This window comes from Quercus suber, unplaced genomic scaffold (genome assembly GCF_002906115.3).
Source record: "Quercus suber isolate HL8 unplaced genomic scaffold, Cork oak 2.0 scaffold_251, whole genome shotgun sequence".
Lineage (NCBI taxonomy): Eukaryota > Viridiplantae > Streptophyta > Magnoliopsida > Fagales > Fagaceae > Quercus > Quercus suber.
The window spans coordinates 885,384-949,081 of NW_027069707.1; the positions used below are offsets into that span (position 1 = coordinate 885,384).

The 63,698-nt window shown below is 33.8% G+C and overlaps 3 protein-coding genes, 2 long non-coding RNA genes and 1 pseudogene across 8 annotated transcripts; 4 read left to right on the forward strand and 2 right to left on the reverse strand.

The window, feature by feature from the left end:
• Positions 1 to 7,179: 7,179 nt before the first annotated feature.
• LOC112033261 (uncharacterized) lies at positions 7,180 to 11,993 on the reverse strand. 2 transcript variants are annotated; one of them, XR_010631910.1, is made up of 10 exons: positions 11,471 to 11,993; positions 11,176 to 11,393; positions 10,961 to 11,062; positions 10,301 to 10,558; positions 9,738 to 10,030; positions 9,574 to 9,660; positions 9,025 to 9,040; positions 8,789 to 8,888; positions 8,396 to 8,525; positions 7,180 to 7,636 (listed from the first exon to the last, which is right to left on the reverse strand). It is a non-coding gene; the product is annotated as an uncharacterized LOC112033261 (long non-coding RNA). The 2 variants fall into 2 exon arrangements; XR_010631909.1 differs by having other exon boundaries at positions 9,523 to 9,660.
• A 5,264-nt stretch (positions 11,994 to 17,257) lies between these two features.
• Positions 17,258 to 22,634, forward strand: LOC112033262 (histidine kinase CKI1). Its single transcript, XM_024066033.2, has 6 exons — positions 17,258 to 17,500; positions 17,610 to 18,296; positions 18,834 to 19,209; positions 19,298 to 19,872; positions 20,308 to 21,648; positions 22,425 to 22,634. Exons 1-6 carry the CDS (start codon positions 17,258 to 17,260, stop codon positions 22,632 to 22,634), a joined length of 3,432 nt encoding a protein of 1,143 aa, XP_023921801.2.
• Positions 22,635 to 26,419: 3,785 nt separating this feature from the next.
• On the forward strand, positions 26,420 to 31,428 carry LOC112033260 (uncharacterized). Of its 2 annotated transcripts, none has more exons than XM_024066031.2 (3): positions 26,420 to 26,538; positions 29,574 to 30,349; positions 30,911 to 31,428. In XM_024066031.2, the coding sequence occupies exons 2-3, from the start codon at positions 29,746 to 29,748 to the stop codon at positions 31,114 to 31,116; spliced, it is 810 nt and encodes a 269-aa protein (XP_023921799.1). In that variant the 5' UTR covers positions 26,420 to 26,538; positions 29,574 to 29,745; the 3' UTR covers positions 31,117 to 31,428. The 2 variants fall into 2 exon arrangements, with proteins under 2 accessions (XP_023921799.1, XP_023921800.1); XM_024066032.2 differs by having other exon boundaries at positions 26,429 to 26,564.
• Positions 31,429 to 35,714: 4,286 nt separating this feature from the next.
• Positions 35,715 to 39,095, reverse strand: LOC112033259 (uncharacterized). Of its 2 annotated transcripts, XR_010631914.1 has the most exons (3): positions 38,937 to 39,095; positions 36,458 to 38,844; positions 35,715 to 35,871 (listed from the first exon to the last, which is right to left on the reverse strand). XR_010631914.1 is itself a non-coding variant. In XM_065780942.1 (2 exons), exons 1-2 carry the CDS (start codon positions 39,078 to 39,080, stop codon positions 36,514 to 36,516), a joined length of 2,475 nt encoding a protein of 824 aa, XP_065637014.1. In that variant the 5' UTR covers positions 39,081 to 39,095; the 3' UTR covers positions 36,230 to 36,513. The 2 variants fall into 2 exon arrangements, 1 of the variants encoding a protein (XP_065637014.1); XM_065780942.1 differs by lacking the exon at positions 35,715 to 35,871 and having other exon boundaries at positions 36,230 to 38,844.
• Positions 39,096 to 42,151: 3,056 nt separating this feature from the next.
• Positions 42,152 to 42,629, forward strand: LOC136070680 (uncharacterized). The gene is made up of 2 exons (XR_010631915.1): positions 42,152 to 42,451; positions 42,581 to 42,629. It is a non-coding gene; the product is annotated as an uncharacterized LOC136070680 (long non-coding RNA).
• An 844-nt stretch (positions 42,630 to 43,473) lies between these two features.
• Positions 43,474 to 46,215, forward strand: LOC136070678 (uncharacterized; annotated as a pseudogene).
• Positions 46,216 to 63,698: the final 17,483 nt, after the last annotated feature.

The following is a 63,698-nucleotide window of genomic DNA, read 5'->3' on the forward strand; positions in this document are numbered from 1 at the left end:
GTAGCCTAGATTAATTAGCCAAGTTGTTACTTAGTCAAATTATGCAATTCTAGGTTAAAGCAATCAAATAATCATATCAAGATATAAAGCAGCGGAATAATAAATAACACAAGATATGATCACCCAGGAAACCACTCGGTAAAAACCTGGGGAGGATTTGACCCACCGATCCTCAAGGCATAACAGAATTCACTATGAAAGAATTGAAGTTCTTACAGAAGGACTACAAGCTCCCCGCTTGACTTCCTAATGCTACCCACCAGTAAAACTTCCTGACACGACCACGTGCAGGCTCCGAATCCACGGACTACTTCTTTCTTGAATTCTTCAATCAGCTACAAGCTCCCCGCTTGCTTTTCTTTTTAAGTTCCAATGGTTGCAACTATAATGATCTTCAAGATGTTGAAATCATCTCTATCTTGAAAACCCTAAGTTTTGTGTAAAGGAAGTCTCCTCAAAGATCTCACACGAGATTCACACAAAACAGCAATGTATGAGCAACAAAGCAATATGGACAACCCTAAAAAACGTGGCTAGGGTTTAGTTTATATACCTAGGGTAAAAACACAAAACCCTAAATGTTTAATGAAGTAGGGCTGAGTTGGAAAATCTGCAGAAAATTCAACCTGTGCGATTTTCGATCGATCGAGTCTATTATTCGATCAATCGAGCCAGGCCGAAAATCTCAAGTACTTCTGCAGCCACTCGATTCCAACTTTACAATATTAAACCAACTTTGAACAATTCTAAACAAGACTAAATACACTGTTTTGATCATGGTTTGCCAACATTACAAATTAGAGTTCTAAATACAAAAACTCCGAAGACCTTAGAACCTAACAAAAACTTCAACAATAAAGGAGGTAGAGGTCGTAGAGGCTCTAATGGTCAACCTTCTCAATTCAATCATTTCAATCAATTTCAACAAAATCAATCAGGTTCTAGTGGCTTTAGATCAAAAAGGCCAACATGCCAAATTTGTGGAAAGCTTGGACATTTGGTTATTTATTGCCATTATAGGATGGACTATGCTTATCAAGGCAAGCATCAACCTACCAAGCTTGTTGCAATGACCACAACATCAAATGCATGTCTTGCTTAAGAGTAGCCTTGTCTTGCTGACAATGCAGCCACTGATCATTTAACAGCTAGCCTCAATCATCTCAACTTCCCAAAGCCTTACACTGCTCAGGATTATCTCAGTGTTGGAAATGACCAAAATTTATCCTACACATATAGGTGCAGCCCTTATTCCATCCTATTTCTCTAATCTTCAACTCAATAATCTATTTAGAGTCCCTTCAATTGCATCAAATCTTGCTTCTGTTTATAAACTCTGTCATGATAATAACTGCTAGTACTATTTTGATGAAAATATCCTTTCAATTTAGGTCTTGGCCATTGGGAAAATTCTCTACTAGGGCAAGAGTGAAGGTGGTGTTTACCCCATCTATTCTCAAGAAGCTTCTCAAGTCACTTTTTCACCTAAGGTCTGCAATAATGTTTCTAGGTTTCCTGTTTTCATTAAGTCTTTCTGGCACATGAGACTTAGTCATCCTCATGATCAAGCTCTCAAAAATTTGTTTTCTAATGTCCAATCTGTACTTAATAAGGATAATATTGTTGATTAGTCTTGTACTCATTGCTTATTTGGTAAAATGCACAATCTGTCTTTTCCCAATTCTTAATTTATAGCCTCTTCACCTTTTGAACTTGCTCATTCTAATTTGTGGGGTCTTACACCTGTTAATTCTATCAATGAGTTCAAATATTACATTTTATTTATTGATCATTACACTAGATTTACTTGGCTTTACCTGCTGAAGTCCAAATTAGATGCCTTTACTAAATTTGTTCACTTTAATGCCATGGTTGAAAATCAATTTTCCTCAAAAATCAAAATATTTAGATCTGATGGAGGTGGTAAGTATACCTTTAATGACTTCAAAAACTATCTGTCACAACAGGGTATTACTCATCATCTGTTTTGCCCTCACACACCTCAGCAAAATGGTGTTGTTGAGAGAAAGCATAGACATATTATTGAAACCACAGTAACCATTTTATCACAAGCTTCTATGCCTTATTCTTACTGGTCCTTTGCAATTCAAACTGCTGTTAATTTGATTAATCTTCTTCTTACTTCTGTTCTTGGCTGGATCTCTCCTTGGTCTAAACTATATTCCATTACACTTGATCTGTCTCAATTTAAAGTTTTTGGTTGTGCATGCTATCCTAATCTTAGACCCTACAATACTCACAAGCTTTAACCTAGGACTAGAGAATGCATTTTCATTGGATATCCTACTCATTCTAAAGAATATCTCTGTCTTGATCCTCAAACAAATCGTGTGTATACCTCTGGACATGTTCTTTTCAATGAGGCTAAATTTCCTTTTTCATCTACTGTCACACCTATGTCTTCCTCCTCCTCCACTGCTACCAATGTTCCCACTTGGTTCTCCAATCAACTCTACTTATATTTCACTAATCAACCTTCTTTACTTGGTTCCTATCCCTCTTCATTTGTTACTCTTCCCTTTGATAGTTCACCTCAACACTTCTTTGCCACCTTAGAATCTTCTCCACTTGCAATTTCACCCTCCTCTCCATCTATTGTGTCTTTATCTGCTGAACCATCTATCTTATCCAACTCAGGCCCTCTTCCAGAGTCCTTACGTACTTTCCTTACTATTGCAATAACAACACCTTCCACTTTTCAACCTAACCCTACATCCAATTCTCATCCTATGCAAACCAAATCCAAGAGTTGGATTACCAAACCTAAGTCCAAACTTTGTTACAAGGTAGTTATGGACTATACCTACACAAAACCTCCCTTTTACAAAATTGCCTCTCAATATCCAAAGTGGTGTGAGGCAATGGATCCTGAGTTTCTAACTCTTCAAAGACAGCAAACCTGGTCTCTTGTTCCTGCACCTCCTAATGTGAATATAGTTGGGTGCAAATGGGTCTTTAAGCTCAAATTGAATAGTGATGGTTCAATATCAAGGTACAAGGCCAAGGTAGTTGCAAAAGGGTTTCATCAACAGGTAGGTAGGTGTGGATTTTCATGAGACTGGTTAATCCAACTACTGTGAGACTAGTTTTAGCTATTACTATAAGTTGCAGGTGGCAATTGAGACAACTTGCTGTCTCTAATGCATTTCCCCCTGGCTATCTCAAGGAAGAAGTATATATGCATCAACCTCCAGGCTATGTGGATCCTAAACACCCTGATTATGTTTGTAGATTGCACAAATCTCTTTATGGTCTCAAACAAGCACCAAGGGCTTGGTTTGAGAGGTTTACCTTTCATTTACTTCATCTAGGCTTCACTGCTTAGTGGCAAATAGCTCTTTATTCATTTTCTACTCAGCCAATACAATTATCTATCTTCTATTGTATGTTGATGATATCATTATCACTGGGAATGATTCAGCTCAGGTTGCGCATCTTATAGCTACTCTTGGTCAAGTTTTTGAGCTTAGGGACTTGGGCCCCCTCAATCACTTCTTGAGGATTCAAATTACTCCAACTGCTCATGGTCTCACTCTTACTCAACACAAATACACCTCTAATGTGCTTCATAGATTTCATATGGAGAACTCCAAAGCTATTAAGACCCCTTGTTGCCCTTCCACAAGATTGGTGCCTTATGATGGTGTTACCCTCTCAGACCCTACTGAGTATAGGAGCATGGTTGGTGCTCTTCAATACTTGACTTTCACTTGTCCAGATATTGCATTTAGTGTTCATCAATTGTGCCAGTTCATAAGTCATCCTACTACTACTCATCTAGAGGTAGCTAAACTTATTCTTCATTACATCAAGGGCACCTTGCATTTTAGGATTTCTTTTACTCCTGGTCCTTTGACACTCATTGCATTCTCAGACGTGGATTGGGCTAGGGATCCCACTGACCGCCACTCTACAACGGGTTTTCTTGTTTTCCTTGGCCCTAATCCTATTTCCTAGTCTGCCAAGAAGCAGAGTACAGTGTCTCGTTCTTCTACGGAGGCTAAATACCGTGCCTTAGCCACAACTGTTGGAATTGTCTTGGCTTTGAATTTTGTTCAAGGAGCTTAGAATCTTTCTTCGTCATGTGCCTGTGATTTGGTGTGATAACGTTTCTGTGATTGCTTTATTGGTTAATCCTATTTTTCACTCTCGTACAAAACATCTTGAGGTGGATTACTATTTTACTCTTAAGAAGGTTCTTCGTAAGCAATTGCAAATTGGTTTGTTTTTGGCAAAGACAATTTTGCTGATGTTTTCAACAAATCACTCCCTGCTCCTCTCTTTTAATTTAACCAAGCCAAACTTCTGGTGGATTATGTTGAAGATGATAGTAGTCTCAGAACTATAAAGAAGAAGAAGCAAAGGTTGAAGACAATTGATGATCAAAATGACAGTGGTTTAGCATTGCGCTAACTGTTTCATTAAAGGAGTGTTAGTGACAAAACACATTGTTTAGTTAAATGACTGAACTTAAGGTTATGCATTAATGAAACGGTACCATATTGCTCAGTTCAAAGAGTAGTTGGCTTGGCGCAAAATTCAATTAGAGTTGCTGCATTGTATCCTTGAATTTCTGGGCTTTGATCCACATAAGGTGGAAGGTTAATTAAGTAGTTATGATCATCTTGTGTACTATAAAAATAGAGCATCCAGCTCAGTTGTAATTATGCAAGTAATCTCAGTTAGTTAGTACAAGTTTTTTCTCTCAATTTTCTTTCATCCTTTCTCTCACTTTCCCTCACTTTCTTGAACTTTCTCTCTTCAAGATTCTGTGTTGCAATCTTGTTTCTACTGTTGGTGATATTCATATCTCTTTCTTGTTTCATTAAAACATTCTTGTCATTAATAATTTCTTCAGTACCTAAGTTTTTTCACCTTTTGAAGTATGTAGAGTATAATTAGTATGGAATATATGTGAGTTAGAGGTTTATTTTATTTTATTTTTAAAACATTTTTAAAATTTAGCATAAAAGATAAATTAAAAAATGTAAATAGAAGTAGGCGTGAGTACTATTTCCAATTTAATAACATATTTGTGTTACCTTAGTATAATTTTACATGCTATTTTTGAAAATAAATAAATAATTTAAAATTTATTTTAAAAGAGTTAAAATATTTTCAAGCAAAATAACAAATTTTTTTTTTTCTCATATTACTATAATTTGAAATGATTTGTTTTCTGTTTAAAATGAATGCACATTGATACAATTATAAATGCATAGTACATAGGACAATAAGAGAAGATCATCCTAGTAATTAAAAAAATTCAAAAGATAAAAAATTGAGATTATAATAAAAATATAATTTTTTTGATATTTAATCAAAATAGGAAAACATGGAATTTAAAATATTTATTTTTATAATTTTGTTTATGTATATAATAACACACTTAAGTATTTATAAAAATCCTTGATACAAGTAATACAAAAAGATAAAGTTTTAAACTTTAATAAAATTGATGCATATTTATACAAATATGATCGTGTGTATTTGAATGCAAAATTTAATTTGTTGGTATTGCTTATATGGTGAAAAATTGGTTATAAAATATACTTGTACCTAAAAAAGGTAAAGTAAAAACTAATGGCAAACACATTCATGTGTTTTGTACTTAATTTAATTATAGATAATATTTTTTCAGAGTATTTTTGTTTTATATGATAAATATATATATATATATATATATTTTAAATTGCATACATGTAACATACAATATATAATATTTGTCTTTTACTAACCATGGAATGGATGTATGCATGGGTATCTTTATAAGTTATAGCTAACCTAGCATGTACCCCAATCATCTGTAGCCCATCACTTTAAAATATTACTCAAATTACAAAGGGAAAAAAGAAGCAAAAACAAATTTTTTTTTTTTTTGATACAAGATAGAATTCTACTCTAGCATAATCTAAGTGTATATGTGTGTGAAGTTCTCTCCTGGAGACTTGAACCCCAGCCCTTGCTCCTTACACCCCACAAGCACTTATACTTGTGAAATGGCCATTACACCAAGAGTGTGTGGTTGTAGAAGCAAAAATAATTAAATTTATGGAGTTGAGTGGCAACTAAATTGAATTTACCCCAATATGAAGAGAGGAATTATAATTCATGGAGATTATATTAGGAATTGTAATTATTATTACTTGAAATAAGAGTTGTTGCAATGAAATAACTATACTCTCATTCATAAATTTGATTGTTAAATATAAAAAGTTTTGTAAAACATGATGTATAAAGAAAGTCTTTAGAGTTTATACTTTTTTGAAAATATATTAATTTTAAAAGTTGTTATATGTATTAAAGATATTACTTCCTTTCTTTTTCTTTTTCTTTTTTCTTTTTTATGTGATATTGCTTATATTTTAGAAAAGAATAATTATTCCTAAATTTAAAAAATAATTATTCCTTACAATAAACTAAATAACTAAACTACGAACCTTTAAATTTATTAGAGACAGATAGCTCCAAGATAAAGTCACTTGGTAATTGCAACCAAGAACTGGGATTCAATCCAGATTCATGAGGGTTCCTACGGAGGTTGTGAAAACAGACAAATATGACCAAAAAGGCAAAACTGCCTGGCAGAGCTCTAAAATACATGGATATGCCCTCAAGTTTGGCATTAACAATATCCACCTCCACTCTTTTTGGTATTCGTTCACTTTACCAGCTCTTAAAAAGTTTGACTATCTAATATTCCATTTGTCTAGATTATAACTGAGTCAATTAGGAGATGAATTTTAAACACCCAATCCAATGACTCTGGAGGAGGTAAATCCAATTCTGGAGGAAAAATATATTATAGAAAAAGAAAGCAAAAGCTATACACGAAGTAATAGCAAACGGGCAACGTTGACAACAACATGGCCAGGCAGTGTGATTTAGGGAAAAGAAACAAGGAAATGGGAAAAACAACTGATAGGTCAGTGTCATCTTCAGAAACAAAACAAAAATTCCCATAATTTGCCCTTTATTCAATAGACTTCCATGGAGTAAACTAGGTTTTAAGTGAGGAATTTTCAAATTAGAACTTTCATTCAGCCTATAGTAATGAAAATTACAGATGACTTACAGTAGAACATATGGAACTCAATGGAAACAGGGACAGGATATGAACTAGAAAATAAAAACAAAAAGTGAAAACAACCATAAGCAAAAATTTCCAATCCCTTGTTACTTTATTGTTAACATGAATAAATTTAGAATTTGAATAGGGTAGAACAATATAACAAGCATGTAAACCTCTCCACTAGATTATGGTAGCTCAATGGAAAAGAGATGCCATCATCATTGCCATCCCCGCTGTGTGCACCACCCCTTGAAAACCAGGCATGATATCTTCTAGGTAGAAGTTGATATTCTAAAAGTTCATTGCAGAATTGCTCAAAAGTCCTCTGGCATGGACCAGAGGCCAGGAAATGCATAATCAAAAAGTAAATTTCTCTAAGGTCTATATCAACTCTAGACTCAACAACCTGACCGGTAGCTCCCTGTTCTTTTTCAGGTTGAGCCTTCTCATGCACCTTATTTGAAAATTCCAAAGGCGCCATGGTAAGAGAAGGTGCACCAGTAGGAGATATGCACTTCCTAATATCCATATAATGAATTCAACCTGAAAAAACCCAAAAGTGCTGATTCAATACTATTTATCACTTTCAAGGATCCAAATGATATATGCAGACAAAACAAAAGAGCCTGAAATGTGCCAAATAGGCCCCTTAAAAAAAGAGTGTGTGTGAGCAACCACCCCCCCCCCCTAAAAAAAAAAAAAAAACATATTGGTTTCCTCAAATAATATTACCAAAATATCGTTATCATTAATAAATAAAAAAAGAAGTAATATTTAAAAGATAATCAAAGGTAGTTGAACTTTCATGGTTCATAAAGACTAAGTACCCAGAAAGAGAAACATGAAGCGCTAGACAGCAAAAAATCTCCCCAATTTGTATACAGGAAGTCCATATGTATCAATACGGAATTGTCAAATGGACTTATCCATTGTGAGTTAGAATCTACGAAGATTTTATGGATGACTTATATTCTATCAGAATTCTCTAGGAGAGAGAAGACAAGTGTAGTTCCCTTTCAAAGAGTCATGGGTTTCAAGTCAAGAGTTTTTACAAGGCAAAGAGATCAGGGTTGATAATTCCCTTACATGGAGAAGTACATGGAGAGTCTTGAGTGCTACCAAGAATAACTTTTTTATTTGGCTAGTCACTTTGGGGAAATTTACCAACAGATAATTTAAGAAAATGACTGTTGTTAACAGTCTAAAATCACATAAACCAAATCATTGTACCTCAGATACGTTTCTTCTGGTTAATGAAGAGAGCTTCTCAACAAAGAGGCAATAATACAAAAAGAATCATACCAGCTAACAGTGCAACATTAACACCATAGCTTTTAGGGCATGCACCAAGTGTCAACCTATAAAGAAAAGTAACTTCTTCCACATCTCCAACTCCATACCCAACTCGGCATCCCATATGACACAACAAAACCTATTCCAAACATGAAGAACAACAAATTAGACAATGTTCAAAATATTTGTGCCCATTGGTAGTGTGCCAATATCAGGGCCTTTATGTCTAAACCACAATGATTCTAATATAAATTATGATACTATTATATATGGTTATCACATGGCCAATCATGCTAAAAACTCATTTGTCTTGTTTTTTGAAGATTAAGAAGATACCCTTAGCTTGTGAATCAACAGCGTCTATGATGAAATAGAAAAATAACAGAAAAAGCAGAGGTATACCTTAGGATCATTCTAATAGTCTACAACTAATCGGTGATAGTGGGCAGAAAACATTCCTCGACACTGCACCTTGTGGACAAAATGTTGTAGAGCTGATTCACTGCAATGGATAGGAAACCAAAGTAGAAACAAAGGTCAACTAGATACAACCTTCAAAGAAAAGGCAAATTTGTAGAGAATTGATCATTAATATTGAATTCATTGAACGACAAGTTAATCCAATAATTTATACATACGCAATCGCTTGCCCATCTGAAGTTGATGTTCCACGTCCAAGTTCATCCAATGCCAACAATGAATTACGAGTATGTCAATGGCATGAAAATTATTCAATCACATTCATCTTAACTTATTATAAAATTTACTTTTGCAAACTATTCTTTAAAAGTTCTAAAGCATAATAATCAAACAAGAGTGAGTTTTTCTTATGCAAGAAGAAACTTCTCATGATATGAGATACGGGAAAAATATGCAAGAATAATAAAATTTAGAATGTAACTGAGGAAATTATTAGTATAACTCAACATAAAGTAACTGAGGAGAAATTTGTGATAGGCTTGTCTTTTGACAATTAAGATCTAATTAATTACAATAAAAATCAGAACCAATATGGGCAGACTAATCAATTTGTACATACTCAAGAATGTTGTCTTTGATTCTGCAAATAATCTATAAAATCACAGGCATAACAGTAGTGTGCAATGAAAATCCTTTGATCCATTGACAAATCTCACCAGCATTAATGCAGTTTCTGAGAGTTCAGTTAAAAATGTACTTTGGCCTACCATGATATGATCTTTGGCACCCATCTGAACAAAGATTCGGTCCACTGGTGACAACTCAAAACTGTCTGTAGGGACATCTGCTCCTACCTGAAAAGAACCTTTAAGGTGAAAACCACAAAATAATAAAACTCAGAGTTGCACAACAAAAACCACAAAAACATTACCTAGGCCAAAATCACAGCCAAGCAAACTTGGCGAAGAAGAGTTGATTCCCACCCCCCCATGTTAGGACCAATGAGAAGGATGAAGCTAGCATGACCAAAACCACCAATCATAATTTCATTGGGAACAAAGGTACCCTTGCCTAAAGAATCACTTCTAAGAACAAGATGTCCTAGATTTTTTGCAGAAAAGCATGGCACTTCATACGGACTTGACGAGTCCAATATAATTGGTCGGCTTGTTGGCCCTTCATAATATTCACTTGCAATTGCTAGACTGATCAAAACATCCAACTCTGCAACATGTACCAATTTTAGCCATAGAAAATGAAATACATTTTGTATAATGTAAACTACTATATAATATTGTTCTTTTATTCATGAAAACATGAAATCTGATAATATGTCAGATAACTTAGTAACAAATAAAATTCCAAGACATAAAGTTAAATTTTGAGATACTACAGAAGCAGACATTAATCCATCGTGATCTGAAGATCTACCACCATTATTACCCCAAAAGAGGACTATGACAATGTGACATTTCCCCAAAAAAGAACTATGACCTTGTGACGTCTCCACTCTTCTATATGCACAATCACACTTGTTTGCATGTATGCTTGACTGTATCTGAAAGAGAAAAAGAGAAGGGTATGCGTCCCTGCAGTAGCAAAAACTAATTGCCTCCAATTATTATGATGCTCACAGAAACGTCCAATCAACCTCTGAAGAATGCTTTTCAGCTTGGATTCCTTTTCAGACTCAGCTTGTGAAAGCTCTCCCAACAACTTCTTGATACTCGGAGTCCAATGCCTAAAGAAGCCCTGAAAATGCCAGGCAAGAAACAAAATAAAAAATAGTTGAGATATAAAACCCAAATTAATGTGCTGCTAAATAAGGCACTTTAGAATTATTTTAACTAGGGATTGAAACTGGCAAAGCTAAAATCTTAACCAAAAGAATCAATAAATCCTGGTACTACTATAAACTATGCCATGTTATTCAACATGACAGAGATTACTTCATTGCATTATCACATTAAAATTCACAGTTCAATATGATTGTCATAATGAGAGCTCAGTGTTTTCCATTAAGTTGCAATTAAGATAAGAAAGAGGCATTACACCTGGCTGTTAATTAGTCCAGGTATCTAAAATATGTTCAATTACTGGGTCAAAAAAAAAAACCAGTGTAGCTACTTCATTCACCACAACTTTTGCTTCCACCTTTTTAGATGATCTTAACTCATAGTCATGAGGAATTCTCTAGCGCAAACTTTCTGGTACTTCTAAGAGATATGCCTCTTTTCCAATTGTGACATATGTAATCTGTTACAGATTGTTAAATAACAGAACTTGGTTATTGTTGTTGAATATAAAAAAACCAAAGAAGTAGACTACTAAAAATTCAAAGACCAAACAGTTTGCGAAAAAATTCTTACTGATGCATCTCCAAGTAATTTTTGCTGGTCCTTGAGTTGTTTTGTTAAACTAGACTCAGCCTCCTTAACTTTTTTACACAGAGTCATACTCCAGATCAACTTCTTCGATCATGAGGTATGATACGTCCTGAATTATTGGCTTCTAGTTCTACCCAATCAAAAGCATCCTTGAAATGATTTATAAGTTATAACCGAATCAATGTTAGGGAGACATACACCTGCATATATAAAAGATAAGACACCAAACTAGACTCTTTTAATAGCATATTGCTTAAAAAATCAAAGCTGCTCATACTAGTGCCAGGTGTTAACAAATGATGAAGGACTCTAGATTCAACATTTTCCAAAATAACCCCAAGAGAAGAACATGATTGATTGGGCCATTAATTCACAACCATGCACGTAGCACTGATATAAACTCTTGGAGCTGTTTTTTTGCTGCATCCTCATATAGAACCACTTTGTTGGCATTCCTTCCTTCCATTAGCCTCACTGCATCAAATTAATGTCCATAAACATAGTATGAGTTTGGATACAGCTGAAATCCAACCACGTCTGCGTTATAAACCGTAGGTCCCAAACACTGTTCACAAGACTACAAGTACAAAATTTGGTAAAATCAAATAAAAATTGAGCACCACGACATTTTTAATTTTCAGCTATAAGCGATATCTAAACATACCGATAAATCACATCCCTCGTAACCATCAATAGATTATCCATCTAATCTAATATATATTCTAATACAAACGTGTGCACCTAGTCAGATTGGCTTTACCTGCTAGGGACGGAGCTGTTGTTGGACCAAGGGGGGCAGTGCGCCCCCCCCCCCCCCCCCCCACACAGATTTAAAAAAAAAAAAATAGTATATATGTAATATATTATTTTTAGCAATTTGTTTCAATAAAATTGCAATTTTCTCCCTTAACAATATTATTTATATTTTTAAATGCTATAAAAAAAATATTAGCCCATCAACAAAAATTAAGCTCAAACAACACCCAAAACAAACACAAGCAAAAATAAAATAAAAGCCAGTTCTAACAAAATATCTAACTAGCCTAGAGTAGGAAACACCCACACATATAATAAAAGGGAAAAAAGATGGGGATTTCTAAGCCATTCAAAAAAAAAAAAAAAAAGGAGAACCTAATTTAATCATGTGTTGACACTTGACACTGTTGTGCCTTGTAAAGAAAACTTAAGAGAGACCAAACTGCAAAGAGCAAGAGCAGGGACGGAGAGACTCAGAGACAGAATAAACGAGAGGTAAAAATCTGACCAATCTTTGTCTTTATCACTTTAATATAACCCATAATTTATATTCTTTTTATAAATAAAAAAATTGTCATTTGACAAACACAACACAACACGTCATCAGTCAACCCCTATTGCTATCGCTTGTGATGTTTTGTGATTTTTTTTTTTTTTTTTTAGTTTTGTCTTTAGTGTTTTTGTTTATTAGTTAGTGTTTTTTAAAACATTAAAGATATATTTTTTAAAATAATTAAAGAGATTATTTATAACTTTAAAATTTATTGTTTAGTTGTTAAATGTTTGTATGTATGGTACTTGATTATTGTGTGTAATGATTGTAAATTATTGACTATATAATGACATAATAATTTTAAATTTTTTTATATTGTAATATTTAAAAAAATAATATTTATGTATTTTTTTTGTTGATAATTTATTAAATAAATGTTTATTTAGAGTTTTAAATTTTTTTTTATACTTTTGCAAATAATTTCATGTCCTGACTCCTTTTTTGCTAGCAAAAATATGTGCTTCATGTCTGGTAGGGTAGCTTGGACAGTGATTTTCTAAATTCAAGTGCAAAAGCTAGATTGATTTTTTTTTTTTTTTGAAGTGGAAGATTTATATCATTAACACTAAAAAGAGTACAAACGGAGACAAATACAACAGGAGCTAAACCAAATACAATACATCTTTTTGGAGCTAGATTGATTAATTCCCTAAAAAGAAAAGTACATATCAAATACTGCCAAAAAACCTTGATGTCAAGTGAACGGCTGTGAAAACACCGCTAAAAAATCTTCACGTCCTGCCTCATACAAGTAGTATGATGTGTAACAGTAACAATTTAAGTAGTCCATGTAGGCCATATATATAAACTGGTAAATTTTTTTAAAATAGTCATTGTTTATCCTTAAGCCTAGGACAATTCAAATGGAAGGTGTTAAAAATTTTAGTTTTTAGCAATTTAAAAAGTCATTTATTCATCTCATTTAAAAAAAAAAAAATCATTTTATCTATTTTAAGTTATTTTAACCCAAAAAAAAAAAAAAATCCACACCTACTACCGGCCACCACCATCGAAAACAAAACCAGAAAAGAAACACACATAAGTGGACTAACCACCACAACCTACTAGCCATGAGACTGCCCCCTTGGAAAATATTCCTGACTCCGCCACTTAAGACCATGAGAAACTAAGCAAGTGCACTACCCTTTGACATAGACATCTAGACATTGTTTGTTTTTGACAAAGATACGAAGACAGGTTTCACCCCCTTCTCCTGGCAGGTAAAATATATTCTTGGTTCAGTTTATTCTCTTTGAAAAAAAAAATTATACAAAATAACATTAAACAAATTCCCAAATCAACAATATCCCAATAAGGGAAAAAAAATCCAAAAAGGAAAAAATAATAATAATAAAAAGACAAACAAATTCTTTGTCAATCAAGAATCCTTTCCAATTAGAAGTACTCCTCATAATGAAAAAATAAGAAGAAGAAGAAGAAGAAGAAGAAGAAAAAAAACAAGCTTTATTGCTTTAACATAAATCTGCCGTTGAAGGGAAAAAAAAAAAAAACCTTGGTTCTTCGTCGCCACCACGAGCTGCTTCTAGCCTCCACTCAGTGACTGGCGCTGACTCTGTCCACATATCAATCGGCACTGGTATCTCTCTCTCATTCTCTTTCTTTGTCCCTATTTGTATTTGTCTTCTTATTTACGTTTAAGGTGAATAGCTCTGTGTATATCTATGTTACATTATTATTTTTATTATATTCCAATTTAATAACAGATTTGTGTTAACTTAGTCTAATTTTATATGCTATTTTTGAAAATAAATAAATAATTTAAAATTTACTTTAAAAGAGTTAAAATATTTTCAAGCAAAATAACAAAAAGTTATTTATTTTCTCAGATTACTATAATTTGAAATGATTTTTTTTTTAAATGAATGCACATTGATACAATATACATGCATAGTACATATGACAATAAGAGATGATCATCCTAGTAATTAAAAAACTCAATAGATAAAAAATCTAGATTATAATAAAAATATAATTTTTTTGATATTTAATAAAAATAGGAAAACATGGAATTTAAAATATTTATTTTTATAATAACACACTTAAGTATTTATAAAAATCCTTGATACAAGTAATAGAGAAAGAAAAAGTTTTGAACTTTAATAAAATTGATGCATATTTATACAAATATGATCGTGTTTATTTGAATACAAAATTTAATTTGTTGGTATTGCTTATATGGTGAAAATTGGTTATAAAATATACTTGTACCTAGAAAAGGTAAAGTAAAAACTGATGGCAAACACATTCATGTATTTTGTACTTAATTTAATTATAAATAATATTTTTTTCAGAGTATTTTTGTTTTATATGATAAATAATTTTTTTTTTAAATTGCATACATGTAACATACAATATATAATATTCGTCTTTTATTAACCATGGAATGAGTTATAATATTGTTTATCTTATACGGGTATGTATGTGGATATCTTTATAATTAAGTTATAGCTAACCTAGCATGTACCCCAATCATGTGTAGCCTATCACTTTAAAATATTACTCAAATTACAAAGGCAAAAAAGGAAGCAAAAATAATTAAATTTATGGAGTTGAGTGGCAACTAAATTGAATTTACCCCAAAATGAAAAGAAAAATTATAATTCATGGAGATTATATTAGGAATAGTAATTATTATTACTTGAAATAAAAGATGTTGCAATGAAATAACCATATTCTAATTCATAAATTTGGTTGTTACATATAAAAAGTTTTATAAAACATGATGCATAAAGAAAGTCTTTAAAGTTTATACTTTTTTGAAAATATATTAATTTTAAAAGTTGTTATATGTATTAAAGAATAACTATTACTTCCTTGCTTCTTCTTTTTTATGTGATATTGCTTATATTTTAGAAAAGAATAATTATTCCTCAATTTAAAAAATAATTATTCCTTACAATAAACTAAATAACTAAGCTACGAACCTTTACATTTATTTATATATATTATATTTATTTATTTATGTATATATTTCTTGCTACTAATTAAAAATCATAGGAAGTTTAAAGCAGTTAGCAAAAAATAGTGTTACCCTAGCAACAAATTAGGACTTACATCAAAGAGTTAAAAACATAGGAATGATAATGATTTGGCCAAAACTCCAGTTTGGTTAAATCAATGTTGCATCCTTCCAATGCAAGGCTTGGAAGTTTAGTATGTCCTCCACTCCTCTTTGTGCTATGTGCAAGTCTGACTTCTAAATTTCGATCTGCATGCATGATCATACTCTCTCATACCCTCTTTTCAACTTATTTTGGCACAATCGACTAGTATATCCAGTAGCATTATTGATTATTAGTACTAAAAATAAATAAATAATAACGTGATCATAGTTTTCTCCTAAATAGTTTAGCATGGAGTGCCTATAAACAACTTCAGAGAACAATGAATGAATGAGTACAATAATGAATCAATAAATCTTCCTTGCTTGGCCATACAATATTTATTTTATCACTCAATAAGTATAAGTGTTTGTGGGATGTGGAGTGTGGGGAGCAAGGGCCGAAGTTCAAGTCTCTAAAAGGGGACTTCACACACATATAGACTTAGATTAGGCTAAAGTAGAATTTCTATCTTGTATAAATAAAAAAAATAAAAAAAAAAAGAAAAAGAAAAAGAAAAAGATTGTTGCTTTCCAAAGTTTATACACCCTTGCGGTATTAAATTAAAGGGGAAAAAAATTCTAATATCACTAGGCATACTTTAATGGTGTATACAAATCTCTATTGAAAACCCTAATTTTTCTTGTAGTTAATTAAACCCTTTTATTACAAAGAATAAGCTTTCTAAGTTGCTACAAGTCATGGATGAGCTGCTTCAATCATCAAGGAAAATATTCAATTACATAATTATATTTCTTATATATTAATGCAAACGGCTCACTTGTATTATTCACCCAATAGAAAGTAAGATTTGGTTAATAAATCAAATCATCAGGGAAAATATTCAATTACATAATTATATTTCTTATATATTAATGCAAACGGCTCACTTGTATTAAACGGCTCACTTGTATTACTTCCCTGTACAGAAGACATAGTAATAAGGCTGAAACTTTCATACAAAAGTTCATTAAAGATTTGGTTAATAAATCAATCTTCTTGAGTTATTATGAGAGAGAGAGAGAGAGAGAGAGAGAGAGAGAGAGAGTGAGAGAGATTTGCTCCTAGTATGATGCCTACGAAAGAAATTCTCTATATTTAAGTATGCAACTTTTCTGATTTATTTATTTATTTTGCAATATACATTCACAAATTGATTTTTCTACATATTTTTCAATGCAGTAGCCTTTGGTGATCATAACTAGAGGACCTGATCATGATGCGACTAGGCTCAATGATAACTTTACAACCTGTTTTTTTTTTATTTCTTCTGGTAAGTCTTCAAGTCGTGGCAGTGTGTTAGGATTTGGTATTTTACATGCTTACAAAAACTATTGAAACCAAAAGAAAATACACGTTCTTACTACTTCTTGGGTATTGGATTTGTTTGTACTTTGTATAGGGTTTTAAAAGATGTTACTTATTTTTTTCAGCCTTTTTCTCTATAAACAATTTTTTTTCCCTTCATCCTTCGTTTGAAGAATAACATGAGAAAAATAATTTTAAGCATTTGTAAATAATCCCCTACTCTAAAGTATGTTCTTATCTAAATGGTTTATGTGATTTTCATTTTTTTTCTTTTTTCTTTTTTTACCAAATTGTGATTGCATTCACACATTCTGTCAAACTCTCAATGCAGGCATTTGCTGTGATGCTTCTTCCTACTGCATTGATCCCATGTTGGTATTCTTTGTTCAGTCGTGTTGAGCGTCAAGTGAATTTGAACTCTCATGACTTCCATTCCTATATGCAATCTGAAGTTGAGAACACAGCCAAGTTCTTACATCCAATAAATTCATCAGCAACAAGTTTAGCAGGAGTTTTAAGGTTGCCCCTCAATGAAACTAAACTCTCATTCTCTAAGATTGAGACTAAGGTTGGTATCCATATTCTTCTCTCACAAAGATCATATAAGTAGTTAAATGATTGCTTTCAATAAGAAACAACTAGATATTTCATAATTTTATTTTTTATTTAATTTACAGGTGGCTCCTATATTATTTCAAGCATGGTCTACAATTCCATACTTATCTCAAATTTCATATACTGGGTTAGAAGGTCTATATTTCTCATACTACACTGGTCAGAATCAAACTCTTGCGGTGTACTCTAATTCTTCATATAATCCTAGATGGAGTGCTCCAAATGTAAAAAAGAACCTTAATTGTTACATGCAACATGTGAACCATGAGACAGGAGAATTAGATGGAAACTCCATTGAATGCCCTCCCTTGAATTTGGTCAATAAAAGATGGTTTCAAGAAGCCTTGAATAGTACCAATGGATATGCCTCATTGGAAACTGGATGGAATAATTCTCAAGATCTTATACTACTTAGCTCAGCTAGAATTAATGGAGAAGGAGTTATCTCTCTAGGGTTCTCGGTCAAAGCACTAACCGCCCATTTTACTAGTATAGATCGTCAGGGTGGGAGCTTGTATTTGGCTACCAAAGATGGGAAAGTGCTTAGAGAAGAGCTCAAAAACACTCATATGGTTCTTGCTGGTAATATAGTTTCTGTCCAATTGAAGAAACCAAATGAGGAACCAGAAGTTCTTGGGAATGTTTCCTGTAACATCAAAGATGGCTCATCAATAGCTTCGAATTTGAATATTCAAGGAACAGAATACATGTTTTATTGTTCGTCACTTGAGATGGTGGGAGTCCAATTGGTATGTTTTAATTCTTCACTATCCCGCAAATATGCAAAACTTCATTTGTAAATATTTATATTTTCTTCTTGTTGCGTTGAACACTAAACTTTACAAGAAGCTTTGCTTGTTAAGTTATATGATCATGTACATCACTTGTGTGCCTTTCTTGCTTTGTTTTTGTACACATTACGTATGCTTTAGACTAGAGAGAATTATGCTATTCCTATTTATAAACAGGTTAGAAATTGAATGCAAATCTTTTTATCCTTCTTTTCTTTCTAGAAAAATCTTAAGAAATAAGTATTATAAATGCTTTCGTTTGTGCTAGGCATAAAATACTATGCTAAATGCTCCACTGATCATTAATCCATTCCACACATAATAGACTTGTGACTTTTATAGATTGTAGCTAGCCAAGTGGCCATAATATTTAGAACCTAATTTATGAAAATCAATTGGATAAATATCATGTCATACCAACAGTATAGAGATTAGTTAAATTCAACAAATTATGCATATATTTATGTATTATAACTGAATTCTATTTCTTTTCAGGTATTTGTATTGGCTTTCCCACAAAAAGGGTTAGTCAGCCTTGTCCACAAGAATAGGATAGTGGCACTGGCCCTCCTTATAGTAATCATCACTTCCATGGTTGTTTCCATTTTAAGTTTTGCGTATATATTCGTTAGAGCTGCCAAGCGAGAGATGCACTTGTGTGCTACTCTTATAAAACAAATGGAAGCAACTCAACAAGCAGAGAGGAAGAGTATGAACAAGAGTCTTGCCTTTGCTAGTGCTAGCCATGATGTTCGCGCATCACTAGCAGGCCTTACAGGTTTGATAGAGTTGTGCTATGAAGAAGCTACCTCTAGTTCTGAATTGGAGACAAATTTGAGACAAATGGATACTTGTGCAAAGGACCTACTATGTAATCTCTTCACACCTTATTAGGCAAATTGTTTTATATTTAGTATTCTTTTTATCAATGAATATGTATAACTTATGTACTTGTTTAGGTTTACTGAATTCTATTCTTGATACAAGCAAAATCGAGGCGGGCAAGATGCAGCTTGATGAAGAGGAATTTGATTTGGGCCAACTTATTGAAGATGTAGTTGATTTATATCATCCTGTTGGTATTAAAAAGGGAGTAGATGTGGTATTAGATCCTTATGATGGTTCTGCCATCAAATTTTCACAAGTGAAAGGAGATAGGGGAAAACTTAAGCAAATATTATGCAATTTACTAAGCAATGCGGTTAAATTTACTTGTGAGGGGCATGTAACCGTTCGAGCATGGGTTAGGAAACCCAGTTTGCAAAATTCAATAATTGCATCTAATCAGAATGGTTTAATGAAATATTTACAGTGTTTGTTTCGCAAGAGCAATGAAGCATATAATGACCTGGAAGCCATGAATGCAGCCCAACAAGATCCAAATGCCATGGAATTTGTCTTTGAGGTTGATGATACGGGAAAAGGAATTCCGAAGGAAAAACAAGTCTCAATCTTTGAAAACTATGTGCAAGTCAAAGAAACAGCTCTTGGACAAGGAGGCACTGGATTAGGACTTGGCATTGTTCAATCTTTGGTAAATGACTAACTTTAGCACACATATCATTTTTTTTTTTTCTGTGTTTATCTAGAGTTTCAAGATGTGCAATCTAACCGGAATCAAGATCCCTTTCATTATGCTTGTTTCATGGTTCATATTTTATTTTATTTTTTAAGTTTAAAAGTGTATAGACCAATTAAACTTTTAAATAATGTGATAGTCTGTACAAATAAAAAAGATGCATTAAATGAATTAATTTTAAATGGAGAGAATTATTTTCCACTTATTGTACTACATTTTTTTATTCTCAATTATGCATCTAGATTTGTATGATGCGTTGTTGTAACTTGGATTAGATTCTTATAACTATCACAAATAACTTTATCAATTAGGTTTTAAAGTGACTTGATTATAGTCTAAATTCATTATAATCCCTTTTATTGATAAATTTTTCTTGTAATTTTGTGCTAGGTACGTTTGATGCATGGAGATATATCAATTGTGGACAAAGAGATTGGTGAAAAGGGAACTTGCTTTAGATTCAATGTCATACTCAGTACACGTGAAAATGTTAGTTGCGATAATGTAAAAGCAGAAGACCTTGAAATGGCTGATGGTACCCATACTCCTGAACTAACTCTTAGCACGCCTAGTCCTGGCTTGTGGTTACGTACTCCTAGTTCAAAGCTGACAATTCACACAACCCCTAGCCCCAAGGTAAGGGCATCCCATGTTGTTCTCTTGATTCAAAATAACGAACGGCGAATGACTTCACAAAGATTCATGGAGAACTTAGGGATAAAAGTATCGATAGCAAAGCAATGGAAACATCTTCCATCTACTCTCCAAAAGATAAAGCATAACCAGAACCATTCTCGTTACAACTCTTCTGGAAAATCAGCTGATTTGAGTTCTCCAAGTGGCTACTTAAGCAGGTCTGCTTCTAATAACTCTAGCGGTGTAGAAAAGGATGTGCCTTTGAGTAGCATGGATGGTTCAGACTACATACTATCAGTCTTCAAAAGGACTACTCCTAAATTTGCATCAAGTTTCATATTAATTGTGATTGATGAAAGTGCTGGACCATTCCTAGAATTATGTAGAATTGTGGCTGAATTCAAAAAAGGCCTCCACAATGCTACTTGTAAGGTTGTTTGGTTGGAGAAACCAATGATGCGTAACATCAACTTCAAACGCACTAAAGAGGACCTGTTTGATCCTAATGATATCATAATATCTAAGCCATTTCATGGTTCTCGTTTGTATCAAGTGGTAAGACTTCTTCCTGAGTTTGGAGGTACATTGCAAGGAAATTCAGGCAAACTAAAAGAAGAAAGCAAGTTTGAAGCTGAAAAAGTTTCAAGAGATCCTAGTTCATCAAGGAGTCGGTCTTATATGGAGAATTCTCCAACAAACAAACACTCAACTCAACGAGTAGAATTACAAGACCATGGTAGCAGCATTGAGACAACCAAAAAGAAAATCTTGTCACCCATTCAAACTCTATCTCATGTTGGGTTCATACCAAGAAGTCCTCCCAATAATGGGAACCCACCAAAAGAGCAAGAAATACAAGAAATTGGTAACCCAAATGATGATAAGCCATTGAGTGGGAAGAAGCTCTTGGTTGCTGACGATAATGCACTGTTGCGCAAGTTAATTGTTGCCAGTCTTTTAAAGCTTGGTGCAACTGCCGAAACTTGTGTTAATGGACAGGAAGTTTTAGATCTGATTTTTAAAGGTCTAAGTGATCAAAGGAAACTTGGAGCTTCGAAGATTCTTCCATATGATTATGTCTTAATGGATTGTGAGGTAAAGAGCATGATTTCCCTCTCCTTTACCTTTTTATGTTTTCTTTTCTTTTCTTTTCTTTTTTATAAATATTTTTTGCATTATATATATATATATATATATATAAGTACTTGATTTCCCAATTAGAACATTTGCAATATATTAGAGGATATCCTTTCGACTATGTCACATGTTTCTATGATATTTGGTAAAATTTATGATGTCTTGGCACTTTTTTTTTTTTGGGAGAGAAAAGATAGAACTTTATTCATAAAAACCAAGTGAGTAAACTTATACAAAAATAAAACTTGGGCTAACACAAGCTTATTGGCCCAGTAGCAATACAGTGAAAAAAACTAGGCTACCCCCACACTAATACCAGATAGGTGAAAGAAAACATCAGAATGTGAGTATCTGTAGCTCCAAGCTCAAAAATTTCTCTATTCAGCAAAAAAAAAAAAAAAAAAAAAAAAACCTCAAAAATTTCCCTGAGTGGCCGAAAGCTTTTGGTATGTCTCTAACAAAGCTAACGCCACTTCCAATAAGTTTTGGCACTTTGCAAACCCTATAGCTTGTTCCAATTAATAAATCTGTATCTTATGGATTGGGACCATTTGGTGTTTATAAAACTCAGCCCAATTATATTTTCTGTTTAAGCATTCAATATTTATTTTAATTTAATTTATTATAATCCCTTGTACTATAGTTTAATTTTAATCACACAACGTAAGCTATTCACATTTCATAATAATATTTTTTTTTTCCAACTAAATCATATATGATTTTGTGTTTGACAGATGCCTGTGATGAATGGGTATGAAGCAACAAAGCAAATAAGGAAAATGGAGAAGTCCTTCGGTGTTCATATTCCAATCATTGCATTAACTGCTCATACTTCAGGTGGGGAAGCTAACATGGCAATTGAGGTTGGAATGGATGTTCATCTTAGCAAACCACTGAAAAAGGAACATCTTTTGGAAGCCATTAGATATATCGATGCTAAATGAAAATATGCATAAGCATACCTTATGACTCTTAATCTATGAGATAATGGTGACTCTTTATAGTAGTTTTGTTGTACATGTAATATATGTGTAGTTGAAATTGTGCTAAAATATAGAGAAATGCTTTAGTATTTTGTTGGAATGCAGAAGTTCAAGACATTAACTGAAAATATGAAGTCATTTATCATTTTGTTGGAATGTAGAAGTTAAAAACATTGACTAAAAATATAAAGTCATTTATCATTTTGTTCACTATTATATGTTGTACGAATTGTAGATTTCTGGTTATGTTTGTAATATTAATCACTCATGCACACCAAGCTACTCTTGTATATAAATTATTAGTGTTCATTCTAAATCATATAGAGAAATTAATTTTTAATTAAAAAATGATATGACAGAATCATAATATTATTTATTATTAATATTCTCTCAGTAATTTACACGTGCATTGCACATGCTTTAAAACTAGTCTATATATAAAACTGAAGACTCTGAAACTCCCACAATTTTTCACATCACCAATATTTTCTTTTTCCTTTTATTTTAGTTTTTATATCTTATATATTTATTATTTCTCTTCAACGTGCAATTATCTTATCAAGTGTTACAATAGTTTAGTTTAAGTAAAACTTTATTAGATATATGTTTTAAGAGCTTGAAAGTTCTACTTCAACTAAAATTCTATAACAAAAATTTCAACAAAAATTTCTCTTCAACGTATAGTTATCTTATCAAGTGTTACAATAGTTTAGTTTAAGTAAAACTCTATTAGAGATATGTTTCAAGAGCTTGAAAATTCTACTTCAACTAAAATTTTATAACAAAAATTTCAACAAATATAAACCCCTACCAAGGTCAAAACCCTTTATACTCACTCAAATTTTCACAAAGAAAACACACACAGCAAATTGAAGATTTTGCAAAGAGGGTACAAGACTTCATGAGACCACTTTGTAACATTGTATCTATGGAGTTGCTCAAAGTAAATGCAGAGGTAAAGACATGTTGCCATCTTTCATGCTCTAACTCTCTATGATTACTACTTTATAATATTGTTATTGTTGTGACTTGTGAGTGAGTTTATTATATGAAAAATCTACACGTGAAAATTTTAATTGTAAAAATTTGTTTTTACGATTAAAACATGAGATTTAATCATAATTTTGATTTAATAATGGCGAAAAGCACCTTTTAGTCCCTACATTTTCAAGCGATTTCCATTTTAGTCCCTACATTTTATTTTTACCGCTTTTAGTTTCTATTCTGAAAAATACTTCCCATTTTAGTCCCTGTCGTTACTCATTTAACAGAATTATCTTACGTGGCAAACGATCCAACAGTAAGTGTTGACATGTTCATTAAAATAATATTAAAAAAATTATTTACATTTTAAAAAATGCCACATCAGCAATTTAATTTTAAAAAAAAAAGCCACGTCAGATAAAAATAATATAAAAATTTCTAACCTAATTATTTTTAAAAAAAAGAAAAGAAATTAGTTAAATTAATTTTTTTTCTTTTTTTGGAAGAACATGAAGAACTTAGAAATGTTTTTTCATTTTCTTCCCCAACTAAGCTTGCCCAGAAAATTAAAATTTTACTTTTCTTTTCTTGCATTTTCTTAGCAACCAAACCCATAAAATCACTCAGAATTACAAAATAAAAAGACATGCTCATAAAAATTTACAAAACACAAACATTCGACAAAATTTTCTTATGCTTTGAAACCAAACACAAAAAAACACAAAACTCAAACCCACATTTTCGGCCTCCATGCACAACCAAACCACAAACAACCACACAATCTTAAATTCCTTAAACTCCAAAACCCCTAAAGTAATTAAACCCTAAAAAGAATCTATCATCATATTCAGCCATGGATCCAATGGGCCTGAGCCTGGGCCCAATTCCCTCCCTCGACGGCAATGGCGACGGTGGTGGCGGCGACATCGATGCCTTTTGTGGTAACATCCAGTACCTTCTCAACATCTTCGCCATCGACTCCCTCTGTTGTGTCGTCATCTTCCTCTCCATCAAGCTTCGCAGCAACCACTGACGGATCCCCGATCCCACCGCCCTCTTCACCAAGCTCCTCACCGTCTAGCATACCACGTGTCGCGAGATCGCCCGCCAATGCTACTCAGTTCCTCCTGATCGAAGGCGGAAGTTTCGCCGTACTCTCCTCCATCGCTCTCCTCTCAATCTTCCTGATTCTCCCTATCAACCCCTACGCCAGCACCGCTTCTCTGAACGTCAACCAGTTCTTTAAAACGACAATCAACCACATCGCCAAAGGCTCTCCTTTGCTCTAGATCCATTTCCTATTCGTCATGTTCTTCCAAAAAAAATAGTTCTGAGTTCTGAGTTCTTCCAAAAAAAGAAAAAAAAAATTAATTTAACTAATTTCTTTTCTTTTTTTAAAAAAATAATTAGGTTAGAAATTTTTATATTATTTTTATCTGATGTAGCTTTTAAAAAAAAATTAAATTACTGATGTGGCATTTTTAAAAATGTAAATAATTTTTTTAATATTATTTTAATGAACACGTCAGCATTTACTGTTGAACCGTTTGCCACATAGGATAATTCTGTTAAATGAGTAACGGCAGAGACTAAAATGGGAAGCGCTTTTCAGAATAGAGACTAAAAACGATAAAAATAAAATTTATAAACTAAAATGGAAATCACCTGAAAATGTAAGGATTAGTGCTTTTTGCCTTTAATAATTAACAATTTCATCAATCAAATTTTCTTTAACGTTGGTGTAATTTGTACTACTATGTATGTTATATATAGAACCCTCATATGATCTTGGAAAAACCACTCTATAAAAAAAATTGTCATCAATAACAAGAAAAAAAGCTTATTCCTTACCATCAAAACCACAAATTTCCTATCATCAATAATCAATTTTATATTAAAGTTGTGATATAGTCCATAGGTATTTTTAAAAAATAGGAGAAGTATAGTCCATATGGGAATGCTTTAGAGGTTTCCTACTTGATTTTGAAATCTCATATTGATTAGTAGAATTATATGGAGTGAGGAGGTGCATAATTCATATTAAAAGTGGCAATTTACATTGATAAGAAACTAAGCAAGCGTGTAATAACCTCTATACATATGGTGGTGGTGTAGCGTTGGTGCATGTGAGTATTAGAAGTTTTGTTTTATTTATTTATTTAAAATATGCATCCTACTTTATTGATACATACACAATGCCTATGAAAAACTATTCAAATTCTACTACAATTTATTTGTTCATATCCTATTAAAAAAAAAAAAAAGGGGGATAAAGAGTAAAACAAAAGCAGCCACCACCCACCATTATAGTCTTTTTTTTTTTTTTTTAATTTAAAATATGCATCCTACATGGTTGACACCTATACAATACCTATGAGAAACTATTTGAAATTATAAAATAATTCTCCTATTAAATTTTAATTAATAGTTCTTTCATATAAGACTCTCAATTCGCTTTTTTAAATATATGTGATTTTAAATTTAATTATCCCGTGTATCACACAGTTTAGCGATTTTTTTGTACTATAAAACAAAGTGTTTAGGCCCTGTTTGGTAAAGTAGTTAAACAACATATTTTCAGTTTTTAAATAATATTACACACATTTCTATATACTTTTACACTTACACGTATTTTAAAAAATTACAAACAACGTTACTCAAACTCTTCTATCAAACTGTCTCTGCATTTTTTTTTTTTCTGATTTCATGATAGCTTGCCACGTTAGTTAGTTTTGAAGACGCCACCAATATTTTGTTTTTCCTTTTATTTTAAAAAGACAACTCAACTCTCAGTCTCTCACTCTGCTCACTCTGCTTCTATCTTCTCACTCTGCTCCTCTCCGCCAGCCTTATCTGTCTCCGCATCTTCTCCACTATTTGGGTATTGATCATGTTTCCCTGCCTCCGGTATTCCCCTCTCAGTTGCTTCTCTGCCTCCCTGCTTTCAATTATTTTGAAAAACACACAGGCTGAAACTAGGTGTATGAACTATATGAAATTTCTAATATGTATTGGTGTTGTTCGATTTGTTTATATTGGTTGAAACTTGGCTATATGATGTTTTCAGAATGACTTGACTGTTTAAACTTTATGTGACTTTATAAGGTTTGCTTCTCAGTTCAATGCAGTTCAGCTGTTTGATAAAATTCCTCTTTCAAAATATGCACAATACGCGTCTAATATGTGTTTGTTTCTATGCTTTTAAGCATGCATCATTGTTTGTAGGGCGAAACCCAGTTGAAATTTTCACCATTTCAATCAGTCTTTTTTTTTTTCTTTTTTTTTTTTGGTTTTGATAAGTAATTTAATTGATAAAGGAAAAAGACTATCTCTTGTGCATAATAAACATACAAGATAGTCTGAAGAATTACATAAAAGTTATTACTTTTTTGTTTGATAAGTTGTGGTATTTTATTAATGGAAACGATTAATATATACTCATGATAATGAGCATGAGCACACCGCAACATTGAAAAATTCTGCTCAAAAATATTGCTTCTTTCAGCTTTATTCTGCAATGTTCTGTTCTGTTGATCAAATTGGCTGCAACCTAATAATACTAAGTAGGTGACTTTATCTACCCATTTAGTTAGCCATTCTTTTTCACATCTTTGCCAAAACTTCTATTTTGCAGAGTGCTTTGATATGCTTATCTAAGCAACATCTTGTGCTAATCTTATATGAATTTTCTAATATGTATTGGTGTCATTGGATTTGATTATATTGGTTGAAACTTGGCTATATGATGTTTCCAAAATGACTTTATTATCTAAATTTTATATGTTAATTATCCTTAATTTATTGTTAAGTTGGTGCTAAATTTTATTCAAAATCATATTTCGAGAGGTACTTTTTGGTTTTTTTTTTTTTTTTTTTTTTTTAATTATTCCAATCTTCTGTTAAATTTGATTGAAATAGTAAACTTATAATTTAATCTCCATTATGATTTCAAATTTAATTTTTCCTGTACCTGTTTGATGGTTATTGTCATTGAAAGTGTCAAAGTTTATAATTTTAGTAAAATTTTAGTAAAATTTTTGTAGTTTGTTATTGTGATTTTCATGTTTAGTTTCTACAGAAATATAATAAAGATGACTGTGAAAGGCTTATTTCATTTATTATTTTAATTTATGAAAGGATCTAAGAATATAATCCGCTCTCAATAATAGTTTTTTACCCAATTGTTTTAGGGGCTCTATATACTTGAGAGACTCTTTGAAGTTTTAAGTTTCTGAGTATGCTTTCAGTTTTCAATATTAATTTCTGGGATCTATGTCAAATATATGTTTCATCCCCCCTCTTTTTGTATCATTGTGTTATTATTATTATTATTTTTAATAATGAGTTCTGTGTGGTCAGTCAAAAAAAGTGGGAATGTAATTTATATATATAATTATAGGTTATCTATGGTAGTGTTATTGGGATTCGGCCATCTTTATATAGCTGTTGGGCATGATTTTTCTTTAAAAAGATTCTATTGATCGTTGACGGAATGCAGTGGCTAAAGTGAGACTTTGAGTTAGAATCTCAAAATGAATTAATTTGTTGGCTATCTCTGTGCTAAGAAAACAACATACACTGCTGATTTGTTTATTTCAGTGAAATGTGCTAGATATAATACTTGAGGTTGGATAGCACAATGACAGATATGCCACAAAGTGTTCCTACAAGAAATGTGCAAACGAATAAACACCTATTCTTCTTAGTTTATGAAAATTATTCTGAAGGAAAAATGTCAACAAAAACTTATTTCTTTCAGTAGGTTAATTACTTACTTTCAACAAATACAATTTTCAACAACTTGCTTTGTTGGGTTAATTACTTTGTTCTTCTAATTGACTTTTTTTTCTTTTTCCTTTATATTTTTCGTAAATGGAAAGATTTATACACACAAATGTTCTTTATTAACTTAAATTTGTTAAGAGTTTCATCCTTTTTTAGTCAATTTGTATTCTCTTGATATTATAACTTTCTGCACTATTCTTGATTAAAAAGAAAAAGAAAAAGAAATCATAATATGCTTCAAGCCATATTATGAATAGAAAATGAAACATATTCATTTTGAAACAAGTATTTAATATTTATTAGAGTAAAGTAAATATATATAAATTTCGTTAAATTATCCCATGCATCGCACGGGTTTGCAACTAGTACTATGGGGTATGATGATGTGTTAGATGTGTCTTTAACAACTTCTTTGTAATGGGGTTTGGTTGATTGCTGGAGTCCATCCACTTAGTCAATTGTAGTGTGGCAGTCACCCACTTCTTTACTTGTTGTTTCTTTGATTAAATTGCATATTCTATCTTCAACCTTTGATTATTATTATTATTTCTGAAGATTCAACCTTTAAGTTTTATTTCAAAATCATCGGTATATTTTAAAATGTTTCATTTTTAGTCCTATGCTTTCAAAATTGTTTCCAAAAAGTTCTTATTGTCATGTGATGAATAAAAAATGTTAACGTGACAAACAAGATTCATGCCATATCAAAGTGACCTCATTTCATGAATTTTGTTTGCTACGCCATCATTTTGGATCCTTTAAATGACAAGAAGGAAAATTTTTAAAACATTTTAGAGTATATGGAAAATTTTGAAACAGAATTCAAAGGTTGAGGACCAAATATGCAATTTATTTATTTATTTATTTTTATTTTTATTTTTATTTTTTTTGCGATTTTGTGTTTGTGTAATTTGTAGATGGATGGTTATAGGTTAGAATTTCCAATGACTGATAATTGCGATTGGCCTATGTTGAGCGTGTAATTAAATTTAGTTAAAATCGTCTTTTACTTTGGGAAGATATATAACCACTGAACTACCATTTAGTGGTCTGAATTGTCAAAGTTATTTGAGTACTATTGCGACTTCACGTTAGCACTTTGAGCATTAACATTTGTCTTTTTCATTTCAGGTGCATGGTTGAGCTACAAGAATTAGTGGAAAAGAGGTTAAACAGATGAGCTTATGAAATATTAGCTGTAACAGCATTTGGTTCGTTTGTCATTATCATATACACGCACAGAGCTGAAAGCATCCATTTTAGACCAAGAGTGTCTCTTAAAGGAATACATAGATCTTCTTCCATGAATTCTCTCTATTCACCTGCTTCTTTCCTCCTTCCATCACATAGATGGCAGTTCACACCATGTCTTCAAATACAACCACAAAATTTATATGTTCACCACCACTTGCCACTTTCTCTCTCCTCTGCACTAAAATCAAACCATCCTTTATGTGCTCATAAGTCATCCATTGGTGCTACAATTCCCCCAAATGAGGGAGCAGTATCTGTAATTAACTTCGAAGACTTTGTTGAAAAAGATTGGTCATTTCTTGATTCAGATAATTTGATATCCGGAGAGGAGCTTAACAAAAATATTGATCGCATTATTTCTGCAGGAGAGATTGAAGAACCTTCTAAGGTGTTGGTTTCAATTGGTTCTGAAGGATTTGTAGATCAGTTGGTTGATTCATCAAAATGCCAACTTTTGCTTGTCGTTCACAATTCACTCTTTCTGTTAGCTGGCATCAAAGAAAAATATGACAAGGTTAAATGTTGGCAAGGAGAACTTATATATGTGCCAGAGAAGTGGGCTCCACTAGATGTTGTGTTCCTCTATTTTCTTCCTGCTTTGTCCTTTAATCTTGACCAGGTTTTTGGAGCTCTTGCAAAACTTTGTTCGACAGGTAACCTTTTATTAGATATTGTTGTGGGTGTTATTAATGTTAAATTAATAGTTTCATTTTAAAGCAGCATTGGACTCCTTCCATTTGTGGGTAAAGGATTTCTCCCCTAGACATCTAAATCTATTCATTGATAGGAAAAATTAATTAACATGAACAGATATTGGATTTTTTCTTTTCATCTGATTACGTGACTCGGTTCAACCTAGTGAAGTTTTATTAATTTGGTATGTTAAAAACGTTTAACCTTGAAATTATAACTGGTTAATAATACAATTTGTTAACTTATATCCTAATTCTTACCTTAAATTCCATAATATCAACCCTCAGGCTGTGGTATATAGGTTACTTCAAATTGCGCTACTCTGGTGGAAACATCTTTTATAGTAAAGATGATGAGATAGTGTGAATGAAACTGTATCATATCATAATGTTGTGTGTCTGTCAAAAAAGGGTTAAAGGGGGTGTTTTGTGGGGTGGGGTGAGGGTGGATCCTTAGATTGTGCTCTTGCTTCCTTTTATGTTACTACTTGCACTTCTGAGCTTTTTCTGATGCTTCTATAGGTGCAAGGGTGGTTATTAGCCATCCCCAAGGAAGGGACGTCTTAAAGCAGCAGCAACAACAAAATCCCGATGTCATAACATCTGATTTGCCCGAGAAGATGACATTACAGAAAGTGGCAGCTGATCATTCTTTTGATGTGGCTGAATTTGTAGATGAACCTGGTTTTTATCTTGCTGTTTTGAAGTTCTCTGATGCAAGAAATTAAGAGCAGATTTATTTGTTACCTAAACCAAACTTCATTTGATGTGTTAAGAAAGAGCTTTAATGTGACAATTTGATGTGCAACTGTAAAAGCTGAGAAGAAGTTGAGCTGTTTGGCTAAATCTCTTTGTTTGCTTTCTCCTCCCAATCTGTCTTGGGTTTTCAACATACCTTATCTTCTGTTTTATATAAACAATTGTATCAACCTGCTAGCCTAGTTTCTGCTCGTGTACCAACTTTTATACTAGAAGCTTTGTGGTAAACTCAATTCATGTATCATTCAGCTAGTGGCCTTTGGCGAGGAAGGCATTTGTAACCGAGTTTTGGTCATTTGATTCTGGGACTTGCATTATATTCACTGATGAGAATATTTCTAAAACCGGATCAAAGCTCTAGAAAAATATGGTAAAAATTCCACATCTTATATCATCTAGCTGGAACGTTAAATTTTGTTTAGGGCTTTTTTGGGCCCTACAATAGGGCTTTAAAGCGTAGGCCCAACTAGACGAGATGAGGCCCAATAGGATGCACAAACGAGCAAGAGGCCCATTGGCCCAAGCAGCCCAAGAGGACACGGCCACATTAAATGGGCCACCAAGCTGGGCAAAAGAAACTTTAGCCCATTATATTTAGTGAAGCTTAGCCCATGGAAAAACGAAATCCAAACTCAAAACCAAGGGATAACAGTCTAGTAGGAGAGTGTTGAGTAGTTTTTGCTAACGTGGTAGCCCCAGTTTTTACCTCGTGTCAGCTTTCCTTTTTGTTTTTTTTTTTTTAGGTTATCACTTGAACCTCTTTGTATTGTTAGCTTGAAAGCATATGGATTACAAAAAGTTTGGGTTGTTTCAACCTAATTCATGCTGCTTTTAAATTTCGGTTAAAAATCCTTTTTATTTTCAACAAAAACGCCATTCCAATAATATTTCCAACTACCCTATATATTTCCTAGATAATCAACCTAAATTGCTAACTTGTTAGAAGACTAACCAATTCAATCGAACGCCTGACTAAAATCTGATTGCTTAACATAATTTGGTTGTCAAACTAAGGCCATATTTGTTTCAGCGTAAAATTTATTTTTGGAAAAACACTTTCTTTAAAGCTGAAAGTGTTCCATTTTCTTTTATGGGAATAAAACATTTTCAATCTCAAGAGAACATAACATCTTAAACCCCCAAACGACTAAAGTACCTTAAAAGTTAAAATCTCATGATGAAAACACTTTTGAAATATTTGTGGAAGTCGTCAGGAAGAGTTGCTCTATAGATCAATGTTAAACTAGAAAGAACTATATATGCAAGAGTACACCAAGTCATGAAAGGAAAAAATTCTTATGTATAATTAGATGATAAAGCATGAGAAAAACTAATTTAAAAGGAAGAGAGTGAGATCTAATAAGCTAAATAATAAAATAATTTTAATTTTCCATTCCAATTCAAACGCACACCTAATGGGTGTATGGTTGATAAAGCTAAATGAAAGGGCACAAAACACAAAAGAGCAATGCGTTTTATAAGATGCAAGGAGTTTTGATGCTGTTTGCCCACTTGTTCTTGCTCTGGTTGATGAGTTTTGTACAAGTCTTCCCCTTTAATAGCGATTTTATGACTTGCATTCTACGGTGGATGTGTTTTCCCAAGTGTCTGAGTGCTTAATTTGCTTTTTGTTTGGGGTGGAGTGCTTACCATGAGCTTTGCTGACATAACTTCATTTCCTAATTAGGTTATTCGCATAGGTGAAAGCAATGTTTGGTTATAAACACAAGGGGAAATGTTCCCGATTCCCACTGATGTAGTGATGTGACCAATGCCAAGGCAAAATTAGTAATGTCAACATCCTGGGCAAGGAGGAAGGTTGTTTGGGGTCAGCTTCTTAGTTCATGTGTCTAAAGCTTACATGTTGACCAATAAGCATGGCAGTCATATAAACCATTAGCTGCCAAATTAATCCTCCCTTAGCTTTTCTCTTAAGTCTGAATTCATCATAAGCTTGGGGTATGAGTTGGGTTGCATTGCGTATGATTTTAGGGAACCTCATATTCACAAGTTTGCTCACAAATATATTATTTTACTAGTTAGCAACTCATGCAATGATAACAATGTTTAATAAAAATATAAAATTATTTCAAAAAAAAAATTATTTCCACTCTTTTATTTGTGTGAAGTTTGATAATTATAAATTTATAATAGTTATTAATAGACATTTATTAAGATTGTGTCTTTATATGAAATATGAAATATGAAATTTAATCATTTTTGTAAATAGGTATTTATTATGATTGTGCTTTAATATGGAACTATTAATTATATAATTATGATAATAATTAATAGGTATTTATTAAAGTTGTATTTGAATATGAAATTATTTATTCTACTATTCAAGAAAGGGTAAATTACGTATTCGGTTTCTATCCTTTATGATATATTTTAATTTGGTCTTTAATCTTTTAGTATCGTGTCAATTTAATCTATCCCATTATCTCTTGAATGGAAATTGCTAATGTGGCTAGTGGCAAAAAAAAAAAAAAATAGTTTCAGTTGATGTAGTAATAAACTAATTTTTTATTTTGGTTGTTTGTCACGTCAACAATTTTCATCCAAGAGATAACGATAAGGATTAAATTGACACAATTGAAATGTTAGGAATCAAATTAATATATGATGTAAAAGATAATGATCAAATACATAGTTTACCCTTTAAGGAAATATTATGCATTAAGATTCTAATTGAGGGTTTGTTGATGGTTGTTTTCATGAAAAATTTTCTACAAGTCCAATTCGGCCGAGCCCAACTTCCTTGTAGTCCCAATTCATATATTGTAATTTATTTTATCCTTTTATGCGTACTGTGTAACCCATAGAGAATTGAGAGAGCGTGTTTGGAGGGCATGAGCTAACTCTTTTTAGTCTTTTTACATGAGTCCAATCTATGCATGCTGCTAAGTAGGCTGGGGATGCTAGTAGTACCAGGGGTCCTTGAAAAGGGTCTGGAACCCAAGACTTTCACCTAAACGGAGGCTTCTCATTTTCGCTATATATGGCTAAGTGTCCTGATCAACCCTTTCTAGGATCCTAAATCATGGCTGACCACCTTAGTTGTCTTAGCTGCTGGCTACCACAAAGAGAAGCTTCCAAAGGAGATGAGGGGGCTGGGAAAAAACACCCAATCAAAATTAGTCAAGATCTTTCCCCGTTTGTGTTAAAAGCAAAGTCTTTCTTTTATCCAAACAAATGTTAGCTGCAATTACCTTTTGTTCAACACTAGGGAGGTCAAAAGCCTCATCTATTAACTAAAAACCAATCATTAACACCCCATAAACTCAATATAAAATTCCCCCGTCAGTCCAAAGCAAAGACATTAACGTTCAACCTTAGAAAACCACAACTTCAGAGCAAAACCCTCTCAGCCACTTAAGATTTACATCGTTTCGAAGCTTAAGGGTAAAAGTAGAGATACAAGAGAGTTCTCTCTCTCTCTCTCTCTCTCTCTCTCTCTTCAAAGTCCTCCTTCCACTGTATGTGTAAAACAGTTCCAGACATTGTGTTCTAAGCATTTTTGGTACTGGTTCTTTAGCATTTTGATTCTTCTCTTCTATAGCACCAATAGCCTTTTATTCATCAAATATTTGGAATTTTGGATTGACTCCCTAAACACAATCACATTTCAATGAATCGAAGGAGAAATTTGGGCTCATTTTAGTGTTTCAGCCCATGTCACAAAATCCCCGCCCCCCCCCCCCCCCCCCAACAAGGTTTAAATACAGAATAGAATCTAAACTCAATTAAAAAAAAAAATTTAGAATATAGATATATAAATTGAGAGACCTTAAGGTCCTTTTGATTGGGAAGATAGAAAAGTGAGAGGATAAAAACTAGGGAAGGGGTGGAAAGGTAGGAGAATATAAAATATTTTAATTTCCCTCTGTATTTGGTTGAAAGTAGAAAAGTGGAGAGATAGAAAAATTGAGTTTGTATAAATTTACTTATATGCATTTGTTAAAAATGATGCTCAATTAAAACAAAATAATGAAAAGAAAAAAAAATGCAATCACCCAAATTTATTAAAAAAGGAAAATCATGCCTAGAAAAAAAAAGTTAAAAAAAATCATGTCTAGTTAAACAAATTAAAAAAAAAAAAAAAAAAAAAAAAAAAAAAAAAAAAAAAACAAAAACAAAGCACTATCATGCCCATGACCTGAAGAAAGAAAGAAAATAAAAAATAAAAAAAAAGGCAACATCCAACACATTAAAGGAGGAGGGGGTAGTTCAATCATTGACTGCAACTATTTCTCTCCCATCTATTTTCTCCCTAAATTTGGCAGATACAATTTTGATGTGTAGAAGAGAGAACACTTAGATCCTACCAATTTTTTATCATCTCATTCTTCCCAACCAAACACCCATAAAATCAATTTTCTTTCCACTTTTCTCTCACTTATTTTCTATCCTCCTTATTTCACCCTAACTAAATAGATCCTAAAAGCTTAAGTAACAAAATATAACGAGGTCAACCAAAAATCCATTATATTTGATTTTATATATATATTTGAGCTACTCGTTTAATAGGCAAACCTAAATTTTGGCTTAAGTTGAACTCATATACTAAACAAAGGAACATAAATAAACTTTTTGCCCAATCAAGTATTATTGTGCATAACCAATTTGGTTCATATACAACCCTACAATTGACCTATCCAATTGACTGTACTTAGTACTTCCCCATCATTTGCTGCAGTCTATAGCTCCTCATAATTTTCTACCTGATAAAAGAAAACGAGAGTTATGAATCAACAACAATTTGATCTGGAGAGGAAAAAGACGATGGCAGTAAAAAGCAGGATTCAAAAGTTTGTAACAATGTCCTCTGACACCAGAACAAGTCATCAAGATTTTAGATGACAATCATTTGAGAGTAAATTCTGTGGGTAAAAAATTATATACTTCCACAGCTTACGGTTGATCCTGAAGAATTTGAAAGAGAAAATGAAGATATAATTTTCATAGACTAGAAGATGCATCCATGTTCATCTGTCACGCAAACTCCCTAAGTAATTTACCTGATGATGGTATTAGCGTTCAAGATGAAATGATATCAGTTCCAACTAGCCAAGAATAAAATTTCATACCAATAAATGCTTCATTAATGAAAAAAGCTAACCTCATACAGAACTCTTCAAACATTATGCACTCTCGCAAACTTTTTTTTTTTTTTTTTGGGTTCCTCGACACATTAGGAAAAACAATGTGACAAATTGGAAAACAATCATCTATGGAAACTGTAAGCTAAAATTGCAATTTCTGAAGATTATTTTGTACCGAATTACAAAGTACTCAAACCTCTCTTACCAAATAAAGAAGACAGGGACTTCACAACAGCCACCTTTAACCTTCTCATTACTATATTAGAAGAATGAAAACCGTATGCCGTTACTTGTTGCAAACAAGTTGTACTCTTCCATTGTACTCTCTTTCTTATTTAAAACGTGATCACTCTCAACATGATCTGTTGGACATTCTTGAGAAAAATCCTCCATAATCCGTTCTTTCGAAGGCACGAGATTTGATTTATATCCATTTGAAATAGGAACAGGCCCATGATGGAACAAGGAAAACCCAGTGTTGCCTGTATGCAATTTGGCAGAATTGTCATTTTTCCCACCTTCTTCATGTGGCGTAGCTTCTTTTGGATGTGCTCCAGTGGGAGCCACCTTCTCCGTATTAACTTCATTGAAAGCTTCTTGTCCTGCACCTGGCTTAGAGATCTGAATTTGTTCCTCAGCATTTATGCCACTAGCTTTAGCAACTGGTTGATAAACTGGGACTGGACTGGGGTTAAATAGAGGGGTACCTATATGCTGCATGGGACCATACTGCATGCAGAAGCGTGAATTTCCATTCACTCCATACCCAATAGGGCTAGCATATAAATAGTGGTTGGGATGGGCGAAGGGCATTAAACCATTAGCATGAGCTGCTGGCCAAGAAACTGGGTTTTGATGGTAAAAACCCATTGTTGAAGGAGCTTGAAACACTGGAAAGTGTATATTTTGGTTATGCATTGGAGGAAGCATGCCTTGATGGTGTGAACCAATGCCGACAGCAGACAATCCATTATTGTCAAAATTTTGGGAGATTCGTGCTGGTGGTTTCTCCACAGAAATACTTCCTGTTCCTGCTCCATCCAATGAAAGCCCAATTGATGCCCCACTTCCAGTAACCTCCCCGCCATTTGAATTCTGATTCTTCTCCATTTTAACTTCATGACACTCAGAGAAGCCACTTTGAACACATGATTCTCTACCTTCTGATTGCTGGCTTGCATCTTCTGAATCTGATGTAGAAGAGGATTCCAGATTTCCATGGATTGAAGAGGTTGTATTGCTGTCGCCCTCACTTAGGCATGACGAGGAGTTATCAGAACTGGATGTGCTACTCACAATGGGATCTAAGGTCCCATTTGATGTAGAACTATCAGAATTCGCAAAACCGTTAGGACTTAGTCCAATTTCCTCAGAAGCAGCTGAGTTGCAAGGGCCCTTTGCTCCCACATTAAGTCCATTCTCACAGGCCCCATCCACTACAATGCTAGAGTTTCCTGATTCCTTCAAATTACTATTTTCCTGATCAATATCAGCTGAATCTCCACTGTGTTCATGACAACACTTGTCAGCAGATGACTTGATAAGGTTATTATCAGGTTCCACCCCTTCAACCTTGAAAGTAGTTGACCTCAAGGTAATGTCGGAATCTGAGTTACTTCGTGGATACTTTTTCTGTGATTCCATGGGCTCCCAAACTTTCTTGGAATGAAGTTCTTTTGCAGGAGGATTGTTCCCTGCGATGACTTTGCTTTTAGGTCTTCCACAACCATCACGCAAGTACTCCATTTGATTGTACTTGTTAACACGATAAAACTGCTTGGACATATCCAATGCAGACTCTAACTTACTCACAGATTTAGTCTCCCGAATTAGTCTGATTGTAGAAACATGTGTATCAACCCTTGCTCTATATTCATTGTTCTGGTTACAGCTGCAAGAATGGAAGTCATATCTGTCACTCACTCTGTTGCTGGAAAACTTATCATGAAACTTGGGGCCACAATGTCGACCATTAGACTTTGGAACATTCATCCTTGACTGCCTATTGGATCCAATAATGCTTCTGGAAGGAGTCTCAAAATTATCACCATAATATCTTGGCTCAGACCTAACCACTGCCCCACTTTCTGCAGCTGAAAATCGGCGTCTGTCAGACCACTTCAAAGATGGATCCAGTTGAACTTCTTTCCGATATTTTGGTCTCCGACGAGAAAAATTTGATTGATCAGCTATAAAAGAACCATTCCAATCTTTCACATAGTTAATCTCCCCATTGGGACAATCAAAAGAGTCGTCTTGCATTATCGAAGTAATATATCCATTTGACAACTCCTCTTGAATATCAGGAGATCCAGGCCAAGATAGAATGTTATCACCAACTTCACTAACTGCATCCTGGCAGCTGACAGGATTATTTGGCTCCTCATCAACACTTGGTGATGATTCTTCCTTTGAGACATCAGTAGGAACAGTAATTTGATTTGAGTCAGAGCATTTTTGCTCTTTATCCTTTTCTTTCTCTTTTAATCTTTCCTTTCTTCGGAGCTTTTTCTCTCTTTCTTTTGTTCTTCTCCTCTCTTTGCGTTCTTCTTCTTCACGTTTTTCCTTCTCTTCTTCTTCAAGAAGTTTCATCTGTAGGGAAAAACATATATTTGTGAGAAAAATATCCTCAAGAAATCTTTTTTTGCTAAAATCCTACGCTTAAATACCAAAAATATTAAGACCTGCTTTTCATATGTAATGATTTCTTTGCATGCAACATGAACACGTTCTTCCAGCAGTTTTAGCGCAAGGCAGACAAAGATGCTGTGTGCATTTTGGCGGGCAGTTCCTTCCCTGAATGCCTTTTCAACCTGAAAGAATAACATCACATAATGAGATGGAGAACATGTTACATTCACACACACAAATACTGCACTTCCACGAGCATTAGAGGGAAGATCTACATGATGCCAGCCATCTCTTCTGGTCCTTTCTTTTCTCAATTTCTAAAACATGTTTGGGACCAAAAAATTACTTTAGGACCTGTTTGGGAGGGGGGAAATGTGCGGAAAGGAATGAAAAGGAACGAATCTTTTAAGTATGTTCCTTCCATTCCTAACGATTTGGAAATTTAAGTAGGAGGGAATGGGAAGCCATTTCATTGTTTGGAAGTTTATGAGTTAATAGAATGGGCATCTGAGGGAACACCAATTTCTCATTTTTCGCTCAAAACCCCAATTTCTTGTTCCCCTAAAATTGAAATGAATAAGAGGGAATAAAAATGAGTTTAATGAAACGTTGACCAAAATCCTCATAAAGCCCTTCATATTTTACGAAGTTCCTGTAATACCCCTCACTTTACTCTTTTCACATCTAGGTTTTCTTTCTCTTCTGGCTAGCAACTCTCTCTCATCTCTCTTAACAGGTTTGGTCTCTCATCAATAATAAAAATAATAACAAACGATAACTGCTTACTTTTATTAAATGATTCATTTCCATTCTCTTTAATGGTACTCCCAAACAAGCTTATTTACTTCTCATTCCTATCTTTTAATACATCCCAACAAGATAGCTTAGTTTCATTCCTTTCCTTATTCTCATTGCAACTTGTATTCCATTCTATTTCATTACTTTCCTTTATGAACACCCAAACCAAACAGATACACTTGTTCGTTTGCTATGCAACAATAACACTGCTTGCTAATACCAAGGTGCCTGCTTTGACTTTCTATATTTAAGTTTCAAGACTCACTTCATTTCGTTGTATGATTCTTTGTGTTCATCATCTTGAACATGAAGTGATCTTTTTTTTTTAAACAAATATTTTTACATATAAAAAATCAAATAAAAAAGGTGTCTGCTTTGACTTTGTTGCAACTTAATCCCCAAAAGTAGGATGTAGCATTGCTAATTGAATCATGGGAAATGAATTACAGTGTTAAGGGGAGCTGCTAAGCCATAGAAATGATCCTGAAGCAACTTTAGTGGGCCAAAGGTTTCTTTGAAAAGGTCATTTACACATATTAACCATAGCAACAACGGAACAGTTAAGTAGTTATTGCAGTATGAGGGCAGTACAATCATCTAGACCATAGGAACAAAACCCAGCTCAAAAGAGCATTAGATCCCAGCTTCTTAAGGTTGGGTAAAGAGAAACCTTTAGTCGAATACTTTTTTTCATTAATGTTATCCATTCTACACCTGCTGCACACCTTATACTTGTGCTACCACTCATAATCTCAACATCTTCTGCTCAGCCAAACACATTTCATATATGTGTGTGTCTGCGTGTGTTCTTTTCTCTTCCTTGATTAGCCAACATGTATAATCAAAATGCATTTCGGTTGGATCTTCACCTTATTTACAATACTATGTCAATTATATAGGACTTATAGATCCAACAATTGGCCAGTTGCATTCTTCCATCTCTACATTCTTGCTATAATTCATTCTATATTCTTTCTTTCAAGAAAACTTTTTATACTTATATGAACCAACATCCTTTTCAATCTTTCCCAATGAGTAAAAGTGATCACTAGGACTAGGTATCCCCTTGTAAATATTTCATTTTTTGACCTTCTAGGAATAGTCACTGAACGTAGAATCCCTGTATTTTAAGTCCGGCTATCCTACAACCTTTTATATTCTTAAGCTTTCCATCAATTCAACATAGAATTTTGCTTCAAGGCAGCTAAAGTTGCAACCATCTGCAAGCAACATGACAAAATACCCATCTCTCAACAACCAAAGGTTTAGTTTCCAACTCTTGATGCACCTCTTGTAATTGGAAACCATCTTACATCTACTTAGCTCCCCATCATAAATGTCTTTCCTCCATGCACACTCACCACAATTCACACATTGTCTCCATATACACAGAATCATGTGTAACAACAATAACAACAATAACAAAAAACCTTAATCCCAAAATTTGGGGTTAGCCTCAACAAACTAGTCAGGGTTGGCCACATGTATTCTTTTTCTCCATTCAGTTAATTCCAAAACCGTACTCTTTGTTACTTCTGTAACTAACATGTCCTTTTGTACTACTTCTATTAATGTTATTTTTTGTCTTCCTCTACCTCTTATTTATATTTTTTTTATAAGCAAAAATAATAATACAAAAATGAGGTAGAGGAAGACAATAAAATAACATTAATCACTCTCCTTTGAATATGAACAAACAATTTCAAATGACTCTCCCTCTTCTTCTCATCAATAGGGGCCACCCATATCTTTAAGAAAAGCTCCTTAGTGTGAATTGTATTTTTCCTTACATTTCCACTTATCCATCTTAATATTCTCATTTTAGCAACATTAAATTTATGAATACATTGCTTCTTAATAGCTCAACATTCAGTACCATAGAGCATAACTGGTCTTATAAAAATTCCCAACTTAATAGATATTCCATGATCGCACAATACTGCCATACTCCTAATGCACTTCTCTACTTCATCCACCTCACTTTTAGCTTATGATTCACATCTACTTCAATTTCTCCATCTTTGTGAATTGTTGATCCAAGATGTTGAAAACTCTTGCTCAAAGTTCTTTATCATCAAGTCAAACAGCTCCTTCATCTTTGTTTCTACTTTTACTAAACTTACAATTCATGTACTCTATTTTACTCCTACTTAACTAAAAGCCTTTAAATTTTATGTGTCCATATTTCTAACATTAACTTAACATCTAGTTTCATTGACTAAAGTTATATCATTTGCTAAAAGCATACACAAAAGGACTTCCTATTGAATTGATTTAGTAAGCTCATCAATCACTAGTGCGAAGAGAAATACATTAATGTTGACCCTTGATGCAAACCTATAGTTATAGGAAACACACTCGTAAGGTCTCCACTTGTTCTCGCACTTGTTATAGCTATGTCACACTAGAGTGTGGGAACTTTTTGTGTGTGTGTGTGTGTGTGTGGGGGGGGGGGGGGGGGGGGTCACTTTGAGTGGGCAGTTGGAACAGGAGAAGGAAAATGTGATATTCTGGAATTTGAAAATGTTGGAATGAATGGAAGTGTTCAAGTCAGTGGCCTTGATCTTGGCAGTTTAAGTGCATGCTTTATCACCCTGAGAGCTTGGAAGCTAGATGGCCGCTGCACTGAGCTTTCTGTAAAAGCTCATGCCTTAAAGGGTCAACACTGTGTACATTGCAGGCTCGTTGTTGGGATGGCTTTGTGACAATCACAAGAGGGGAAAGTATCAGAAGGTTTTTTGAACATGCCGAAGAGGCTGAGGAAGAAGAGGTGGTTCTATCTCCCTAGGGCTAATAAAATCTTTGAATGCATTTAAAATTTGTTCCTTTTATTCACAAATTTTCCAGGGTATTGCTTTGTGAGATTTAGATTAACCTTATATGTTATGTATACTTCCAGGATGATGATTCCATGGACAAGGACGGAAATGAGCTGGATGGAGAATGCTCCCGTCCCCAAAAACATGCGAAGAGTCCTGAACTTGCTCGGGAGTTTCTTCTGGATGCAGCAACTGTTATTTTTAAGGAACAGGCATGTTCAGTCTGCTGATCACTTTTGTGCTTTTCTAATCTGCCTATGCTTTTGTTTCCCCCCTTTGTGCGACACNGAAGGTTCTAGATTCCTTTCCTCCCTTCCTTTCTTTTCTTTTCTTTTTTTCTTTTTATTTTTATTTATAAGAAAATTAATTTAGATCATTGCTTTGTATTTTTTTTTTTTTTGATTGGTTGGTTCAAATTTGATTGGATGTGTAATTGTTATCTAGAGGCTTTGTTTTGATTGGATTATGCGTGTTCTCGATTCGTCAGATCCATTTTGATAGTTTAGCTCGTGTTTTATTTATTCACATATGTTAGAAAATCAGGATTTAGCATTGGTTGCAAACAAATCTGTGGGCAGAGAATAGGAAATTAGAATTCTGATTATTGTGTCTATAACTGTCAGGAATTCTTTGGAATTGGATTTAAGAGGATGTAATTTGAGGCTGGATTTCATTTTACGTCTGGCCTGTGTTTTATCTGCTAGAAGGAAAACAAAATATATAAGCGGAAACAAATGCACTTATGAAGTGGAGATTGAAGAGTTTTCTGTTTCGCCTTGGAGGGCCCGCTGCCATTTCCGAACCATTGATTTAATCTTTAATGTATTAACGATTGTAGTTAAGATTGCCAATGAACTCTAGCTCACTAGGGAAGTTTTTTAACCTAGGAAGCACGGACACAAATATAGTTACGGATACGACACTCCAAATGAAGTGTCTGTGCTTCCTAACGTAACTTACCAATAAACGAAAAATGCAGTTAAACTAGCTAGTTTCGGATTAATAATTATGAATTTTGATTTAGTGTATGCATGTTGCGTTAAGTACATGTTTACTTGAGTTTGTGTGGAACTTATGAGACAGTAGGATTAGTCATTAATAAAGTTTCTGTTTACTTTGGAATCAGTTCTGGGGCGAGTTGTCGCAGCAAGCTCGGCAGGAGCTTTTGAGGATTGACAAGCAAACTCTATTTGAGCAAGCTCGTAAGAATATGTACTGCTCTAGATGCAATGGGTTACTGCTTGAAGGTTTTTTGCAGATTGTCATGTATGGAAAGTCTTTGCAGCAGGAGGGAGCAGGTGGACATGTTCCCTGCAACAGACAAGGGGCCTTGAAAACTCAAAACAATGCTGGATTGAATGTTCCTAATGGTTGCCATGACGAAATTCAAGATCCTTCTGTGCATCCTTGGGGGGTCTGACCACGACACGTGATGGGTCATTGACACTTATGGACTGCTATTTGTATGCAAAGTCTCTCAAAGGACTCCAAAATGTAATTTCTGATCAATTTGTTCAATCTGATTATTATCTTATTCTCTAACAATTTTAATAGCTTACATTTTGCTTGATTTAGGTTTTTGACAGTGCACGTGCAAGGGAACGGGAACGTGAGTTGCTTTATCCCGATGCATGTGGTGGGAGTGGTCGGGGTTGGATAAGCCAAGGAGTTGCAAGTTATGGCAGAGGGCATGGAACAAGGGAGACCTGTGCACTGCATACAGCCAGGCTTTCTTGTGACACTTTGGTGGATTTCTGGTCAGCTCTTGGAGAAGAAACCCGGCAATCTCTTCTACGGATGAAGGAAGAGGATTTTATAGAGAGGCTTATGTACAGGTGTTTTACCTATATGCTTATTCCTTGTATGTAAAATTCAGTTTATATTAGTGGAAAATGCATGACCATTGATGGTAATTAAGTCAGTTTCTATTCTGGGAACTGTGAGATAAATGCTAACATTGGAGGTGCTCATTCCTGCTAAAACTGCTGCAGAGGAAAAGAAACGGCATCTAAGACATTTATTTTTCACACTTGACATATAATGGTCCTAAAATCATACCATTTTTTCAAGACCTGCATTCTGGTTCACATACCATGGTAGTTGATCAAGTTATTAGGCATTTGATATTCGTAGCACGAATATGCAGGTTGATTGAAATGTGTTACCGACCTGTCATGGTGACAACATTACAAACAAATATCTGATAGGCATGCAGTTAGGAATGCTGTTGGTCAATGGAATGTTTGAAGAACCATGAATGTTGGCCAAGAAAAGAAACTGGACACAGGCTGCATTGAGGGAGCATCCTTTGGGTGGGCAATCATTCTCCCCAAGTCATCTCTAATGGACCTGCTTTTTAATTAATATGTTTTCGTGCATCTTGTTGTGATCTTGAAGCTGGTGTTCGTTGGGGCATCCAGGGTGCCCTGATGATACCAGAGAGGAGTCTGGTAACTAGCGGATATCTTGATTCTCAACTGCTGCTTGGCAAGATTGAAGATTAAATGGCATAAAGCCACTATCCAAAGTATTTGGGATTTACAATTGTTTAGTTTCAATTTGAGGAGAAGGAAAGAAAAACTAGAGAAGGAAATAGGGGGTAAGGACAAAATGCTAGGAAGGAAATCTAACTTTTTATGATTGGTTATCTAGTGAAGAAGGAAGAAATACCCATACAGTAATTCTACTTTTATACACATAGACAACAAAGTATGAGCACTTGTTAGCAAGCTGACGAAAAACAGGGAAAATTGAAAAATGCATTACACAAGCCATTTCCTTAGCACTTCTGCTGGTTGAGCTGAGGAATCATATGTTGGGCCTCTGAGAAATGTTTTCTTACCATCTCCTTCTGTTTCTTTATTTTAAACTAAACAGGCAAAATTCCTTGTTCTCAACCCTTGTCCTTACCATTTTCTTTTCTCACTCATTTCCTTCAAACCAAACAGATGGTTGGGCTTCTTTATGTTGCTGATATGGTATCTAACCATTAAGAAGCAGGATGACTTGGAAATTTTTGATGCACCATTTTATGGAGACTATGGAAGGTACTATTAATAGGACAAGCTGCAAGAGATCCCCAAGGTAGGTTCCCTTACAGGACTGTCACTTGTCAAAAAAATGACCCGGATGCAATACTTACTATCGAGGTTTGCTATAAGGGATAATGGAAGGGTTTTGAAAGGTAGAGCATTGCTTTATTTTTGAAGGAAATTGGTAAGTTAAATGCTACAATCTTCTTGGAGTGAACACTCTTAACTCCTCCATTAATGACTAAGGTTGGATGGGAAAACAATCATGAAATTACATAATTATTACCAGTGGAGAAATTAGTGCTTCCCACAAAGATATGGTGATTTCATTGTTAGAAGATGTAAGAATTAAAATCTTGTTGAGGAGTGCATGTGTTTGAAGGCTTTAAAGGTTGAGAACTAGGCTAAGAATTGAAGACACATTCTTCTAATTGGAGAAATGGCATCTAAAGGACAAGAGGTGCTGAAGGATTTTCGCTGCTATCAAGTACTGTTGTATATCTATATACTTCTGTCTTTCTGAAAATCTTTCTGCTCTAGTTGATGCCTTGTGGTTTTTCTGTAGAAAGACAGATACCTCAAATATCCTATGAACTAATTGCACTATTCTGAGACTGAAAATTTAATTCTTATATATTGCATGCAGTTATTGGCTTGCTTTGTCCTACTTGTTCCACTGCAGTTGCTACGCATTGTTTCATAAGGATTTCATGTTAAATTTCTAGGGAGGAAAGGAATCTAGAACCTTCTGGAGCTGGATGCAGCTAACATCATCGGCATGCTTGGACCAAAAGCCATTGGCGGAGAGCGAATACGACGCCGTAGAACCATTGCTATAATGGTCATTATTCCTCTGCGCTAATCCGGGCATATTATATTCAATTTGTTTCAAATTATCACGCTCTGTTAAAACATGAATCCATTCCTCTCAGTAGCGTAATAACTGGATCGAATCCGATCAATATAGCAATAAATTGAATCGAATCGGATTGGATTGGATTGAATGCGCAATTTTGATTAGAAATAAAGCCAAAATTATTAGAGATTAGATCGAGGATCGAAATGGTTGAGATGTGAATCTAGGGAGGGCTAAGAATTGCGAGAGAGAAAATAGAGGCGGGGTAGAGAGGACGTTGGGGTTTTTGCCTTTTGGTCCCCAAAAAAAAAAAAAAAACGATGAGATTTGGTGCTCTCTCTCTGGTTGGTTAATGTATATATGTGAGAGAGAGAGAGAGAGTGAGAGAGAGAGAGAATGGTAATCTGAGGGAGAGAGAGGTATTGTGGCTTGGGTTAGGGGGGCCAAAGCCACGGTTAAAAGAAAGAGGTTGAGAAAACTGTTGCATTACAAAATTAACGTGACTCTAATGACTCAGGGGAGACCGGTAAAACTAAAATAAAATCAATTCAACACCGGGTTATTTTCTTCTTTTTCTTTTTTTTTTCTTTTTTTTATTATGAAGAGTCTTCAGTGTGGACTCATCGACCCCACGCCACGTAACGGTAATAGATAATACTATCATGTATCACACAGGTCTTACTAGGGCTATCGCTTGAATTGCTTCTCTCTAGGTGCAGAACGAGGACTCTTACCATCAAGCCATACTCCGTGTGGTTCTTTTTCTTTTTTCTTTTTTCTTTTTTTTTTTTTGTTTATAATTGGTCCAACTCTTGTATTTTCTTTGCTTCTCTAAATGGAAAATATGTGTATATATATATATATATATACACACTTGAGATGTTGAGCATTTGCATTAGATAATACAAAGTAAAAAAATAGCTCAATTTTACACATTCAAACTCCAAAATTACCCACAAGGTGTAAATTTGTGTTTCATTTTTTAATCATTTCTCAATTTTCTCTCTCTCTTGGTTGTAAAAGAAATAATATTTTTTTAAAATAGATAATCTGATGTAGAGTGTTTTAAAAAGTGCGTGTAAAATAGATAAAATATGTTCTTATTCTAATATAGACATAATTTTTTATATGAGCTAATGCGAATGCTCTAATATGTCACTATTGCTGTTTGTTATTTTTGTTAACCCACCAACTCAAATTTACAAGCTTGCCTAGTACTTTTTTTTTTTTTAAAATACCAAATAGTTAAATAAACGATTCAAATTTCACATACATAAAAAAATCAATTAGTGTCTTGGGTCTAATGATAAAAGTAATCATTATGAAGTATATGGTATATGTTGAAATTATGTCGTATATATAAAAAATATCAAGTATTAATATTTATTAATATTTTTTTGTTATTTATTTTAATTTTCCTTTTTGTGCGCTTCTATTTAATAAAGAAGAAAAGCATTTTGTGCCATGGTTTTAAAAATCAGAATGGTCAAATAACCAAAAACAAATGTCCAATTCCTGATTTTTGCCAATTAAACCATCAATTTTGACTATTTTTACCATACCGAATTAGGGTTTGGTTCTTTATTAAACCAGCCAATCTAATCTGATTTCTAAAACCATGCTTTGTGTTACTTTTAAATATTTTGAATAGAGTGGTTCAAGTTAACCTTTTTTTTTTAAGAATCATGACGGTAAATTTTATTAAGAAGAAGGCAAATCTACCTGATACATTTCAAAACAATGGGATGGAACATCCTCCATCCAAACAGAAAAACCCATGACATGACGTGCATGCCTAGCAAGGTTGTGAGTTACACTATTTTCATCTCTACCAACATGCTGGAATTTTATATGATTAAGTAGCAATGCCAAGTCTTGTGCCTCTTTTATTAGCAAGCCAAAGGGAGCCAAATTTGGCACCTGATCCGTGAGGCCTGTGATGACTGAGGTGGAATCGCCTTAAAGAATAACCCTATCAAAGCCAAGTTCTATAGCAAGTTCTAAAGCCCGTGTTGCTGCCAAGGCTTCCATCTCTGCCACAGAGCTAGCAAGCTATATATTCTAAGCTAAAGAAATCATAGTTTAACCTTGGCTGTCACAGAGTATCACCCTAAGTCCAGCTCAGCCAACATCCTGAAAAATTGCCGCATCGAAGTTTGCTTTAAACCAGCCAACAAGTGGTGGTGACCACCTTGCACGTGGTCTAACCGTATAGTGGTTCAAGTTAACTAATTGTTAAAGTCTTGGTTTGGTGGTATCACAAAAAACATGTTATAAATTCACTTTTTTTTTTCCTTTTCTTTTTCTTCTCTCTTTTGAGAATGAGAGTTCTTTGAATATTTAACTTATAGGTTTTTATTCTATCGTAACGTAAAAAATAAATAAATAAATAAATCTAGAACGAAGTATATGTATATTTGTTGTGAAAAAATAAAATGGCATTTGTATTTTTACCTAGCATTTGAGAAGAATGTAATGTAATTTATTTATTTTTTAATGTCATGTAATCCAAATTTTGAATGAACAATTTTTGTATGAAAGGATGGGTTTTCATGCTTCTATTTTCTTCACCCCAAAAGAAACAAAGAGTAAATTTATATTATTAATGGGTAGTAGGGGTGGAAATTCGTGTTCGCGTGTTGGATTCGTGTCATGTCGACTTATGAGTATCTGACTATATAAGTCAATACTAACCCAACATGTTTATTAAATGGGTCATTCATGTCGACCTGTTTATCAAATTTTATCAAAACGGAAAAAAAAAAAAGTATTAACCAAATTTGAATTATGAAAAACTAAAATATATATATATATATATATGTATATATATATTATAAAATTCAGAACTAACAAGTAACTGCATCACAAATAATCAATCATAAATGTCAAAGAAAATAAATCACAATAACTAATAAGTTTATATACCTAAGGTCTGAAGAGTATATTGATAAAATGTCATTTAATTAAACGAGTCAGACAAGTTAAACGAGTTCCAAAGGTTGGACACTAATTCAATCTGTTTATTAAATGGGTTAGTCGTGTCAACCCGAATATGACACTAATCCATTAAGTCTCAACTCATAACCTACTAATTTCGTGTCGTGTCGAGTTCGCAGGTCGAGTCCAATTTTGCCACCCCTATTATTTACTATTCAATCAATAAATTACTAACTTTTTATGCCTAAATTTAGACCATATAAATTTGAAATCTAAAAATTTAATTAATGACATAACTATTGATCTTTAATCTTCTCGAAATTTTGCAAACACGGAAGATTTAATAAAAACATACATTCCAATGGTTAATTTTTTAAAATTCATATCTAATAAAAAAATATTGGTTGAATTTGAAGAGTTTCTCTTTAACCTAATTTGGAGATAAACCATCTTTCACCAATAATAGGATTGCGCATTTATATCTTAAGTCAATCCGTGCCTTTCCAATTATGTGATAAGTAAAAAAAAAAAAAAAGGGTAAACAGATACTTTGACATCACTATTTCAGTATATTCATTGCCTTTTAATTACCAAAATCACATTGCCTCTTTCTTTTCTTTTTTTCTTTTTCTTTTCTTGAGATAAGAGATAGAAAAATGTCTATCTTTTTTTTTTTTTTGGTAAACCAATGCTGAAATAGATTAAATAATAATAAGTCTGTTACAAAAAAAGCTCGGCTTTGTCAAAAGCCAGCAAATCCTCCACCACAGGTGGTGGGTTAACAAAATCCGACGAAAGGGTTGCTCCAAACTTAGCCAATGCATCAGCACATTGGTTTGCCTTCCTAAAAATGTGCTGGACAATTGTACTATGGAATCTCTTCAATAGGGTCTTGCAATCACCAAGTAAAGGCTCTAGCATGAGATTATTTATCGAGTAATTATTGAAGAGTAAAACAATAAGCTCAGCATCAAGCTCTACACAAAGGTCAGCAATTCTAAGTTGAGAAGCTAGTGTGAGACCATCCTTTAAAGCCCATAACTCTGTCATGACTCCAAAAGTTATTCCTAGTGATCTAGCAAATCCCATAATTCAATCACCATTCTCATTGCGAATCAATCCTCCACCCCCTGCTATCCCAAGATTACCAACAGCAGATCCATCTGTACTTAGCTTTAGCCATCCCACAGGAGGTTTGGTCCACTTCACCTGAATATTAGTTCTCAGATTCTTGTTGGGTTTGTCACCGACAATTGCAAAGAATTCAGCACTGTTTTTAAGACAAAGGTCCTAGATGTTTGTAGTCACCGTACCAGAAGAGAATAGAAAAGAATTCCTTTGATTCCATATCTACCAAATACCAAATGGGAAAACAATCTTCCAAGGCAACTGATGGTGCCTCGATGTACTCTTGGAGGAGCAGTTCACTTTCACCCATTCCTCAAGATCGTGCAAGAAGAAATCATGGTGCTTACCAGGGATGCCAAGCAGCTTCCAAAAATTTTATGCGACAATACAATCCCTTAGGACATGGGATATGGATTCCATGGCCTGGCCACACAGTTCACATGCAGTGTCAAGATTTATGCCCCTTGAACCTAAAACTTCACGAGTTGGAATACTTTTGTGGTAACACAGCCAAAGAAAGAATTTAATTCTGGGTGTGGTAGTTGCTTTCCAAACCCATTTTCCATTGGAAGTATTAAGGTTCAAAAGATTTAAATCTTTTGCCAAAAGGTATGCCGATTTGAGATCAAATGAGCCATCCTTAGAGAAAGCCCACACTAGGGTGTCTTGCATACTAGGATCAACTAGCCATAGGTGTGGCTTTCATTTGGAGCATAATATTCTTAGGAATAGTAAAGGAAATACAACTTTCAACTTCTAACTTCTTAGAGCATCCGCATTTGGGCATGTAAATGCCAAATGTTAAGAACATTTGGCATTTAAGCCCCAAAATCCATCAGCAATGGGAAGGCTAAATCCTATATGCAAAAATAAATTTGAGATTTTGCTACAGTACCATCTCAAATGTAAGATGGTACTGTAGCAAAATGGTATAAAAAAAATGTTTTTTTAATGCTTCCTTTCAATATTTTAATTTAACCGGCCCTTTCTCTTCCTTATTTCATTTTTCCTCTTTAATTTCTCTGTCTTGCTTCTCTCTCTTTCTTTCTGCTCTCTGTTCTTCTTCTTGCTCTCCGATTCTTCTCAGCATCTTCACTCTCTCCGGCAACTCTCTAAATCGGCAGTGAGGTTCTAAATCGGTGGTGGGTCTCTAGATCGGCGGTGGATTTCTAGATCGGTGGTGGGTCTCCGCTTCTTTCGAGGGTGGGTCTCCGCTTCCTTCGAGCTTCGGCGAGCTTCGGCGAGCTTTGGCGAATTCGCTTCCTTCGAGCTTCGGCGAAGCTTCCCAGCGGCAAATCCGCTTCCTTCAAGCTTCGACGTTGGTGGGTTGGTTTTTTCTCAGCGGCGAATCCGCTTACAATTCTCTGGGTTTTTTTTTTTTTTTTTTTTTTTTTTGTGGTTTTGATGGTCGGATAGGGTGGTGGTGGTAGTGGTGGTGGTGGTGTTGATAGTCGGAGGGCAGCGGCGTGGTTCTAGTCTTTTCTCTGGTTTTTTTTTTTTTTTTTTTTTTTTTGCGGTGTTGATAGCCGGATAGGGTGGTGGTGGTGGTGGTTGTGTTGATGGTTGGAGGGCAGTAGGTGCAGTGGCGTGGCTCAGGTCTTTTATCTGGGTTTTTTTTTTTTTTTTTTTTTTTTTGCGGTGTTGATAGGCGGATAGGGTGGTGGTGGTGGTGGTTGTGTTGATGGTTGGAGGGCAGTAGGTGCAGTGGCGTGGCTCAAGTCTTTTATCTGGGTTTTTTTTTTTTTTTTTTTTTTTTTTTTGTGTTGACGGTAGTTTATGGGTTGCCGGTGGTGGTGGTGGTGGTGGTGGTGTGCAACGGTGGTGTTGATTGTGGATCTTGGATAGAAGGAAAGAGAGAGAAGGAACAAATAATGAATAAATAATGTGTTTGTATTGGATAATGGAAATTGTGAGATATACTATTTTATTATGTAAAATATTATTTTAATGAGTAAGATTGAGATATAAAAGTTGGGATGTTGGAGAATTGTAAAATTGTATTGTATAATTGATAAAGTGACTTTTTGAGGTGGTAAAATAAGATAGGATATAGAATCCGGTTGTGGATGCTCTTAAGAGTCTAAAGGTGTAAAACTTGGAGTTTGCCTGTCGGTCCTAAACTTGGGGTCTACCAAAAACAGATATATACAAGGGCAATTATCGGAAGGAAGGGCTAATATAACTGGGACAACTAGCACTGTCACATCTTTAATACAACGCCTTCTGGGGGAAACAATAATAATAATAATAGTAATAAGACAAAGAAGAAACAGAAGATGAGTCAATGTGCTCATCCTTATCTTACCCTAATTTCCCTTGCCAGGCATAATCTAGAATCACGTGGATCTTTTTTCTTTTTGGCTAAATAAAATCAATATTATATTATATTAAACAAAACCAAGACTTTTGATCCATGTTATTGGTAATTTTTTTTATTTTATAAAAAAAAAATACAGTACGTAAAGGTACAATGCCTTCCTCGGGTAAAAACTGAAAAAGAAGAAAAAAAAAATCTTAACTCAATAATACCCCTTGAATTCAAAAGATTTGTTCATCCTAATTAAAGCCTAATTACCTTTCTTTTTTTTAATACTGCGTGGCTAAATCATCCAGCTCGTATCACAAGTGGAGTTCATCTTAATAGCGCAATTTTCTTAATTGCATCAAATGAGAATTGTATTAGGGTCTAGACTCTATAAGGGAGCCTTTGTGAAAATGAATGTACTTTTCAATTCAATGTAATTTTGCTTCATATCAACCTTTAAAGGCCAAAGTATTATGTAAGAGTGCCCCGTTAATAGGGGTAACAATTTGTGTTCTCCTGTCGAGTATGTGTCATGTCGACTCATAAGTATTCGAGTATATGTGTCAACACTAATCCGACACATTTATTAAACTGGTCAAGATTTCTCAACCCTAAACATGTCAATTGTGTGAACCCGACCTAAATTATGAAAAACCAAAAAAATAATTTTTTATACTATAAAATTTAGAACTAGCGAATAACTACATGACAAATAATTATTCAAAATTACAGTATATCTCAATATCACAAATAATCTATTAGAATATATCAAAGAAAATAAACCACAATAACTAATAAATGTCTATAACTTTGATGCTTAACACTACCTATTTGTAAAACTTTCCCTATAAAAAAACCTCATACTCTGGGGGTTGGAATTCCTAAAAGAGGATATGACGTTCAGTGGAGAAGCATGTGCGATACAAATAGAAAGAAAAATGCAGGAAAGGAAATGAAGTATGAAATAAAAATGATGCTTTGGGAGGAAAGCAACAAACATTAGAAAAAGTTCCGCAACTCTATCTTTTATATTGGTATCGCGGCTAAATATGAATTGAGACGAAAGCTTTATAAAGCCTTTTTGTAAATATCCCAATCTTCCTATTCTTAGAGTTTTGAAAGGTATATTGGTAAAATGACATTTAATTAAATAGGTTAAACGAGTTCCATGAGTTGGATGTGAACACAACACATTTATTAAATAGGTTAGTCGTATTAACCCAAATATGACACGAACTCATTAAGTCTCAACCCATAACTTGTTAATTTTCGTATCGTATTTTGTCATTCCTACCCATTAGGGGTGTCAAATGGGTGAGTTTGGGGTGGACATAATTGAGTTAGATATATAAAACTCATTTCCCTATTAAAACCCATTTAACTAATTGTTTCTAACCCAAATCCAATCCAACCCAATTATTATGAGTAAATCTCAACCCACCCAATTATCCAATTATTAAAATTACCAAAATGCCACTAATGTAAAAATGACCAAAGTCCTCTAAAATCTTAAAAATGACCAAAATATTAAACAAATTTCTTGTACTTTTCCACACTTTCTCACCTACCAAACAATTGAAATCTACCAAAAATTTAGAAAAGTCCTAAAAAAATGTAGGATTCTTAGAATCAACGGCTTGGGATCTAAGATCTGAGATCGTCTCTAGAACATAGATTTGAGGTCCATACAAGTTTCTAACTCTAACCGCTGTTTGGCTACTGAGAAAACCATACAAGATCGTCATATTTTATTTTGTTTTCACAGCTTAAGGACATGGCGTTGAAAGCGTCAGGGGCATACAGGAACTGAAGCCCTTGCACGGGGCCATCGACGTCGACGACAGCAGCGAGTCAGGCACAAAGTCGACTTAGGGTGATGGGCGAGTTGGATGCGGAATCGGAGAAGTTCTGGTGGTCGTACAAGAGGACAGGGAGCTCGAACTCAGGGACGAGGGTTTGGGGAAGGAGATGGAGGTGAGGCTGAAAGGGATATCAAGCTCAAGCGGAGAAGGGACGCCGAGTTTGGTGAGTGGGCGCCAAGTCAAACTAGTGGTGTTGTTCGTGGAGGAGAGCGAGCCGAAGGAGTGGGTGGCTCAGGGCTTGGTTTTTTTTTTTTTTTTTTTTTTTTTTTTTTTTTTTAATATGGGAAGGGCTAGGTTGAATTTGGATATACCCTTTTTGGGTTAGATGGGATTCAATGAGTTTTTAGTTAAAACCCAATAATCTCTGGGTCTAATTGAATTGATGCCTATTTAACCCAATTAATAATTTGGTAGGTTTAGATTTAATTAGAATGGGTAAGTTTGGAGAGGGCAAATAGATTTGGACTTACTTTAAAACTTAAAGTTTTTTTTTTTTTTTCTTAAAAGGAACTTGTAAAGCTCAAGCTTGACACGTTAAAAAGAAGAATATTTTGGTAATCAATGGCTCAAATAGACTGAAATGGAAGCAGTGACGACAAAATGTTGAAATAATATTAAAAGACGAAAACAACCTCAATTAGTCAGATATATACTGGGGTCCTAATAAGAAAAATAGTGAGTAGTACAAAAATGTATATAAAGACGTACACTACAAATTTCCTTGCCCGCTTGGATGTCGCTGCCCTGTCCCGTACCAGATATCAGCGCGTGGTTTTTGTCTTCCTGTTGCAACGGAAAAGAAAGTCATCACGGACATCATTTTGATAATAGATCCTAAATGCCCAATTCTAAATTGTCACGTGTTAAAAAAAACGTGTTCTGTTGAAATTGTGACACATGCCAAAAGTAACATTGGACCGGTGACTAAAGGTAAAAACATATTAGCATCTCAACAATTCAGTATTTGTCTTAAAAATATAACTTTTGTCACAACTATTTTAACTATCAGCGGTAGGAATTAAAAAATTTTTTTTTTATATAAAAGTAATTTGATTGCCTGCGTTAAAGGGATCCATCGTGAAAAAGTGTCATAAAAGTAAAAAGTTATCTTTAACAAGTTCTCAAAATGTTTCTAAAAAAAATAAAATAAGTCCTCAAAATAGTTATGATAAAAATTGTGTTAAGAACTATGTTAAGAAAAATTTAGGATTGTATCATTTTTTGTCACAATTTTGGCACAATTTTGATGTAGCAGATTATAAATGATGAAGAAAAGTGACAAGTTCATGTAAAAATGACAAGCAGTTAGTCACAGTTTATCACATAAAATAATTGTGAAAATGTGGTGTGGTAAAGAGTGTGGTTTTAGAATTACTCATTTTAAGGACTTTGTTAAAAACAAATTAGTGGTGTGAAACTTTTCGTATGACGGGTTTATTTTTTTGTGTTAAATTTTGTATGACGGTTGTGCAACTAAAAAGCTCGTGCAAAAATTTTAGTCCATTTTAACATAAAAATTTACTCTTTTTTATTTTTATTTTTTATTTTACATAATCACATTTCAAAAACACTCACATTAAATTATCTATTTTATTAAAATATCAATTTTCTTGATATTTTTTGAAATTATTTCTCTCTTCACAAATTACAACGGTCACCAATTATCTTCTTTCATCTTCGAAAAACTCAAATAATGAATAAAAAATGCATAACATAGTTTCCGTAGCAATGAAAATTATGTACATTCTTGCCAAAAAGAAAAAAAGAAAAAGAAAAGGAAAAAGAAAATTACGTACATAACTTTAGTACTTTACACGAACCAATTCAAATGCTCTTTTAAGGTTACATATGAATTGCATTTTTGTTACCGAAGGAGTACAGGCCCAGTTACGTGAAATCAGACTTAATGTATAAAATTGTTGACAAATATTGTAGTTTTGTAGCTCAATAATCTGCACAGAAGTTTCCTCGACGATACGTACACTGGATTTGCTAATACTGATTTTTCCCTTGACATGTTTGAACTTTTGGGTACAAAGCTAATGACCTTCGATTTTCATTTTTACCTTTTGGGTTGTTATTTTGTTTGGCTTTTGGACTTTGAAGTCAGCAGAATGGTGACTGATGCCTGAGTTTGGCTCTTGTTAACTGGAACTCCTCAAAAGTTTGGCTATCAGAATAGTTCAGAAGAACCTATGTGCTTTAATAATTTATTTTAATTTTTTATAAAAAATGAAATTTAATTGAGGGATCACATGGGAAATGACTTGTTCAATCAATTTGGAATCTCATTCAACTAAGTTTATTTGTTCCTTGTAATTGACTATTCCTTGATGACGAGCAAAATATGCTGAATGCCCAACAAATAAAAAGAAAAGAAGAGCAATGTGTTTGTGCAATATTTGTAATGTGATGTTGTCCCATGTGGTAATAGTGTTGTCATTTTATTTCTCCTTCGGCCAGAAGAAGATGGGATAGAGTGTTGTCATTTTGTCGAAAGATGAGGTGGTGCCAAATTTTAAATCTCAAGAACAGATTTTTTGACACAAAGTCTTAGGGGCTGTTTGGAATCGGTGGTTAAACAACAATTTTCAATGTTTAAACAATAATAACACTTTTGACATGTATTTCTATAACACTCAAATATGTATTTTCACAATATTGAAAACTGAACAACGATACTAGAAATCTCCAATCAAACAAACCCTTAATGTTCTTGGGTGATCCATTACTAACAATTTTTTTTTTCTTGGTGGAGAAAGTAATATTTTAAATCCAAGGTTTTTAAAAAGTAACAAATTTTGAACAACATTTTCACAAGTAAAAAATTAAACCCAGCGATTTCAAAGTAATAAATTAAATTAACTTTAGTCCATTTAAATGGAAGGTGTTTGGGGTTTAGTATATGTTGAGGCTTTAATTTGTTAATCTGGAAATTATAGAGTTTAATTTATTACTTTTTGAAGCTTTATAATTTATTTGGTATACTTTCAAAATTACAAGCTCATTTTTTAAAATTGTAGATGATTGCTAGAAGATCATCTATTCGGAAATGTCACTTGGATAGTTTGCCACGCCACGGGCTTGGATAAGATTTGAAGTCAAATGCCAATGGACGACCACAAGACACAGACGACCTCAATAGCAGTGCGAGGATCATGGATTTGCCACTGGTTGCCAACCATGACTGTGGGTAATTGCTTGGATTCACGCCCAGAAGAGGTGTGAGCTCCACAAATGGCTTCATTAACCCCCAACCATATTTATAAGGCCCATGATGCTAAAAAATGACAATAATTAAGTAGGAATTGGGGCATTCTAAAGGCACTGTGGTGCTTTGAAATAATATTTGGTAGACTCTTGACCGAATTAGCCAAAACCTTTAAAATAGACTTTTCGGTTCTTTTGATGTTGGCAATTGCCCCCCTATTTTGAAAATGTTATTAGGGTGGAGGCAAAGTCTTCCTTGTTCTGTGTAATTGTTCTGTTGTGTTATTTTGCTTTTTCCCTTCAATAAAAAATTGCATATCATCGGGAAAAAAAAAAAAAAAAGTCAAAACTTTCGAAAAGATTTTATATAACATGTTATAAAGACTTATAGGCCGAAATTCATAGACTAATTCAGGGTTTTATCATTATTATTATTATTATTATTATTTTACTTTGAGGATGAGGGTAACAAATGTGTGGTTTAGTGGTTGAGGGAGAGTAGTCGAAGTGAGATAGTGTGGGACTGAGCGGGTTACATCATTCCCAACCAAATGCCAACAGTTTTGATTAAAAATTTTTTTGAGGGGCATACCATTGGGTCCTCGGGCTTTCAGAGAGCCATTTGTTTCAAAATAGTGTGAAGCTCCTACTCCATAAACTTTCCAAATAGTTGGGTATTCATTTCATCAGAAACAATTTTCTACAACCTCATCTATCTCTCAAAAAATAAATAAATAAATAAATTCTACAACCTCATCTAATTGATTACACCACTAACCTAAAGAATTCTGAATTCTGGAGATGTGATTTTTTTGGCTTCTTTGAGTTGCACTACTATGTAATTATTTTGTATTCTTATCACCACAAACAAACCAATGAAATTTAGAGCGTTGTTTCCAAATTCTATCTTCCTTATCAAGAAGCTCATTTAATTCTCTTGTTTAGCCCTAATAAGTTTTTTGCATGTATCCTCCAAAGCTCATCTGACGTTCCCAAAGCATTTTCAACTCCAAAGGGTTAGGGCCTTACCACACTTAGTGTCTGTTTGGCATTATTAATTTTGCTAATTTATTTTACTATTCAGCTTATTTTTGTTACTATTCATAGATCTTACTGCACTTTTTGGTACTATTCATGGGTCTTACTATACTATTTTAGCTAACTTTTACTTTTATCTACCGTACTTTCAACAAAAAGTTTTCAATTTCAACAAAATAAGCGAATCCCAAACAGACCCTTAGTGACTTTATTTATGACCCTAAAGTGAGGTCCTAAAAAATCATGAGAATTCCGTACCACTTCCACTATTTCAATACAACCCTTATTAGATAACCACATCTTTTCAAACCGAAAAGGTTTGGAATGGGCCTTCTTGGACAAATATAGGTTCAAGGCCAGTTGGACAAATATATAATGGGGAATGATCTGAAGAGCTGCAATGTAAATGATGCACCTGTGACACAACAAATTTGAGAAGCCAATCATTTAATGCAAAAGCCTGATCCAATATTTCCTAAATTGAGTGACCATCTGCAAAGTGTTTTCTGTCAAGTGAATGGAGAGCCTACAAACCCAAGGTCCATAAATCCACACTCATCAATAGAATTTTGAAAATTTTGCATTGGTTGTGACTTCTATTACTTCCATTAAGTTTTTTTCAGAATCGCTTATAATTTCATTGAAATCACTAGCACATAACCAAGGGATAGAAAAGTGACGATTGAGTAAGTGAAGCAAATCCCAAGATTTGTGACATCTTTGAGTATCTGGCTCTCCATAAAACTCAGTAAACCTCCATGACTCATTTGTAATTTACTTATATAGTNTTTTTTTTTTTTTTTTTTTTTTTTTTTTTTTGCAGTAAAGGAACTAAATCATGTACATATTAATATTATAATATAGACATTGAGCAAACATCAAATTGACTATAACTAGTTAACGTCTGCTTCATTCGATTGGGACCCTCATTGATTTGGAAATTTAGAACATAATCATCAAACAGAGAATCAACTGACTCTAGTTCACAATCACTAACATCAAGATAAAATCTTATATTCCATGGCCATGCCCTCCTAAGTCCTATCAATGGGAAGCCTTCAAGCAAAAGATCTAACAGACGCATCCTTGTTAGCTGTAATGACATATAATTCAAAATACAATTCTTGTTGAACTCCACACCATACATCTTGCTTGGGGATTCACTTCTAGTAACTCTGTGCCTTTGTTCATAGACTCTCTATTCTCTTGAACATAATTTCATTTTTGTTGTTTCCTGTGCATATGTTTTTCAGGGTACTTCATCTTTTTCGAATGAAGTAGTACTTTCTTTTAATAACGTTTTTTTTTTTTTTTTTTTTTTTTTTTTTTTTACTTATCAAAAAAAAAAAAAAAAAAAAACAACAACAACAACAACAACGACTTCTAATTTACAGTACAATCCTTTTTTAATTAATTAAGCAAATAATTTCATAGTACATAGCCACTGCATTTTCTCAACACAATTAATTAATGATTTTCAGACAAAAATCACATGAATAGTGGCTATGCGTAGAATAACATGCAGTTGTCAAGACAAACAAATGTAAGGAATGAAACGAATATGAGTTGAGTTGTCCAGGCTTCTGGAATAAGTCACTAATTTCTTGGCTTTTTTTTTTTTTTTTTTTGGTGTGTGTGGCTGCCGGCATTGGCGACCTGGCTGTAGAGGTGGAACCCTATGGCAATGGAGGAGCAATGGAGGAGAAAGAGAGAGTAGAGAGAAACATGCGATGGAGGAGAAAGTGAGAGAGAGAAAGAGAGAAACATACACCTTTTTTTGGGTTTAAAAATATGTATGGACTGTCATAAATAAGGAATAATAAATAAGATCCTAAGAATATCAACATTAATGAGTGTCTTTTTTTTACCGTTAGATTTACTTAAATCCAATGGTTTAGAAAATGTGTAATTTTAAAGAGTTATACCAGGTGTAACTTGAACCTATCTCATATATATATATATAGGGTTGGGTTCAAATTACACGTGGTGTAACTCTAAACAATGTTACACCACTCAATATTTTTAATTGGGTGCGAATTTTAACAAATCCACTGTTAGATTACATTATTTTCATATATTCTCCATGCTTGCAAAATTTTAAGATGATCAAAGATTAATAGCCATGTCATCAATTAATTGTTTAAATTCAAGTTTTTGTAGTTTAAAATAATGCATAAAAGATGAGTTTATGGATTGAATGATAAATAACATCCAATTAACATGAAAATTGGCATGAATGTTAAAAACATATAGAATATGTAATTCAATGGTGGGATTTTCAAAATATGAATTCTATAACAAGTTATCGGGTGGTGTAACTGTGAGGGATTTCACAATTCGCTCCAATACCAATGGGCTTGGTTTGTGATCGAATGCTATAAAAGATTTGTGCCCCCTCATCCTTCACCAATTGGTCGTTGGATGGATCGGTAAGGCACATGGTCCGACAGTAACATTACTTAGAGTTATACCAGGTGTAACTTGAACCCAACTCATATATATATATATATATATATATATATCTTACTACAGTTTTATATTGTACACAAAATCTAATATTAAAGATGTAGTTGTTTAGGGTTTTATCCAGTGGACTTAAATTGTCAGGTTGTATCATGTAACCTAGTGTTCTTTGTCTTCTTTCTTTTTTCTTCGCTTCTGCCTTTGAATCTCTTTGCATTTTCTTTACAATGTTTTTGTTCTTTAGAATTTAACAATGACATCATTTCCTACATTAGACACTGTAGAAGTGGAACCCTAGCAGCTATCAACGACTCAATTTAATGGTGATGTAAAGGTGGAGAAGAGAGAGAATTAGAGAAAGAAAGAATTGAAGAAAGAATGAATGAATCAACCATTGAAGCTCTAATCCCCAAATTTTCTAGTGTCAAAGATAGATAACATTTTTTTTTCTTCAATAACTCAAAAAATTTCATAACTAGCAATGATTAAAAACTTGTAAAATTAACTATTGTGTGAAAATGATTGTCTATGTAATATTATTCTTTATTTTTTTTAGAAGAGTGGATAAATGGTGGGTTTCGGACTTCCAATAAGCTTAAATGATAAAGTCTCTTGTCATAAAATCAAAGATCTAAAAATTGAACCAATCGGTTATCTTAGAATGATGATTAAAACTAATTATAATGTACTTAATAAGTTCAAATTATATGGGATCCAGAGAGAGAGAAAATTGGTTCCTAGTTTGTAATTTGTTGGTCGCCCAATAAGTAACCCAACCCATTTATTACTCATTGTGTAGCTGGGTCTGTTTTACTACCCTAATGTCATCATGGAGCACTAGCTTTTGCCTTTTATTTTATTTTATTTTATTTATTTTTTTTTTTTTTACAAGATAGAAATTCTACTCTAGCCTAATCTAAGTGTATATGTGTGTGAAACTCCCTCTTAGAGACTTGAATCCTAGCCTTTACCCCTCACACTCACAAGCACTTATACTTGTGGAATGACCATCGCACTAAGAGTGTGCGGTGGTAGCTTTTGCCTGACAATGTATGACTTACCAAGTAGCATTATTGCTATCAAACCCATAATATTTATATGATGAGTAATGCTACAATCACAAATTATTTTACAACATTTTTACAAAATGTTGCCGTGACCAACCTCTTATTGGTTTTCATCTAGGCTCACCATTAATATAACTTTTTTATTTACCAATAATCACTCACCACATCAACAGTTTATAAAAAATTTTGTAAAATAGTTTGTGTTCTTATAGGATAATAGGAATTGAGCGGATAAAGAGATTCAAGAAAAGGAACCATCGGGGCACTTGCATATTCTTCGCACGATATAATATATATAAACATGACTTTCTTGTAATTACAAATAGATAGGGCACACCTGTGAAGTGCTGCTACTCCTTGTTAGAAGTATGTGATTAAATGATTAAATTTATTATATCTCAATAGCTTAAACTTCTAAAACAATTGGTAATTTAACATAGTATCAGAGCAAGAGGTCATGAGTAGTAATCTTTGCAATACTCACAAAAAAGTTAGTATTTATTATTTTCTGCAGCTTTTCATCCAATGAATTAAAAAGTTTTTTCCAAATGGGTTCAATCCCTCCAGTTCTTTGTTTTTCAAATAATTACAAATATGAGTGTAAGTTGGATCTCTATTTAAACGTGATTTTCTTTCTTTCTTTTCATCAGTTTTTACTCAAACGCGTTTGTGAGATTAGTGATTGGACTGAGAGTTCTAATTTCGCGAGCTTTTTTTGGCCTATTGAACAGGTTTGGATTTTGGGTTCAATCTCTCTATTCCTTAATTAATTCTAGCATTTAGAATATCGAACTTTCAATTACAATTCTTTTTGAGAATTTCTAATTCAAAATACATCAATATGAAAACCTATCACAATTTACGCTGCGTTTGTTTTGGTGGTAAATGATTTCAGGAAATCATTTACCACCTGACCCATGTGTTTGGCTGGCAAAGGAAAATTCATTTTCCGGAAAATATGCTTAAAGTTTGACCAAATTTTCACCCTTGACCCGGAAATCATTTTACACCCTTATTTTACCTTCAAATGATTTCCGGAAAAGAGAGAGCCAGAGCCGAACCAAACCGAGCGAGAGAGAGAGCGAGAGCGAGAGAGAGAACGAGCCTTCGACTTCGACTTCGCCGGCGTTCACGAGCCTTCGACTTCGCCGGCGCCACGAACTGACGAACCGCGCCATCGCACCGGTCTCGCGCCGATCGCAGCACCTCGCCATCGCACCGCGCCGATCGCGCCATCGCACCATCGCCATCGCACCTCGATCGCGCCATCGCCATCGCACCTCGATCGCGCCATCGCACC

What these genes read in the sequence shown, in the direction of transcription:
- LOC112033262 (XM_024066033.2), top strand. Translation starts at nt 17,258, where the DNA reads ATGCAGGCATTTGCTGTGATGCTTCTTCCTACTGCATTGATCCCATGT. An exon ending in AGATGGTGGGAGTCCAATTG is followed by an intron (nt 18,297 to 18,833) that starts GTATGTTTTAAT and finishes ATTTCTTTTCAG; the next exon opens with GTATTTGTATTGGCTTTCCC. An exon ending in ATGTCTTAATGGATTGTGAG is followed by an intron (nt 21,649 to 22,424) that starts GTAAAGAGCATG and finishes TGTGTTTGACAG; the next exon opens with ATGCCTGTGATGAATGGGTA.
- LOC112033260 (XM_024066031.2), top strand. Translation starts at nt 29,746, where the DNA reads ATGAATTCTCTCTATTCACCTGCTTCTTTCCTCCTTCCATCACATAGA. An exon ending in TGCAAAACTTTGTTCGACAG is followed by an intron (nt 30,350 to 30,910) that starts GTAACCTTTTAT and finishes ATGCTTCTATAG; the next exon opens with GTGCAAGGGTGGTTATTAGC.
- LOC112033259 (XM_065780942.1), bottom strand. Translation starts at nt 39,080, where the DNA reads ATGTTATTCTTTCAGGTTGAAAAGGCATTCAGGGAAGGAACTGCCCGC. An exon ending in TCATTACATATGAAAAGCAG is followed by an intron (nt 38,845 to 38,936) that starts GTCTTAATATTT and finishes TTTTCCCTACAG; the next exon opens with ATGAAACTTCTTGAAGAAGA.